Here is a 72089-nt window from a genome sequence, read left to right as displayed (position 1 = left end):
GGCCCCCCGTGTTAACAGTTTGGCGACTCCGCTAGGGACTAATACACTTACGTGTTGCCAAGGGTGAAACTTGAACAAGGTTAGGAAATAGTTTATATGAGACAGTTGTCGATTTTCATTACTCAACCTTCCTAGGTCGTTTTATTCGGCCTTCCTAGGCCCAACCCAACCCATTCGACCAATCGTCCCGTCTGGACGGTCCAAATTCTTATCTGGGCCTAAGAATAGATAGCGATTGACGTCAACCGTACCATGATGCTTACTCATGTTTATATCAAGGGCTTTCACTACTCGAGGAAATGAACTAGGAACCGACCTTACTCATGTTTGGCACGGACCTCTCCACAGACCAAGGTTTGATTGCTCGGTATGACAACCCACCCTTTTAAGCCAAAACCCTTCTAAATGCACTCAGCATACCGTTATAATGCCTGTATAAATGCTTGTACCATATGTGTGCACCATTTTGTAAACAAAACCATGACGAAATTTTGTAAAATCAAAAAACCTTTTTAAAATGTACACACTTTCAAAAATGGCCAAAATTAGCGCAAAACGAGTCGAAACTCTGTCCAAATCTCCAGTCAAAATTCGGGCCTCAAAACCCATTTCAAAAGCTCACATCGAGTCAGCACTCCTACAACTACACTACAGTTGTCTAGGACAAACATTTCAAACCTTTGTCACTTTCAAACCCCACTTAACACAGTGGCACACTCCCACTTCACAAGTCGAGTCTTTTCTTCGGGTAAGTGTACTAGAATGGTCGATCGTGTTTTGATTCGCCGTCAATCTCTTATCCAGTTTCCAAGATGCCTGAAACTAGTACCACAAGTGCTAGTGGTCAACCCCCAAATGGTAATGCTCAAATCCTAGCTGCGCTCGCTCGTCTCCAAACAAGCCAAGACCAAGCCTATGATCGCCTCAACGCTATTGAAGGTCGAATTGTTGCTGTAGAAACTAAACTCCCTTCTGTAGAAGATGATATTCCTAGCAAAGTTGTGCATGATAACCTTCCACCCTTTGTTGGACAACAAGAAACCAACCCCCCAATAGGTCCCACTGAAGCTGAAAAGCGACTCCAATACTTGGAGGAGCAACTAATGTACCTTAAGGGAGATGACATCTACAGGGAGAATAATCGCAAGTATGAGGCCGTGAATGCTCAATTACCAACCAACTTCAACATGACTGACATCCTGAAATTCAAGGGGCATGGAAACCCTTTTAACCACATTCGTGCTGTCAAAGACTACATGTCTATCAAAGGCATCAAACCTGAGATGTTCTTAAGGATCTTTCCTTCATCTCTCGACACCATTCCTAAGCAATGGTTCTACTCTTTGGAGCACAAGAAGATTGCCACTTGGGATGAGGCCGCAATTAAATTCACTAAACAATACGCGGATAATGCTGAAATCCAAGTCAACATGCGCACTCTAGAGGTTCTTACCTAAAATGAAAAAGAAGGCTTCACCGACTTCCTAAGTAGGTGGAGGAAGACTAGCACACAATTAGTTGAACGTCCAGATGAAGCTACCCTTGTGGAAAAGTTCGTGGATAACTTGAGATCCATTTATGCAAACCACTTGAGGTACCAAAATATTAAGACCTTCAAAGATCTAACCGTGCTAGGGCGAGAATTGAAGATGATATCCGTAAAGGGCTCTTGTCCAAAATGGTAGGTCGTGGATATCAAGGCTCAACGAGTCGTTCTTATGGCTCTACTAGCAAGACTTATGAGGTTAACCTTCTCGAATCATCAAAGAAGAATAACCCACAAAGGAAGTTCACGAACATTGGCGATATATACTCCAATGCTCTGAAAAGGTTGATGAAACAAGGTAAGCTCCAACCCATAGGACCTACACCTGACTCAGAAAAGAAGTCCAAGTTCTGGGATGGAAATGCATACTACGAATATCATAGAGGTAAGGGACACGATACAGAGAAATGCTTCAAGCTAAAACTTGTTCTGCAGGACATGATCGAAGATGGTCGTTTACCCACACCTCCTGGAGGTAAGCCTAACAATACTCAGAATCCTCTTGGAGTTCTGATGATTACAGATGAAGAATCCACCTTGGATTGTTCACACCTAATTTCTCCAATCAAAGATGAGATTCATGCATTAGAAGATGAGGGGAGTTACTCCACCATTTCTCCTACCATCACCGATTTTATTGCATGGGCAAAGAGTGTAAGTAGGCAAGTTTCAGAACTGGAAGATGTAGTAGCATCCCTTCGCAATCCAAGCACCATACCCAAGGAGAGCGTGCCACTAAATCTGTCTCAAAATTCTACAATACAAGAGGTAGTCGCCGTAGTTGACAGTCTAGTCGACCAAATAATCAGTTTAGAAGCTGAGATCATCAGATTGAGGGAACTTACCATCATCAACGGAATATGGGCCGTTGACGACGAAGATGAATACCTCACTGAACACTATCTAGTCAAGGTTAGTGAGGATATAGTCAAGGCTAGCAAAGATCAAGATATAGACCACCTTACTCGTTCAGGGCGTCCATATCAAAATGTTTCTCAAAACCGTTCTATAACTAATGGTCCAGTTACTAACACCAATGTCATCACACCAAATGATGGCGAAGATACATCTACTGACCACTTGCTAAAGCAAATATAGAAAACAAAGGCTGATCTTTTAGTCTGGCAACTAGTGGCAAGTTCATTTCTTCATCGCCAGGCTTTACTGCAAGCCTTGGCTAAATTGAACGTAGCGCACAACTCTACGCCTGACGACGTAGTCAACTTGGTCTTCCAAGATTCAGCTAAGCTAAGTAACCCAGTTACTTTCTCAGATGCGGATTTGCCTCCCTTCGGCGCCAGTCACAACCTAGCTCTTTACATTACCGTCATATGCTTAAAGAAAAATGTGCCAATGACTTTGGTAGATGATGGCTCTACAGTCAATGTCATACCACTAAAGACAGCATACAAATTGAGCATGAACGAATCAGATTGGACTCCTATAAACCAAAGTGTTCGATCATACGATGGAACACGGCGTAAAGTGGTAGGACTAGTCAACCTCACCATAGCCACATGGCCGATTGAGCGAAAGGTTAACTTTCAAATAGTAGATATCGAAGCATCGTTCAATATACTTCTGGGAAGGCCTTGGATTCATGCCTCCAAAGGAGTAACATCCACCTTACACCAGAAAATCAAGATTCCACTAGATGGCAAAGTAGTAACGATCACTTCGTCACCTATCAAGGCAGTAATAGAGAAGATGTCAAGCAACCAATTAGTCACAGATCCAGTATACGAGCTTGGGGGCTTTCATAGCATAAACCTTGCAGAGAGTGAACTGGCACCTCTATATTTCGATCAATACTCCAATTTAGTGGTCAACCACATACTCAAGTCTCAGGGATACTTCCCGGGAATGCCACTGAATCTTGCCAAGAAAAATACCTTTGCACCTTACAAAGAAGGAAACTTTCAAAGGATACCATTGGGATTGGGATACAAACCCACGAAGGAAGAAGCTTTGGAGATGCTAACTCAATTTCAAAATCGAAAGAACAAGGGAATACAAATGCGACCCTACCTCCCTACCCTAAATGGATGCTTCGTTAAAGAAGGGAATCAAGAATACTTTCACGGGTTTCCCGAACCTTGGCACTATAAAGGAACGCTACTAGCTGGAATCGAGATCTTTCACGATTGCTACTTCATTCCTTCAGAAATGGTTCTTACCGTCAAAACTCGTCAAGCACCTTGCTTAGACGAACAGGCTGTTAGTCTTCTGTTTGGGGAGGACCGATTTGTTAGAGCTGCACAGGATGAGATCATTACCATGATACTTCAGGATGACCATTTCAACCCTACAACGTTAATCACCGAAACCAGTCCGAATCAGCAGAAAGGATGGAGAAAGTCGATCAAGTGGACGAACAACCAAGGAAAGCTCTTTAAAGTCACCACTGGAGAAAGAGAAATGTTCAAAGGAGAACCTGAAGACAATGAATTCGAGTCAGAGTCGGAGTTGGAGTCGAAATCAGAGTCTGAGTCTAGAGAAGTCCCTAGAGAGTCTCCTCCTGTCGTCACTCCCAATCCCCTTATTTCTCCTAGCATAGCATTGAGTAGTAACAGTAGCTCGAAAAATGCCCCAGTAGCTGTCCCTTTACCGCCACTGACTACTGAACAGATGGCTTCTTTGTTTCAACTCTTTTCAAAATTTAATACGAATAAATCAGATTCTGCTTACTCTTTGTGTTATTCTGAATGCAATTCTATTTACGATGATAATGAGGATGATCCTGACCCAGACTCAATCGAATTACTTCCCTACATAGCTAAAGAAATATTACAAGAGGGGGAAGGAGCATCAGTTATAGAGAACACCGAACCCATCAACGTAGGAACCGAACTAGAACCCCAAGAACTTAGGATAGGGACAACCTTAAACCCAACTGAAAGGGCCGATTTCATAGACCTTCTACACGAGTTCAAGGACGTTTTCGCTTGGTCCTACAAAGACATGCTAGGAATCGACAGGGATATTGCAGAACACAGAATTCCAATCAAACCAGGTTTCAAACCTGTAAAGCAGAAGCTTCGTCGAATGAGGACCGAATGGGCTCTTAAAATAAAAGAGGAAGTCGATAAACAATTCAAAGCCGGGTTCATCAAAGTTTCCGAGTATTCAGAATGGGTGGCTAACATAGTACCCGTACCCAAAAAGGATGGACGAATCCGAGTTTGTGTTGATTTCAGAGACTTAAACAAAGCAAGTCCCAAGGACGATTTCCCTCTACCACACATCGACATATTGGTAGACAATACAGCAGACCACACGTTGTTATCTTTCATGGACGGATATGCAGGGTATAATCAGATCAAAATGGCCATAGAATACATGCATAAGACCGCCTTCATCACTCAATGGGGCACCTATGGCTATACTGTTATGCTATTTGAGCTAATCAATGCTGGAGCTACATATCAACGACCTGCTACCACATTGCTACATGACATGATGCATAAAGAAGTAGAAGTGTACGTTGATGATATGATTGTCAAGTCCAAGGATAGGAAGGGGCACATTGACAACCTTCGTAAATTATTCCTAAGATTGTAAAAATACAACATGAGGCTCAATTCCCAGAAGTGTGCGTTCGGGGTAACATCAGGCAAACTCCTGGGATACGTCGTCAGTCAAAGAGGAATAGAACTTGGTCCATCCAAGATTAAAGCTTTAATCGAAATTCCACAACCTCAAACAGAGAAGGAGGTTAGAGGATTTCTAGGCAAGGTGCAATATATAAGCCGATTTATATCGAAGCTTACTATGACCTGTGAACCCATTTTCAAAAAGCTCAAGAAAACAGATCATACCATATGGGACGACGATTGCCAAAAAGCATTTGACAGAATTAAGGAGATTTAGCCAAGCCACCAGTGCTCATGCCCCCTCAACGAGATCAACCTCTTGGTTTATATCTCACAGTGACCGAAACAGTCATGGGGGCTATGCTAGCACAAACTGTGGGGAAAGAAGAAAGAGCTATCTACTACCTTAGTAAGAAGTTCTTGGAGTATGAGTGCAAGTACCCACCTCTCGAAAAGACATGCCTCGCTCTTGTGTGGGCAACAAAGAAGCTACGCCATTACATGCTTAGCTACTCTGTTAAGGTGTATTCCAAAATGGATCCTATCAAATACCTTTTTGAAAAACCCGTTCTCAACGGACGCTTGGCAAGATGGACCTTAATGCTCTCAGAGTTCAATCTCAAGTATGTACCTCTGAAGGTTATAAAGGGGCGCGCCGTTGCCGAGTTCTTCGCAGATAATCCTATCAACGACACCTAAACAGTAGACACGTGGTCATTTCCGGACGAGGACATACTACAAACTAGTATAGACTCTTGGGACCTTTATTTTGATGGAGCATCGAATCTAAGAGGATTTGGAATAGGAGTGTTGATCATTTCTCCTGAAGGTGAGCCTACACCACTCTCTGTCATACTCGACTTCGAGGTGACAAATAACGCAACAGAATATGAAGCTTGCCTCATTGGGCTACAAGCGGCAGTAAGTTTAGGCATGAAGAATCTTCGAGTTCACGGAGACTCATCCTTGATCATCAACCAAATTACTGGCTCTTGGAAAATTCGAAGTGAAAGTCTAGCACCCTATCAAGCTAGGATAGATCAAGTTGCCCAATTCTTCAATCAGGTCACTTATCTACACCTACCTCGCGAAGAAAATCAATTTGCAGACGCTCTTGCAAAACTTGCATCTTTGATTAACATGCCAGATGACATGGTAGAAATGCCTTTAAGCATTGAACGATGGTCAGAACCAGCCTATGTGCACCAAATTACAGATGAGGAAGAAAATCCAGGGGAACCTTGGTTTCAAGCCATTCTAAACTTCAAGCTCAATGGTACATATCCACCAGATATGGATAAGAGGGGACAACGCGCCATACGCCTACTAGCCGCTCAATACCTCTTCATGCAAGCAGAATTGTATAAAAGAACACCTCTTGGTGTAGTCTTGCGCCGCCTTGATCATTCACAGGCACAAAAAGTGATGGAAGAGGTTCATGATGGAAAATGTGGACCTCACATTAGTGGACCAATGATGGCAAAGAAAATCACGCGTCTAGGATATTAATGGACCACGATGGAGTCAGATTGTATCAAATACGTCAGACATTGCCAAAACTGCCAAATCTTCGGGAATGTGCAACATGTTCCTCCTTCACTACTTTATACCATGACATCTCCTTGGCCATTTTCTGCTTGGGGAATCGATATCATCGGGAAAATCACTCCAGCCGGAACAGGAGTCCACTGTTTCATTTTGGTGGCTATCGACTATTTCACTAAATGGGTCGAAGCGGCATCTTACACTAGTCTCACAGCCAAGAACGTGGCAAAGTTCATACAAACCAATATCATCTGTCGATATGGTTGCCCACATGAGATCATTAGTGACAATGGATCACATTTCATGACTGAGACTAAGCAATTACTAGCCAAATACAAGATCAAACACCACCATTCCTCGCCATACAAACCTCAAACTAATGGCGCGGTAGAGGCAGCTAACAAGAATGTCGTCACTATCCTCAAGAAAATGATCGACAATTATCGCGATTGGCCCAGCAAAATACCATTCGCTTTGTGGGGTTATCGCACATCAGTTAGGACGCCCACTAGGGCTACTCCTTTCTACTTAACATACGGCATGGAAGTTGTACAACCAGTTGAACTAAAAATCCCGTCCTTAAGCATTCTGCTCGAAAGTCAAATTCCAGAAGCTGATTGGAAAAGGGACAGATACGAAGAACTCATCCTCTTGGATGAACGAAGATTGCGCGCATTGCATAATGTGCAAACGTATCAGGCACGTATCAACCGAGCCTTCAATAAACGGGTTAAGCCCAGAAGCATCAAAGAAGGAGACTTAGTCCTTAAATCAGTCAGAACTCTACTTCCTGTCGATCCACGTGGAAAATTTAAACCCAACTGGGGCGGGCCATTCTTAGTCAAGTCCATACTCTCTGGGGGGCGGTTAGGATTACAGACTTAGATGGGAATGAATTTGCTAACCCAACCAACCTCGATCAACTGAAACAATAATATGCCTAGTATAGGACAAAAAAACGCGCCTCGCGTGACACCTATGTGCCGCTCTTGCGACACGAAATAAAAATGGCCCTTGGCCCGCTGAAATAAAGTTCATGTCAATTTGCTCTTGCATTTTGACATTTCGTCATCCTCATATCATCAAACAAATTGAGTTGTATTTTAGGAGTAAGTAAAGCTCATGCTTATTTTCTAGTTCACTACAAGCTCTTGCTTAGAACAATTATTCTTTTACATTTACTCGAACTACAAGCAAAGGTTTGATTTCATTTTTTTAAATGAATACGTAGGCAATCCTTTACAGGATACAACCCATTATTTTAAATGTAAATAGAAGAACATTTGCAATTGCATTTGAAATTCGACAAGAATAATAAAGAAAAATCACAATAGTTTATTAACTAATAAATCTTTTATTCATTTGTTCCGTAAATAATAATAATATGCCACATAATATAAAATGCCGAAAAATAAATGCTAGACTAGGATTCTAAAAACCCCGCCATTTATTACAAATAATAATAATAATAAATAATACTACGACTAAGGCTACTCTTCCATCTTTCCTTTGCCTTTGTCATTTCTATCATACTTCTTGTCTCGACCACGAGCCAGGCACTCTTGTGCTATCTCTGACCTAATCACCAAAGGTCTCTCTCACGGTCTAGTCTTACCCTTTCGCTCCACCACCATCTCTGCGGCAGGAGCGGTCTTCGGTTTCTTCGACGGATGAACGACTCGGAATCCGACCTCTTCCTCCTCTTCAGTCAAGTATTTATGGTTCTCCTTCACTACTTCGCGAATCTTGTAGTCAACAGGCTCGTGCTTCCTCAATTTCTCACGCTCTTCAGAAGTAGCGGCCTTCCTCTATTGTAAGTATGAATCAGATACCCATAAAGAGCCAATAGGAGAAAGTATGAACCACATGTTCCTCTGAGCCCACTTGAGGGCCCACTCTCGACGAATCTCTGTAGTATGTGCCAATGCCGTCTGAGGAACAGTGTCAAGCTTCGGAATCTTCTGCTTAAGGCCCACTTGCCTCATCAATCTCTCCGGGAAGATGCAAATCATGAATTCCAAGCTAGGTATGCGAACTAACCGAGTCGGATCTAAAGATGAAACTCCTGTGACTGACCTAAGATGCCACCATGGCACAAACGATCGGATCAAGGGACCTCCTTCATTCTTCAACTTGTTCTCCCAATAGTTGCAAACCCGAGTGAAGTCCACCATGTAGAGCCTGGTTCTCATCGCAATTGACCGAGCATGGTATCCTGGCACATTAACTGGGGGCTCGATCAACTGCAGACGCTCCATAAGCCAAACTTGCAAAGAAGACGGGAATTAATGCCCATATGGTCAACCAAAAAAAATGGAAAAAAGGAAGAAATAAAAAAAACGGTTGGCACATGCATTAAAAAAAAGAAAGCGGGTTCTTATCTGCAAAATGATAGGACTTCCCAGATAAGGAAGCTCACGGTTGGCTTTTATGTTGTCCAACCCCGGAATGATCTCTCCTAAACAAAGGCATGTTGGGCTCTTGCGCAGCTCCATTTGTTCCATTAAGCTCAAGAAACGAGGATCCCCTCTCATCTCTTTGTCAATATGCCCTTGAAGGACATAACAGTGAAGTAGATAAAACCTGAACGCCCTGCATCTCGCAATGTAAGAAATAGAAGGGTCTTCCATGTTTATGAATCGGTCAATGAAATCAAGCATACAGACTCCTTTTGAGGTCAGAAGACGGTCAACCTCAGCTTTAGTCAGTCCCAGCAAGTCTCTAAATTTACCCTTATACCCTTGAGAGCAGCGGGTGCCTTTTCTGGATCCCATCCTCCAATAGCAGCTATTTCCTCCGGGAAAGGACAAATATCGCCTCCAGGAAAAGCGAACACGTGGAAATTAGGGTCCCAATATTCAAGACAAGCATCCAAGAAAGATTTCACAATTTTCACCAATTTGAGACTCAAGATCGATCCCAAATTAAAAGCAACCATGTCATGTTTCTGAACATTTGTGAACTCGTTCGTCCACTCCTTGAGACGGTTTTCAAAGGCATCCATAATTTTTAATTTTTTTATGAAGATAGGAGAGTTTTTATGAGATAGACGGAAGAAAGATGGAAGAATTATGTGAATAAAAGCTTCCCCGACGTCTATATTTATACTAAAAGCCGTGTCCTAATTTTCGTTAGGTCTGACTAGCTAAGGAAGTGGCGCAGCACCTGCTGCGCATCTTCGAAGAGTCGCAGCTCTTGCTGCGCCTCTTCCCCAGGCTGATTTCCGTGATTTTCAGCTTTGGATCTTTCCTAATTTATTTTGACTATAATTTCCTATTCCTATAGGTTATTATTTTGGTAATTCCGTCAAATTACCAAATTTTATGTTTCCTAATTTTTCGGGCATGCTTTTCGAGACAACATCGACATTCTCGCCAAACGAGCACACTTACCCATTTCATTTTATTTTCTTTTTTAGGGGAATCATTTCACTGTGGGAAATATCGGTATATTTCATCAAGAAAATTTCGGATTATAACGAAATTATGAAATATGAAATTGCTAGTCATAAAAAAATTGCATAAACAAAAGAATAGAGATTAGAATTAACCTTCAGTCCTAGCAATTTGGCCTAAGAACAAATATCGAGATCGATATTCTCCTAATCGTTGCACCCAAAATGCTTTGAGAAATGCCATTGTTCTTGCTAGAAAGAGATCCCTAATTGTAAATTATTTTTAGGGTTTTTGAGTGATGAGAGTATTAGGTCAAAAACAAGTTAGAAAAATGATACTCTCCTATCCCTCTTAAACCGTCCAAATGGAGAGAAATAGGGGAAGATATTTTTCTTCCTTTTTTTGTATAACAACCGAGTGACCTCCCAAAAATAAGGGATTTATATATGTTATCACACTAACTGTGGAGGACACTAGCTCCAACAATCTCCCACTTGTCCTCACAAGTGTATGTGCGATAACCGATTCTCATATCCTTAATTTCTCCCACTCAATGTAAAACAATTTGCAAAATCCGTATTCACAAAGGTCGTATCTTACAAGTGATAAATATCAAGAGTGGTTTTCCCGACTAGAGAGTAACTTAACTGATAAACGAATCATCATTCGAGCATGGCCATGCATTTCAGTTACAACTCCTCGAGTGGCCCTGAGAAATAACTAAACCTGATAAAGGTTGGATATTTTCTTCAACTCGAATCCTGCAGATATAAACACAGTATGAAATGACCCAGTAAAAATCTACTTAGCCTCCAGTTACGGTCGACCATGAGAAAGAAACCAAAGTCACCCAAAAACTGCCTTAATCTCAAGAGACAGTCGATAGTCAAAAGAATCGACTCTAGGAACACAATAGAAGTCCAATCCATGACCTAGCACCGAATGTTTTTAAACATTTAGGACTCCATTACGTTGTCACAATGTCCTACGAGGTATCGTTATAACTCGCATCTGTGATCGATTAGCCAACTGTTTAACTTATGGCTCGTTGAACCCACCATCAATCAACTTCACAAAATAATAGCCAGAGTTATCAGCTCATGTAGGCGATTACGGACCAAAACAAATATAATGTAATTCAGTTCACTTTGTGGCATTCAATGTTGTCGTACAATCCACATGAAAAACAAAATATGAAATAATACGATGAAGTTATAAATAGCATATGGAAAAGAAAATGTATCGAATCCATAAGCAACTAGTACAACTTAGAAACACGTTTAATTCCCATGGAAATAACGTGCCCTTCATGCTTATCATATTTTAATGGTTTAGTGAGAGGATCCGCGATGTTGTCATCCAAAGCAATCTTGTCAATCACTATCTCCTCTTGCTCCACGTAATCACGGATCAGGTGAGCCTTCCGATGTACATGCCTAGACTTGTTGCTAGACTTAGGCTCCTTAGCCTGGAAGATGGCACCTCTATTGTCACAATAGATGGTGATTGGGTCATTCGAACTAGGAACTATGGTTAGTCCTTGTAATAATTGACGCATCCATATAGCTTCCTTTGCTGCTTCTGAAGCGGCATAGTACTCGGATTCAGTGGTAGAATCTACTACAACTTCCTGTTTGGAACTTTTCCAGCTGACCGCAGCACCATTAAGAGTAAAAACGAATCCAGACTGAGATTTCGAATCATCTCGATCCGTTTGGAAGCTAGCATCTGCGTAACCAATTGCACATAGCTTAGTATCTCCTCCATAAGTCAATGCCCAATCCTTAGTTCTCCATAGGTACTTAAGGATGTTTTTAACAGCTATCCAGGGTGTTTCACCTGGATTGCCTTGGTACCGACTCGTCATACTCAATGCATATGCCACGTCTGGACGTGTGCATATCATGGCATACATGATTGATCCTATGGCTGATGCATAAGGAACACGACTCATGCGTTCAACCCCTTAGTGTGTCTTGGGTGACCGAGACTTGCTCAAATGCATCCGAGAAGTCATTGGAAGGTTCCCCTTCTTGGAGTTGGTCATCTTTGAACCTTTCAAGAATCTTATCTAAATAAGACTCCTGACTCAGTGATAACATCCGTCGTGATCTATCTCGATAGATACGGATTCCCAATATGCGTTGTGCCTCACCCAGATCTTTCATCTGGAAATGGTTCTTCAATCATCCTTTTACCGAAGATAAGAGAGGAATATCATTCCCAATCAAGAGTATGTCATCGACATACAATATCAAGAAAACAATCTTGCTCCCACTCGACTTGATATATAAGCATGGTTCCTCGACCGATCGAGTGAAACCATACTCTTTTATCACCTGGTCGAAACGATGATTCCAACTCCGAGAAGCTTGCTTAAGTCCATAAATGGAACGTTAAAGCTTGCACACTTTCTTAGGATTTTCAAGATCTATGAAACCTTCGGGTTGTACCATGTACAATTCATCCTCCAAATAACCGTTTAAGAAGGCGGTTTTCACATCCATCTGCCAAATTTCATAGTCATGAAAAGCGGCAATTGCTAAGATTATCCGAATAGAACGCAGCATAACTACGGGTGCAAAAATTTCATCATAATGCAATCCGTGCACTTGAGTGAAACCTTTTGCCAATAGTCGTGCTTTATAGGTATCTGGTTGCCCGTCTACAGAATGCTTTATTTTATAAAGCAATTTGCACCGAAGAGGTCGTACCTTGTTAGCTAAATCAACAAGATCCCATACGTCATTCTCATACATGGAGTCCATCTCGGATTGCATGGCTTCAAGCCATAACTTAGAGTAGGAACAGGTCATGGCACCTTTATAGGTAGCGGGTTCATTACTCTCTAGGAGCAAAACGTCATTTTCCTAGACCATACCAATGTATCTGTCTGGAGGATTATCGACTCTACCCGACCTCCTAGGTTCCTGAGGAATATTAACCGTATTATTAGTTGAAGGAACATCTTCCTCCATCTGTTCCTCGGTTATTGGTTCTTGAATCTCCGACAGCTCGAAGGTTCTATTACTTGACTTATTCTCGAGAAATTCTTTCTCTAAGAACTTTGCACTAGCCGCAAAAAAAACTCGATGTTCGGTAGGCGAATAGAAGTAATGACCAAACATTCCTTTTGGATAACCAATAAAGTATGTCTTGACATAAGCCTCACAGCCCCAAACCCGAATAAAGGACAAGTTGGGGACCGTTCCCTTCCATATTTCATACGGAGTCTTGTCGACAGCTTTAGATGGACTTCGGTTAAGTATAGGAGCAGCTGACAAAAGAGCAAAGCCCCATAATGAATCAGGTACTACCATGTGACTCATCATGGATCGAACCATATCAAGTAGTGTTCGATTTCTCCATTCGGACACACCATTTAATTGAGGTGTTCCAGGTGGAGTTAACTGTAAAACTATTCCACAGTCTTTAAGGTGTTGATCAAACTCATTTGAAAGATATTCACCACCCCAATCTAAACGGAGTGCTTTAACCTTTCTTCCCAGTTGGTTCTCAACCTTATTCTGGTATTATTTGAATTTTTCAAAAGACTCACTTTTATGCTTCATTAAGTAGACATATCCGTATCTACTCAAATCATCCGTGAAAGTGATAAAATATCTATAGCCGTCTCTTGCGGTGATTGACATAGGTCCACATACATCAGTATGTATGAGTCCTAATAGGTCATTAGCGCGCATTCCAACACCTTTGAAGGAAATTCGAGTCATTTTGCCGATAAGACATGATTCACACGTGCCAAATGATGAGAAATCAAATGTGGAGATAGTCCCACTCTCAATGAGTTTCTTTACACGTTTTTCATTTATGTGTCCCATTCGACAATGCCATAGATAAGTTTGATCATTGTCACCAACCTTTAATTTCTTACTATTCACATGTAATATCTCTGTGGTTTGATCTAAGATATAAATTCCATTCATGGAAACTGCTTTGCCATAAACCATTTCATTAAAAGAGAAAATACAGCTATTGTCCTTTATTGAAAATGAAAAACCGTCTTTATCAAGTACGGAAACAGAAATAATATTCTTAGATAAACTGGGTACATAGTAACAGTTATATAAATATAACTCAAAACCACTCGGGAGCTGGATTACGTATGTTCCCTTTGAGACTGCAACAACTCTTGCTCCATTCCCTACTCGCAGGTCCACATCACCCTTTGCGAGGGGTGTGATCATTTTAGGCCCTGCAAATGATTACACAGATGAGAACCACAACCAGTATCAAGTACCTAAGTTCCGAAACTTGCATGGTTAATCTCAATCATATGAATATAAGATGACATACCAACAGGAATGACGCGGCCTGCTTTTATGTCCTCACGGTACACGGGACAGTTTCTCCTCCAATGCCCAGTCTTGTGACAATGGTGGCACTCAACGTCACCGCCCTTGCTCTTTGCCTTGCCTTGTGAGCCACTAGTCTCACCAGGCCCACTCTTACCGTTTCCTGACTTCTTAAACTTTGGCTTTCCTACAGTTAGGTCGTCATGAGCTTTGCCCTTACCCTTATTCTTGTTGGAAATCATGAGAACATCTTGCTTCATGCTCCCACTCAATTTCATATCCTTCTCGGTCCGTACGAGAAGTGAGTTTAGCTCATGAGGACTTTTCTTCATGTCATTCATGTAGTAATTTGCCCTGAAGAGGGCAAAACCATCATAAAGTGAATGAAGCATACGGTTAATGACTATGCTCTCACTGATTTTGCAATCAAGTGCCTCCAGTTTCTCGACATTCTCAATCATGTTAAGAATGTGTGGGCTAACCGGTTGGCCCTTCTGGAGTTTCGCATCAAAGAAGCGACAGGTATGCTCATAAGTAACGATTCTCGGTGCTTTTGAGAATTCATTAGTGAGCGTGGTGAAAATCTTGTTTGCACCTTGGGCAATGAAGCGTCTTTGCAAATTGGTTTCCATTGCAAAAATGAGTACGTTCTTTATCGCACCAGCTTCCATGATGAAGTCATTATAAGCAAGTGACTCGTTAGCTCTTGCATTGGGGCCTGGGTTTGGCGGTATTGGCTCAGTTAAGTACTTGAGCTTACCGTCATCAATGGCAGCATTCCGTAATGATGCCTCCCAGTCCGTAAAGTTGGACCCGTCATTCTTCAGTCGGGTGGACTGATTCATGTGGTCCATGAAAGTTTTGAGCCAGGACTCGCGTGCAAATGTGGCACTTGGCATAGGGATATCATTATTTCCAGCCATTTGTTGTAAGCAGTATTATCAATATAAAACGAATTCTACACTGCGAAAAGAAGAAGAAGAAAACTATAATAAGCATACTCATCGTTATGATTTAAGTCTAATGCAAAAAACTGTTATAATGCGAAGACTCAAGCATTTATACAATTGACCTCCCTCAAGAATTATATAAATGATCCCAAGACTCAATTATCTGTAAATTGATAAGCCAACCTCTTGGCTAATTCTACTATTAGAATTCTTGGTTGATAAATTTCTGTAAATTCTATCTATAGTCCATCATAATCACGAGAAACTCTTCGGATCATAATGTTGAGGTAAAATAAGTCAACACAAAGTACTTACCAACGTAGAAGGGGTCATATGGAGAGTAAGGTCCTATATGCCTACCAACGAAGAAGGGGATCATAGTTGTTTGGCCTATAAAGACTAATCTCAATTTTAGTTTTAGAGGAAGATCCCATCAACTTTATTTTAATTCATTTTAAGTGAACTAATATCTAGCATGTGAGAATAAATAAACTAAGATGATGGCTTAATTTAGTGTGACATTTTTATGTCCATGATAACTAACATTTAAACTATATGAGTCAATTTTCATGCATTTAAGTAGGTGGTTTGGTTTAGGCGGAATATGATGCACTATTATCATGCGAAGAAAAGCAACAAGAATGGAAAAACGTAAAACAATAATAAAGTCCTAGTGTGGCCTATCTACCAAAATGAACATAAATACAACTTTGGAATCCTTCCTAGGACCCGAGAAGCTTGTCTTGATGTTCCATCTTGGTCCATGTAGCGGGAGTGAGCAATCTGATCTCCATCTTTAGTCTTCTCAAAATTACAAATAATAAATTACAAAATAAACCTATTTACATTATAATTTCAAAAATATAATACTAAAGAAAACCAAAGGAGATTCAAGATCTCAAAATTACATCAAGACTATGTTTCCATCATTACGAAAACATAATCAACTAAGGCCACACTAGGTAATACAAAATTACAATCGATTGCAAAAATACGTAAATAAACCATTCAACAATTCATACAACTAAATAAAATGCATCAACTATAAATTAATCATTCCAGACATAATTCCTTAATTATATACAGTAATTTATCCAAACCACCTATTTTAAAATGATCAAAATTATGTGACAATTCCTCAATTACTCACAATAATTCCAATCTTAATACACATTAACTTGTAATATGAATTAATCTAACATTATTTTAAACCTCTTTAAAATAATTGGGTATCTTAAATTTGTGAACTTTTTCACAACAAACAATCATACATTATAGATATAATGTATAATAATCATTGGCCAAAACACAACAATTTTTTTTTTTTTTATAATTGCTCTCGACATTTCTAAAAAAAAAACAAAATACAGTTTTTTTTTCCATGCTCTCGGCATTCCAAAAAAACAAAACAATTTTTTTTTATTTCTTGCGGCATTTTTGCCCAAAATTTCGAAAAAAAAACAGTTTTTTTTTTCTTTTCCACGAAAAAAAAACTTTTTATGTGAACAAATTTATTTAATGTTGCTACTATAACAAGATTGGCATAATCATCAACTTTTAATTTAAACATAGATCCAAACTAGATGATTCAATTTAACCTCTTAAAATGAATATCTAAATTATGATTAAATCGATTATCCGAATATTTGATTCATCACAATTTATTTGAACATTATTAAATTAATGAATCATGATTCTAAACAACAATTTAAAATCATGTAAGCCTAAACTATATAGCAAAAAACAAATGAATATCATCAATCAAAACAATTTCCATTTACATTTTAATTTAATTCTTATTAAATCAAAACATATACAAATTTATCATATTATCATCTTAACATATTAAAACAACAATATCAATAAATCAAAATGGAAACAAAACGTCAAAAAAAAAAAAAAAAACATCTCAGCAAAAAAAATGTTTTGGCCGAAATTTTTTTTCTCAATTTTTTTTTTTTGTTTTAATCCATTTATGAAAATCATATAAAATAATTCCGTGGCCTATGCTCTGATACCACTTGTGGGAAATATCGGTATATTTCATCAAGAAAATTTCGGATTATAACGAAATTATGAAATATGAAATTGCTAGTCATAAACGAATTACATAAACAAAAGAATAGAGATTAGAATTAACCTTCAGTCCTAGCAATTTGGCCTAAGAACAAATATCGAGATCGATATTCTCCTAATCGTTGCACCCAAAATGCTTTGAGAAATGCCCTTGTTCTTGCTAGAAAGAGATCCCTAATTGTAAATTATTTTTAGGGTTTTTGAGTGATGAGAGTATTAGGTCAAAAACAAGTTAGAAAAATGATACTCTCCTATCCCTCTTAAACCGTCCAAATGGAGAGAAATAGGGGAAGATATTTTTCTTCCTTTTTTTGTGTAACAACCGAGTGACCCCCCAAAAATAAGGAGAAAAATCTTCTTATTTTTAGGTTGTTATCAAAATGTATATAATGTGTATATTTATCAATTGTCAGTTATGTCGACACGTATTTAATAAGTCCACACACAACAGTTTGTAGTCGATTTATTAATACCGGTCTGTCAATCATTTATTATGACAATGTCGTATAATATATACTTCAACTATAAATATCGCATAATTATAATTTGCTAATTAAATATAACCGTTTACGTTTAATTACGAATTAACATCTTAATTCGTTTAAGCTAACATTATATACATTAATTAAATATAACAGTTTATATTCAATTTACGAATTAACAATTAATTCGTCTCAACTTATATTATTTAATTGTATTAAATAATCGTCTCATCATCACATTGACTAACTTTTTAGTCAAATACATGGACTAACCTTTTAGTCATATAAGGCATCAATGTGATTATATTTTCATACAATCACATCTCTCAAACACATCCTTTAGGTGTGACTTTTAGGGACCAGTTGATCACCGCCATCAGAATGATAATAACGTCAAACTTCTAGCAAGCCAACCGTTATTAATAAACGTTAATCAACTGATAAAATACTAAGTATACCCTGTGAACCTATAAGAGATTTATATATGTTATCACACTAACTGTGGAGGACACTAGCTCCAACAACATTCACTCCTCATTTCACATTTCATTTCAAACTTATACATTTCTTTTTACGTTTTTTTAGGGGGTAGCCCTCCCTACCGTCCGGTCATTTTTTATCCATTTTTTGGGCACTTTTTGTCATTTTCGTTCATTTCTGGGCAATTTCTCGCATTTTCAGGTCATTTTCCTCTTTTACGGACACTTTTTTGCTTTTTTTTTCTCATTTTGCGCTAATTTAAGTTACGTGTATATTATGTGTTCTACGTGTAAATTCTTTGGAAATTTCGGCAGTATGACGGCATAAACCGTCATCTACCAAACCTGTTTTCTAAACTAACCTGCAGGAACAACATACAACCCAGCAGCAAAGGCACTCAGGCCGTCATATATGCAACCAAAATGCAATATGTACATCAAACTGGGGGCTCTCGCCCAAAACAGGTCCAAAGAGTCCAAAACAAGGTCCAAAAATGTACAGAGTATATACAAGACAACCGAAAGCAAAAGGAAGGGAAAAGCAGCTACTCCTGGTCGCCACTCAGCTCGGCTACGGTCGCCTCGAGGGCAGCGATATCAGCGTCCCTGACCTCCAACTCCCTCAACAGGCGAGCTCTCTCCTCCTGGGACTGCGTCAGCTCACACTCCAGGTCTCGCTCCCTCTGCAAGTGATAAAGAAATGCCTCATTTCAATCATTTCATTCAACCATTTCAAACAAACACGAGAAATTGCAACAAAATTTCAAATAAAGAGAATGAGGGTTCATACCTGTCGTCCTCAGCCACCCGCAAGTGCCTCGATGGCCGTGGCCCGTAACCGATTGGCCACCCTCCACAACGCCACATGCTGAGACGGTGCCACCTGCATTTCAATAAACAAAAGGTTTTCAATAATAGACGAATGCATTCTTATGCAATAAAAACAGCGAAAGACAGCCGAAGCTGGGGGCTTACCCTCCTCACTAAGTGCTGCCACTCCTCCAGGCCAGCATCCGTCACCTCCTCGCCGAAGTCACGGATCTCGGAGATCGTCGTCATCCCCGCCGCGTCGGTGTACTCAAGGGTCTCTGGGTACACTAGGGGCTCGACGCCTGCCACCTCGATCTCCTGCAAAGTTCAAATAAATTTTTCATTCGACGATCATTCGTCAGTTTGTCAAATTAATTAAAAAAATGAAAGTAAAATACTTACCACGATCGGCCAGTACACCAACCTCTGGCGAACAAACAGAGAGTACTCCTCACCAGGAAGGAGGAGGGCGTCACCACCAACGTCCGTCAAGTCATCCTCTCTCTCAGCGTCCGAAGGCTCCCTAAACATCGTCTGGTGAGGATCGACGGGAACCGTAAAAGTGTCACGAGAGCACTGACGAGTCAAACGCTCGCCTAGGTACCACACTGGTCCCATGGACGTCCACAGCAGCAACCGACTCGAGCTCCTGGGTCGATGGATCTCAGTCACGAAGGCCGGAGCGTCGGGGTAGTCCACCCAAGGTCTGGGCACGCACTAAAACAAGTAAATGAAAGGTCATTCCTATGATCCGCTCTAAACGGGAAAAGGGAGTCGTTCCTATGATTGCTCCTAAATGAAGATAACAATGAAGAAAGGTAGTTGAAGATACTTACGTCGCTCAACTTCAGGGCATTCACGCTCCGTCGACAAACATCGTAAGAAGATCGCTGGCTCTTCCTACGACACACCACCCAGTCCCTCACAACCGGGTACGCTCTCGGCTCAGGCTCCGTCCTTTTGGGCGCGAAGCCCGGAGAGTAGGAGTACACCCATACCTGCAAAACAAGACAATCGATAATGATCTTTCATAATTCGATAGCAAAGAAGAAGAAATGATCTTTCATGATGCAATAAGGGTTCATACCTCCAACAACAGTCCAGGACCGATAGTAGCAGGAGAAGTCCCCTTCTCCATCAGCTCAGGACGAACCATTGCCCTCATGTAGCGAGTGAGGACCGCAAAGCCAGGAGTGACCAGTCCCACCGACCCAGGTCACTCAAGTCAGAAAGGAACGGAAGAACCTTCGTCGACAGCCTCTCCCCCTTGTCTCCGAGGTAAAGCGAAGATAGGAACCACCAAAGCCACAGACGAGCCCTCTGCTCCGCAGTGCAAGCAGGAGGAGTCACCTTCCTCCCATCCATCATCACCGTCGCCAGGGTCCTACCCACAAAGTAGTCCCTGACGTAAGTACTCGGCACCAACCCGGGAACGGTGACAGCACCCGCTGCCAGGTTCCAACCGATCAACCTCCTCGCCTCGGCCGAGTCCACTCTCATGGCCGTCGACGGCCACACCACAACCTCTTCTCCACACGGCAGACCAGAAATCATGTCGTAGTCCTCCAGAGTAACCCCAACCTCCCCGAACGGCATGTGAAAGGTCGAGGTCGTATCCTAGTACCGATCGAGGAAAGCTCGAATCAGGCAAAGGTTTGCCCGAATCTTCCTCTCCTTGATCGCCCTCCATGCTCCCACCAAAGCTCTGAAGGCTCCCAGCTCGATGATGGCCTTCTCCTCCTCCATCAGTCTCTCGTAGGCCTCCATCAACGTCGTATAGCCGAAAAAAGAACTCATGTTCCCGGCCTCCTGTATCCATTCAACGCAAAGCTATCTTTAGCACAAAGCAAAAGAGAAATGAAACGACAAGTGAATAAGGAAAGGTGATAAGGAAATGGCAAGCTCGAAATTTACCAAACTCCTTGTCGTCCTGTAAGACAGGTGGCTCTCTGCTGCCCAAATGAGATGTCGACCATCCCATTTCTCAGCCCACTCAGGTGCCCTCACTAGCTGGCGACCACCTCGTCCGACGTTGGCCCTCCTCTGGACCTCCTCGACAACCTCCTCGAAAACCTCCTCGACCACCTCTTCAAGAAGAAGAGAAGGGTCAAAGTCGAAGTCCACGTCCATGGGAGCCCTCCCCGATGTAGAAGCAACGTCACCTGCAAAATCAAAGTAAATTAGGCCGCATCAAATGACGACAAGCCTCGGTGAGGTTTTGTTTCAAGCCTTTTTAGCCCCGAAAACGGCCTTTTCTCGCCATCTTTGGCCATTTATCTCGAAACGCGACCACTCATGTGATAAACTGGGTCAAGTCAAGTATAAGTCCAAGCCTAGTCACGGATTTGAGTCGAAATTTCGGCAGCATTTCGCTATAATGGCGATTATGCCCTAAAAAGTGTCCTGAAAAAGTCGTCACAAATCAAAAATCCGAAATGGTAGGAAGTTTATCCATTACACAAGGATTCCAAAAATCAAATTTCACCAAAAATGGGCAATCCTAAGGCCACTTTTGAAGCAATTTTCGAAACAGCTGAGAAACCGTCTCAATTTCACTCAAATGCTCAATACTTAACGAAAATTCAAAAGGAATACATGGTTATATTCATAACATTACCAATTATCCATTTCTAATGTCAATTTTACAAGGCAAATTCATTTGGGGAAAAGCCCCAAATTTTCGAAATTTTGGGTTGAAAACCATAATTTTTTCCAATCAAAATCAAGCAAATACAAATATTAAAGCAAGAATGAGACACATACCTCGATTAGTCATGATTAATGGAGTGATTTGATCAAATTTTGACGGATTTTGGTTGGAATTTGAGAGAATTTAAAAAGAATTTGTGTTTTGTTATTATGAATAATACACGGTTTTCTGTCGAGTTTTACCCAGACAAGGACGAGCTCGGGAAAGGACGCGGCACCTGCTGCGCCTCTTCCCCAGCTTCCCTCCAGCTTAATTTTCAAAAGTTCGTTATAAGTTCGTTATTTGTGGGCTCATCTTTGGTGCCTCTTCTCCAACACCATATATCATATATTTGGTATATTGGGCATTTATTTTTGTCCGGACCAGTATTTTATCTTCAAGTAGACTGTGAGTCGTCACACTATTTTATCTCCTAGCAAGGATCTTCCAGTAAGGACTTCGCTTGCAGCAACGAGCGGATTTCCGGTAGTGTTTCGACACGCCTCCATCAATACCCTATTAATTTCCCAGCGAGAGTTCATGACAGCCGATTGTACTTTTCGATGGATAAAGTTCGCTTGAGACCGACGCAAGCAGATCTCCCCAACAATTCCTACCGACGTCCTGCTGTCCTCAATATTATTCATTCCAAGAAAGAAGTCTCAGGTATGGTTTCTTCTTATGGCTGGCGAGCCTCCTTACGTAGTCTAATGGAATTTAAACGACCCTCCCCGATAGTCGACAGACTCTAAAATGTTCCCGACGACAGGTCCTTGGCTCAAACCCCTTGAGCCGCCTCGCGTCGCCATAGTCGTCAAGTTGTAATCTTCGATTGACCTGATGGCTATACTTTGACTTTAACCTTGTCCAAGTCTCAGTCAAAGTGGGGGCTCTGTAGATACCTCATTTCTGCACCTCCCGCAAGCCATCCGGTGATGATTGGACCGCATGTTTGGTACGCGGAACGATTTATGACAGTTCGTAAGTTTATCGTCAAGTGATAGCTCAAATACTTGTGTCTACCCCTTGGTCGTCATCTACGCGCCGATACGGTCGTTTTTGACAGTAATTAGAGTTCATTTGGAGTCCGGGTCCAAAACCGCTTCATTTTCTAATAAACCGTTTAAAATACTGAGTCGGAATGTCCTAGAATATTCCAGATATTTATTAATTTTATATCTTTTGGCAAAATATATCCCGAAAATCTTATTTTAAGAAATAAGGAAGTCGAGATCTACCGCAATTCCATAAAAGAAACGCGGAAATCTTTCTTCCGCAGGAGGAAACCTCTGGGGAAAGGACGCAGCACCTGCTGCGCCTCTTCCAAGGGTCGCAGCAGCAGCTGCGTCTCTTCCCCAGCTCTTTTCTGCGTATTTTCAGGGTTTTTCGAGATTTGTTTCCAAAGTTTGGGTCATTCCATAATTCCTCCATGTGATTAGTATAAATAGGGATCTTCGTTCCTCATATTTCTCACGCGAGTGTCCACCCTTCTCTTCTCCCTTTGCATTCTAACACCATGCTCTAAGCTTTTTGACGTCTACCTGCTTGATCAATCGACCACGTAAGCTCGGATCCTTCTGAGTACCAGTCACGTTGCATGACCGACCAATTTGACCAACAATACCTCAATTAATCAATCAATTTAATCTAAATCCTCTTACAAGGGCACTTTCTTCATACATTTGAGTCGAGCAATCACTAAACGTTAACTTAGTTAATCTCGTTTCGTCAAACATGTAAGTCTGAGGGTGTAAATCCCATCTTTTATTATTGTATTTTATTTTCGTACCAATTAATGTAATATGTACATCAAAAGTATACTTAAAACCGATTTATAAAACCCTTTTGTTAAACTGTTTTTACGAATTAAAAGTAGGCAGACATCGAGAAGAAACGCAGCAACTGTTTCGCCTCTTCGAAGAGTCGCAGCATCTGTTGCGCCTCTTCCAGAAGCTGTCGCAGTTCCAGCTTTTCTTCTTCTTCCTCGCGTCTCTGTTAATCCGTCTTCTTTTGTTTTCTTTTTCTTATTTTCTTCTCTTCTATTCGTATATAATAATTTTGACACGTATTCTTAATAATTATCGCCTTTAATTCCGACCTAAGTCCCTTATAATCAATATTTGCGGGTTTTCGTCATCAAATCAAACCCGGATTTTGGAGATTCGATTTGTTCATATCAAGTCTCTGGAATTCGATTTTTGTATATGCTTCCATCAGTTTATCACGACTTTCGATTCGTTTCCGTCTCTATAAATAACCCTAATTAATTTGTAATAATTTATAACTAATTTTAATTCGTTTCATTTCGTTTCAATTCATTCTAATTCGTTTTTATCGCTTTCATGACGATTTCATATGTTAATAATATGTTAAATAACCTTCATCCGAATCAAATATCCATAATCAACCATTAAACACGCCAATGAGGATTAACGAATAGCAGTTCTGACTTCACAACCAGAACTCACCTCAGGAACAGACGCAGTGACCACTGCGCCTCTTCCAAGGGACTCAGCATTGCTGCGCCTGTTCCGGGTTGAGTTCTGTCTCTGAACTTCCGTTCTTTCTTTGACCTAATTCATTAGTTTACGTATAAATTGACTATTTATCGTAATATCACCTTTAATCTGTCCGTATTTTCTAACCTAATTTATTTTCTCTTGTATTTTTCTCAAATTATTCGTCTTAAATGTATTTTGACGTAAATCAATTAATTCGTTGTAATTATTGTATTTTTAATTATTGCGTTTTATTTATTTATTGTATTGGATGATTTATTTATTTGTTTTCACATGTAATTAATTCTAAACCCTACTTCGACATAATTGAATGCTAAATTACATATTCACCGACTTAGTATTAATTCACATGTTAGGATTAATCTATGTTTGTTGCATTGCATGCATATAATCGACAGCATATCGAGTACAAATGATTTCCCTAATCATTAGTAGAGGCCGCTATCGAGGCGGGCGGGATTAGGTGTTCATTAAAAGGACTTCCTAATACGTACCCTCACCCCTTACTCCAGATCTCTGTGAACATCCGTGTTCATTGGCATCCACGAGAGTCATTCTAGACATAGAATGCTAAGGGTAACGAGTTCTTAGTGTCTATGTCACTACTTTGTGTCTTGACATGACACGAAGCATTCGAACGGTTTCCAATTTTCCACAATAAATTGGTGGCGACTCCACAAATGCAAACGCTTGTTTCCCAAGCGCCCCCGTGGGCCCCCCGTGTCCACAAACTGACTACACACTAAAGTGTGTAGCCCTGCCAATGGGGGACCGCAGCCTTGCCCCGCTCATCACACGAGCGATAACCCATGTTCATTAATGTGCACTTCCCCTCTTGTGGCGGGTTCCACAAAGGGCGAATCAAGGGCATGAAGCCAATCCCGCAAGTGACTCCACTCAGCCGAGGACGCACCTCGCAAACATCATCAACCATCTCAACTCCAATACCCCATACTCCATTCCACCAACAACAATCAATCAACAATATTAATCATATCAATTAATCACAACAATGCATCTTAATCAATTATACAATCAACTGAGTAGGAAAACCCTACCTTAGCACAAATCTGATACGAGTCAATCAAGAAAGCTAGAACGGCTCCTCTATGAAATCTCCACCTAACAATAACCATACAATCCAATCACAATCATGCCAAAATCCCTTTTCCCCCAAATCACAAAATTAGGGTAAACCCTAAAAGACAAATTGACAAAACTTGTAGAACTAGTGGCTTACCGACACAATCAACGCAAGGGAGAAATGTACAAGACTCACGAGCAATCCGCGAACTTGAGAGAGATTGGAGATTATTAGAGTTACGTTTAAAGGTTTAGGTTTTGGTAAAAAGTAATTATGAAACTGTAAATCCCGTTTTATAACTCTAATCCTCTCTAAATCAAACCGCGGAAATAATCACCGTCAGACTAGATACTCGGTCGAGTATAGAGTATACTCGGCCGAGTATTCCTGGATAGTAGCCTGACCAGAAATACACGACGCATTACTCGGCCGAGTAAGCCATATTCGGCCGAGTAACAGACTTAGAAAACCATAGTATTACAGTTTAGCCATGTGAGAAGGAGACCTATAGATGCACCAGTTAGGAGGCTGGAGGCTGGAGACTTGGAGAACAGAAAAGGTCCCTAGAGGTAGAGAGAGACCGAGACAGACATGGTTGAGAGTGATAGAGCACGATATGAGATTTCTGGGGCTTAAGGAGAGTATGGTGACGGATAGGGCACAATCGAGGGAAAGGATACATGTGGATTTTTCGTATTTGATGTTTTTTGTCATATTTAGTGTTTTTATTTAATTTTTAAAAAAAATTATTTGTTCTTCTCTCCTTTATTACACCTTTTTTTACCAACCACTTTCTTATATATTTTACTTGGTTTACTTTTAAGGCATTCCGGATCCTTAATTCTATTTCGGTTTTCAAAATCGTTTTAATCTTTTCTCTCGATTTAAATTTTAAGTTTTAATAAAAGAAATCCAAAATTCGATTTTAAAACCTGTAATTTACCTTAACTTTGTATTACATTTTCGCTTTCCCTTTTGTTTTCATTTTTCCCTTTTCTATTCGCATTTTGAGGTGTGCGTTCACCCAGAGACGGTTCTAAAGGATGATTCATGTCAGCAGACCCCAAATCATTTTGGGATGAAGGCTATGATGTTGTTGTTGTTGTATTATTATTATTATTATTTAGGTCCGTCCCCAATTTCTGATCGGAATAGTGTAACCTAAACCCATCTCAACTTATTACATAAAATGAATTTAAGGTCTTTAACGGTAAAATTTGACTGTTCAGGTTCTTAACTAGAAAAAACTCAATAGTTTAGGTTCTTACTTTTATATATTTTTTTTATTAGGTAAGAAAATTAGGTTGATCCTCTAGGGTAGGACCAACCTTGTCCTTACCTTTATATGTTAACTCAGAGTTATTACAAAGACAATTTAATGCCGGCGATAGAGCCCAGCCTTGAATATCACCGCTTAAAAAAAATTTGGAATTAAAAGCTGAAAGAATTTACATGTCTTATGCTGCCAAGTATTTGTCATCATTATCATTTTATTAATTAAAGAAAACCCCTTCCTAGCTGATGTGGCAGCATGAGAATCAAGTATTCCTATTTTGGAGTTCTCTCATTAACTTGGGCAAAATTGTCCATACATTTACATAGTTTAATTACTCAGTAGAAAATTAAGGGCAAAATAGTCCATTAGTATTCTACATAATATTCCACGTCCTTCCACCACATTAAAGATATTGATGTTTTCTAAAAAGTGGTAGACACACAATAAATGAACACTTTTATTAATTCTCTCACCAATTCACCATTAGTGTCAATGTATCACTAAATCAAGTCATCTACTCTACCTCATCATCCCCGACTTTGAGCTCCTCTTATAATTACTTCACACCGTTTCACCACCTCAACAACTACCTTTCGCCGCTTAACCACCATCTTCATTGCCGCTGATGGTTCGCCAGCCTACGACCAGTTATAAAACCCCTTCGTCGAGGAGTAGCGTTTTTGCTCTGATCCAAACAACCTCGCTTTTCCCGCGATAGTCGGTAAATATAACCGAAATAATTCGAATAATATAATAATAGTACAGCGTAATAGTTTGATAGTTCAAATGTAACCATGTTTAAAAACTAACAGATACTATCGTCTCTTTCTCACCATCGTGTCCGCCGTGAATAATGGGTAATTGTCAGAAAACCCTAAATCCCCAAATCAATTTGGGGAATATACTATTTTGATTTGGAGGTGATGAGGGAGGAGATAGGTCGCCGTTAATGAAGGTTTGATAGAGAATTAAGGAGATGAAAAGTCTGGAGCTTAAAATTAGCAAGGAGTAATTAAATCAAGTAGAGTAAAATATGCAAAACCATCTTACTATTATGCTAGGGGATAAAGTGGTGGAAAGTTCAAGTTTTAAGGTTCTTCTTATACGTTACTAGATTTTGTGCCCGTGCATTGCACGGTTTCTAAATAATGTTTTATTTTGAACTGAAGTGGTAGAACATGTAAGTTTTGAATGTGAGAACTGTAAAATTTGCTATCGTAAAGTAATTAATGACTTTGAAAATAAGTGCAGTCGACGTTGTGAATTAATTTCAATTAGTCTCTCTAATTTCAATTAGTCTTTTGTACGATTGTGTTATATACTGCTCCGTATTATACAGTCTTCATTGGCATATTATGAAACCTTTATTGTCATCTTAGATATGTGTGATCGTGTTTGTCAGTATGTAATGAAAATGATGACTGTTTGGGTCAAAATTTACATAATGATCTAACTGGGTGAGCCCACTTGGTAAGGGATTAAAGTAATGGGCCATGAAGGGGGAATAAGAGAAGGGGAGCCCACGGTTGGAAGCAAGGTTGCTGAAAGGTAAATGGGCCAGGGAGCGTGTGAAGAGAAGCAAGGCCCCCTGGAAGGAAGCGTCCGTGTTTTGGAAAGAAGTCAGGGAGAAGCCAGGGAGATCGGGGAGATAGCAGGGAGACAGCGCGATTATGGAAAGAGTTATTATGGAAGTTGTATTCCTTTCCATAACATGGTAGGATACACTTAGGGTTCTCACACTATAAATATCCAAGGGAGTAATCAAAGAAGGACATTCAAGATCTCACACACAATACCTTGTGCTAGCTAACTTTACATTCCGTCTCAATTGTATTCATCCTCTCATTCGAAGCTAGTGCAATATTTGGCAGGGTACCATCCCTCCCACGGTTGTTCCCACATTGGGTTTTCCGCGTCACGAAATCTTACGTGTCAATTTATATTCCGTACTTTATTTCCTTATTTAAATATCAAATACAAACGATCAATTAAGCAACCAACGAGTAAGACCGCATTGACCTAATACAATTAACTTGGTAAAAATCACCTAAACAGTTTGGCGCCCACCGTGGGCCATTGTGGTCGTCAATCGTTGATAATCCAAATACATAATGGATAAGCAAGTATCAGAAGCCGTGTCAGGGAGTAGCCAAGCATCGTTGCCGCCAAACTCTACTCAAAACCCGGCATCAACGGTGTCAACTCAGACTCCTGGGCACACCTCAAGAATTACATCTACGGCAAAAACTTCTTTACCTCCCAAAACCCATGCTGCCGCAGCCCAAGCCAGATCAGACAAAAATACAACGAGCTCAGGCCTCACCCCGCCACCCAGTCAAACACAAATCCTGCTCGCTGGCATAGAGAACCTTCAGAAGGCCATGGAAAACATGACAAAAGACCAGAGGAAAGCTGAATCTGAAGCAAGGAAAAGAGACAGAGAGCTCTGGGCATAGATAGACATTCTGAAGCAGCAGTCTGTCACATCAGTAGGCAAGGCAGGTGAAGGAAGAGCTCCAGTAGTGGATCTAACACAAGGGGCATCAGGCAGTAGGAATCCGCTTCGACAGATACCAGCTGAACTAGTAACAAGGCTAGATCTGGCTACAATATCATCAGATGAAAGGATAACCCCGCGGGGGTTAGGATACCTCACACCAGATAGCTGGCAGCCAGCCAGCCATGTGGAAGCACGGTCAGGTAGCCTTCCTATGGGTAATCTCATAGCAATCAATTAGACACCTGGCACAGGGTCCACGGGCAGCCCGTAGGAGAACTGGCAGCAGGGAACACTCATGACTACAACCCCATTAGCTGCCACGACACATCAGAACCTTCAAGAGTTTGGACCAGGAAGCAGCGCGCTGAATCAGCAGGTAGCAGACAGGCGAGCCCCAGACTCAGGAAGCATAACTAACCAGCAATATTTGGAGTTAAGGGAGATGCTAAGCAGGGTCCCAGGATTGCCACCTCCACTTGAGAAGGCGGCACCTGACAGTTATGCCGACTCACCATTTGTGGACGCCATATCCGTTACAGCCATGCCAAAGGGATTCACAAATCCAAACATGCCTCTCTTTGATGGCACGACAGATCCCTTTGCCATATGAGCCAGTACAAGCAAAAGATGATGACAGTGACAGCTGTAGGGCAAGTAAAGGAGGCTTGCATGTGCAAGGGGTTTGGATCCACGTTGGCGGGGCCAGCACTTCGATGGTTTGTAAGCCTGCTCAATAGGTCGATCTCCACATTTGCTGAATTGGTAAATGCATTCACCCAGCAATTTGCAAGCAACCAGAAACCACAAAAGCATGCAAGAGACCTATACCGAATCGTCCAGGGAACCGGAGAAACCATTGGAGAATACAACACTAGATTCAACAATGAAAAAGTGGTAGTACGGGAATGTGATGTTTCGACAGCGGTAGAAGCTTTCAGAAGGGCCTTCACCATGATTCTAATTTATACAAGCATCTGACTATGCATCCCTGTCATAGCTTCGAAGCAGTGTAGGAAAAGGCAGCTGTCACAATCAGATTAGAGGAAGACATCCTAGCCAGAGCCAGCCTGCCTAATACACCAAGCGTCTCCAGCACCTCAGCTGTATAAAAGTCAGGAAGAAAGCAGTCTACTAGTAAGAGGAATGAAAGATACATGCCATATGGACGGGGAGTTAACAGGATCGAAGAGAATCAGCAACTTCCTACTCTAGTAGAGTACGGATTCACTACGGGCATCGGAGGAATCCTGAAATCACTCAGGGAAATGGGAGATGGAGTAAGGTGGCCCAAGCCACCAGTAGAAGGACAGGCATGGCGAAAAGATAGCAAGAAGAAGTGTGAGTTCCATCGTGACATTGGGCATAACACTGAAGACTGCTACACGCTGCGAAGGGAGATCAAGCGTCTGTATGAGCAAGGAGAACTGAGCCACCTATTACCACGTGGGGGCAAGCAGCAAGATAAGGTAGGCTCCTCGAAGCCTGCAACTCCACCCACATGCACCAAGATAATAAACGTGATAACAGCCGGCTCAGATCTAAGTGGGTTGACATACTCAGCAGCTAAAAGGCACGCCACTGAGACTAAGGGGGATAGAAGCCAGCATCGAGCAGATCAAGGCGGTATTGCAATTGCAGTCACCTGAAAAACCAAAGGACGTTCAGAGACTAGCTGGCAAGGTAGCAGCTTTAAGCAGGTTCATCTCAAGGTCCTCAGACAAGTGCAGGCTATTCTACGACATACTAAGAAAGAGCCAGAAGTTTGAATGGACCACCGACCACAAGCAAGCATTCAGGGAGCTGAAGCACTATCTCAGCAACCCACCACTACTGTCAAAGCCAGAACCAGGAGAACCGTTGTTCCTCTACCTAGCCGTCACAGAGGTAGCAGTAAGTGTCGTTCTAGTCAGAGAACAGGAGAAGGAGCAGGAGCCAGTCTATTATGTAAGCAAATATCTGCTGCCATCAGAGACCAGGTACACATCTCTTGAAAAGTTAGTGCTAGCTCTGGTAGTGGCATCTTATAAGCTACGCCCCTATTTTGAGTCCTACACCATACATGTCGTGATCAACTACCCGCTGAAATCCGTCATGAGGAAACCTGAGCTGTCAGGCAGGATGTCAAAATGGTCTGTACACCTTAGTGGGTATGATATTCAGTATAACCCTAGGACATCAATCAAATCACAAGCACTAGCAGACTTTGTTTCAGAATTTAGCCCAGCCATCCAAAATCTAGCAGACGAGGAAATCTTGACCCTAGAAGGGGGAAGGGAGACAGGGGTCTGGCAGATGCACATCGACGGAGCCTCCAACCAGAGGGGGGAAGGTGTAGGGTTAATCCTACGATCACCACAGGGGGATCTGATAGCACAGGCAGTGAGATGTGAATTCAAGGCAACTAATAACGAAACAGAATACGAGGCTTTGATACTAGGAATGCAGCTAGCTCTGGAGTTGGGAGTCAGGATCCTAAACATATCTAGCGACTCTTTACTGATAGTCAACCATGTGAATGACGAGTTCATAGCCAGAGACTCAAAAATGATCGCATATTTAAAAATAGCAAAGGAGTTAAAACATAAATTTAAAACCTACAAGCTCAAGCAGATTCCCAGAGATCAGAATGTAGAAGGAGATGTCTTAGCAACTCTGGGGGCAACATTCAAACCAACAGAACTATCCAGCATTCCCATCGCACACATGCTGGAGCCTTCTGTCCAGAAGGCAGACGAAATAGATAGAGGAGAAGTAGAGGATCAGCAAGGTGAATTGGGAGTTCAGACAGCTACGGAAGCCGGGGAAGGCTCCCAGCCAACTGACCAACCACCTGATCAGCCAGCTACACAGGCAGATGACTGGGACTGGCGGACGCCCTACCTAGAATGGTTGCGTCATAACAAGCTGCCAGACGACAAGAAGGAAGTAAGAGGCTTCAAAATAAAAGCCTTCATATTTATACTGATTGATGATATACTCTTCAGGAAATCAGTGGCAGGTCCCTACTTACGATGCTTGGACAAGCAGGAAGCACAGACCGTGTTACATGCTCTCCACAGTGGTGAATGTGGAAACCATGCAGGGGGCAGGAGTCTGTCAAACAAAGCTCTCAGACAAGGTTACTTCTGGCACACAATGAGGGCAGATGCAGCAGAATACGCCCGTAAGTGTGACGCCTGCCAGCGTTCAGCACCAATGATCCATCAGCCAGTAGAGCCCTTACACCCCATCATTTCTCCCTGGCCATTCATGACATGGGGAATGGACATAGTAGGCCCCCTACCTAGAGCCACAGGGAACAGAATATGGATGCTGGCAATGACAGATTACTTCTCCAAGTGGATAGAAGCAGAAGCATTCACAGAAGTGAAGGACAACCAGGTCATCTCTTTCATAAAACGCAATATCATCTGCAGGTTTGGCATCCCATCAGAGATTATATGTGACAATGGCTCACAATTCATCTCCAACGATGTTGAGGGATACTGTGCCAGATGGAACATCACCTTAAAAAAAATCAGCACCCAGGACTCCAAAATCTAACGGGCAAGCTGAGTCCAGCAACAAAATTTTCATGGACAATCTGAGAAGGAGGTTACAGGAGTTAGGAGGAAAGTGGGCAGATGAATTGCCACTAGTGTTATGGTCAGACAGAACGACGCCAAAGATAGCAACATGCCAAACACCCTTCAGCCTGGTGTTTGGTGTGGAAGCAGTCATTCCATCAGAAGTTATAGTTCCCACACATAGTTATGGATGTATGACAGGGGAACTGAACAACGCAGAGATGGTCAGGAGCCTGGACACAGTAGACGAGCTACGAGCAAGTTCAAAGATACGTCTAGCTGACTACAAGCAGTCAGTTGCCAGGAGTTACAATAAGAATGTGAAAGTCAGGCTCCTAGAGGTAGGAGACCTGGTTCTCCGTGAAGTGTTTCAGAACACTAAAAATTAAAAGGCAGGAAAATTCGCCTACAAATGGGAAGGACCATACCAGGTAGAAGGAGTTGTTGGTCATGGTGCATACAGACTGATGACTATGGACGGTCAAATCATACAACGCCCATGAAACATACTTCACCTGAAGAGATATTACTTTTAATAAAAAGTAGATTTTAGCCTACAGAGTAGTGTACAATGAAAAGCCAAATTATTTTAAAATAAAAAGAAAAAAATCCGGTAGTAGGCATACTACCAATTTCGTGTCCTTTTCTGATACCTCTGTTTCTTTCAATTTTCAAATAACTATTGGAGTGGTGTGGTCTGACAGCTTCCTGGGACCACAATTGCTCTGGTACCCCATGAGATGGCGTCAGGTACTTCACATCACCCTGATAGGCTTTTTTCGCTTTCGGGCTTCTCTAAGTAAGGCTCTGGATCCTAATGTCTATGGTACGTTGAAAGAGTATCTAGCAGGAGTGTCAACTGCCAATGCGGGGTGACAAGGCACATGGCACTCCAACATGCCTAACCTACTTTCTCCACCAAGAGCACCCTCACCAGGCAGACTGTGGAACATACGAAAGGGAGCCTGGTTGACAGCTGAAACGCTTGCCCAGCTACCCCTGATACCACCCCTTGGACGTAGCTCGCACTAATCGCAATTAATCAGGGCCCCAGCATGAATGCACACGTATATGGAACGTAGGGATCTCTGAGCTACCAGAATTCTGCAGCGTCCTATTGGTCCTAGAATGACAATAAACTTGCCTAAATAATGCCCCTGTTGGCTCTAAAACATGATGAACACACCTTGCGTCATGAACAAGGTTAAGTAGTCAAAATTGCAGCATACGTGATACGCCTAAATCAGTCATCAGACTGACACGACATCTAGCTGAGTCTAAATCAGCCTTTTCAGGCTGACACGACTGGTCTAAATCAGCCTCTGAGGTTGACACGGCCACCCCTCCCTATAATGCGGCACATGCCTAAATCAGTCAGCAGACTGACACGGCAGCTAGCTGAGTCTGAGTCAGCCTCCTCAGGATGACATGACTCGCCTAAAACAGCCAACAGGCTGACACAAGAACTACCTGAGCTAAGGAAATTAAAACTTAACACACCAGATGTAATTAAAACTTGCCAAACTAGGGCAAGAGGCATTCCAAAATTCGGCCAAAAGTGCGGCCCCAAAGTTTAATCGCCACCACGGCGAGCCACCAGAAAAGATGTTTAAAAATATTACAAGTCTGCCACCAAAGGGTCAGACTACCAAAAGTTCACTGATAAAAAAAAACTTCTTAATTTTCGGTCACATTAATGACCTCCACATCTGACATCTCGTCTGCCTCCTCCTGCTGACCATCTGTTTCAGGTACAGGACCAGCTTGCACACCCTCAGCTACCACAGCTTCCTGAATTCCATCAGCAGCTGCAACCTGAGCTTCAGCGGCGGCAACATCCTGGGGCAACTCTGCTTCCACCGCCGCAGCCTGCTCAGCCAATGCAGGAGAGTTCACTACGCCGACTTCAGGCATCAGGATACTCAGATCAGGTTGAACCGGGTACAAGGTCTCCAACTGCTTTTCTTCTTCTTGATACGTGCATTTTATATAGTCTTTTTAAGCCTCTTTATGCACGTATTTCTATGCTATTCTCATAGTTTTATGCTACGAAATGCCCCGAATATTCTATTTTGGTTTGTTTTGCTTTATTTGCAGGAATAAACCCGAAAGTGGTGGAATCAAGCCTTTTATCGTCCACTTTGCTTGCATTTAGAGGATGATTGGATTTGGAGCGGAAATACTGCTGTTACGGGATGCGTGAAGTGATTTCGGAAGCTAAATCACCAAGTCAATGCTGAAATTAATGAAACAAGTAGCCGGCTGAGTCAAAGTCACTCGATCGAAGGTTTTTATGGTCGATCGAGTAGTTTTGGATAGCAGAAGACTTCGATCGAGTGAAATCCATGCTCGATCGAATTGCGCATAATTTGAATTCCTCGATCGAGTAGGTTTTCTACTCGATCGAGAGGTTTTGCTATGATTCTGTTCGATCAAGTAGTTCTAAATGGCTCGATCGAGTAGTTATCTATTGGGCTCGGGCTTTTTCAGTTTTATTTCGTTTTTAGGTCAAATAATTGTCTTTCCTATAAATAGGAAAGACGATAGACGACTTAGGGGACTTTACATCACAATATACGTTACTTTTCTCCCTTTCTCAATGGAACATTGCTTTTCTCTCTATTTTCCGGATCTTATTCTGTAACTTTCTCTTTCCCTTACTCTCTTTATTTAACGCTTATTATTCTTCTATTCCTTGTTCTTGCTCTTTTCTTATTTATGTCTAGCTAAATATCCTGCTAGGGTTTAGGGGAGTCAATGGATTGTTGTTAATTGCTAATTAGGTTATGGATCTTTTGCTGTCGTTATGTCTATGTTGTTAATCACTGCTCATAACTGTAACTAGCTATTTGAATCGATGCATTTAGCTTAATTAATCTTGGTAAGCCTTAACCTAGACCGAAAGGTTGGAAGGGGTGAGACCCGCAGTGAACAATAGGATGCTTTAGTGAGGGCGGAAGCTAAGCTAATAGTATTTTAGGGCGAATTGAGACCGGAAGGAGATATTCGTTTCCCCTTAGACCGACACATGCGACCGATCTGTACCTTAGCTGCAATTAACTGACATTCATTGATGACCCGACGATCCTAGTTTTCTCTCTCTCTCTCTCTCTCTCTCTCTTATTAATTCCTCTTATCCTTAATCCTCTTTCCTTAATCTTGATTAGTTTAGTTCAAACAATTAAAACCCCACCTTGTGACCTCAGACAGACTAGAATTGACAAGTAGATAGTGACCGCCTCCTTGTGGTGATCGACCCTACTTACCGCTGACTTCTGTTAGTTGTACTTAGGTATTTATTTTTGGTACCTGACGACGGTACCAAATTTTAGCGCCGTTGTCGGGGAGGCAACTACTTTATTTGCTTGTTTATTTTTGTCTGTCTTTAGCCTCAAGGGATTTATCCCTTGAGGCCGTTCTCATCTTTTTCTTTAGTGCTGTTTTGATAGGTCCTACAGGTCCTACCTAGACAGTTCTAGGTAAAATATCGTCAAAGGGAAGGCTTGAGTACCTTTGACCTTCCACCTATGTTACATCCTATGGCGCATCAGGTGTTTTACTGTAAGAGATGTGGTGCTGCTGGGCACAATGCTGCTATCTGCTTGGCAGGGAACGACGAGGTCTATGCGTTCAAGCAGCGTAGACAAGCTAGTAACTCCGTTGCAATTGTGCCGCCACATCCACTTTATCAACAAGGCTATCAAAAGCCTTCTTTTATTTGGCCACCGCAACAACAAGTTCAACCTCTTGATAAACAGAAGGAAGCCGTTGCTGAGTTGAAATCTTTGATTAATACACTTGCACACCGACTGCAAGAAGACGATAGACATAAAGAAGCTCAACTCATTAAGCTAAAGTCTCAAATAGCTCAGCTAGCTACTGAGTCGAACATTAGGCAACCAGAGAAGGTATGTGTTACCTACACCGAGAGTGGTGTTTCCCATGAAGGACCTGAGTTGCCTAGCGATACTGATGATTTGTATGACTCGGAATATGATGATCTATCTAAAAACGAAGCATTATTTGAAGATTTCTGCGTTGTACAGCAACAAGTGCTCGATCGAACTGGTTACAGTGTTCGATCGAGTGGAATATCTGAGAAAGTGTTCGATCGAGTAGAACAAACCACTCGATCGAATAGCTGTTATGAGGAAGACCTAGATCGAGAAGATCATGTTGTTCGATTGAGCAATATTCAAGAGGAAAGCTTTCGATCGAGTATTATCTCTACTTGATCGACCATATTGGCCATGGAGCGTAATGATATGTCGCTTGGGTATGCCTTGGATGACGATATAGACGAAGACAATGGTTATGGTGAATCCCCCATATTCAAAGCTGAGCTGGACGCGCTAGAGGCTGTGATTTACGGGATAGAACCCACGAAGGAGGGGAACGAGAAAACAGTTGAGTCAGTGATTGCTCCTAGCATGGAAGAGATAATACATTCTTTTGTCAATGATTCCGTCATTGAGAGCAACCAAACCGAGGTAGTTAACGATAATTTCAATATTATTGGTATTGATAGTACGCTATCTCATGTGACTTCTCCTTTTTCTTTTGAAGCTCTACCCCCTCCGGGTTGGACCAACAATTTAACAATTTTTCACCATTCTTGTCACCTGAAATTTGTCAGGCTAAAACGGTATCTTAGTTTATTATTAAGTGCTCCTGAGCTCCTTTATTTTGTGGACAAATTTGGGAGCAGTCATAGGAAATTTGTTAGACTTAAACGATTGAAGATGTTATTTTCCTATGTTACTATTATATTATGGTGCTACTTATTATTTTGTGTAGCACATGCGTGTTGGAATATGTGTCCTCCGACAATAATGCGATCACAATTGTCGATCATAATGATCACATGTCTAAATCTCATTTTAAGAATACATGTGGGATGTAATATTTCTGATCAATGGTCCACACATATCGGTAATGATTGGTGACTAGAGTTTGACAATACTGTCGTGCGACGGTGGTGATCAGTTGATCCCCTTAGGTCATACCTATAGGGAAATACTCTTAATTGATTATTTAATTAATCGTATGCCGATACGAGTTAATTAAATTGCTTAAAAATTGACGGATGATTTTCTGAGTAAAATTAACGTGTCTTATTGTAATTCGATTATATTAAATACGGTCTAAGTAATTGAATTGTTTTATTACTTAGATAAAATTATTGTTTACGAAACAATTTAGAATTGAAATTGAATGAATAATTTATTATAAATACAAGACGTTGTAATTTATAATTTGATAAACCGTTTTGGTACAAGTAATTACGAATTACTAGTCGATTTTGTAAATGACATATTTTATGAGTATGTTGATTTTTAATATGTTAAAAATACATTACAAATTCACATGTCAAGTAACATGTCACATATGTCACAATTGACAAATGACAAAATAAAATGGACCTTCCATTTTATTTTGTATGTACCGAAATTGGAGGGAGTATTAGTGGAAAAATTATGTTGATTATTTTAATAAGAGAAAACATAATTATTAAAGCCTGATCTCTAGCCATGCAACCCTACAAGCTTTTGAGAAGAGCAAAAATAAAAGGCATTGGGCATACTACCCAAGGCCAATAATTTCGGCCACCATAGGGGAAAAGAAAAGAGTTTTTCTTTTCAATTTATTTCATTCATCATTTCACATATAATTTTTTCTAGTGTAAGAAAAATGTATATTCTCTACAATTTGTGAAAATTCTAGAGAAATAAACTCAAAATAATTCCTACTCTCCACCGAAATAGTAGAGAGACAAATTAATATTTTGTGTCAATTTTTAAGTTAGACTTTTATTATTACTAGATCATAATAATATTTGTCATTGAGAGGTTTCCTTGGGTATTCACTTTTGGGAGAGATTCTATACTTGAATCTTTGTTCATCCATTATTTGGAATGCTCAAGAACTAACAAGAAGGAGATCTTGTTGGTGCCCTTTTAATCCGAAATTTATAGTAAGGAAAACAATTTCTTCTCTATATTTATTTATGTTTGCATGCATAAGATCTAGATTTGATTTATGACTAAATTAAATTGTAACATATATGAATATGTTGAATAATGAGAAAAAAATTTCCAACAAGCGGTATCAAGAGCCTTTGGTTGTTTGCATGCAAATCGGTTATAGTTTTTTCGAGTTATACGATTAACATATAAAACTTGTAAATTTGTGTTATTATGATATATCACGAAATAAATTTTGCATGTTAAAGTTTCTGGTCCTAAAATGTATTTAGGATATTTTGGTTAATTTATGGATTTTTATTGTTCATTTTATATAATAATGGCATTAAAAATGTGATTTTAGGATAAAAATGTCATTTTCGGACTAAAATTAGCTAAACTTCGAATTTTCCAGTGGTTTTTGGATATGTTTTCACATATATCATTTTTAGATGACCTGTAAATTTTCAGAAGTTTTGGAGCTTTTATGCTCGAAATACGGATTTTTCATGATAAAAATCGAATTTAAATGAAAAATAGGTTAATATGAGATAAATTTCGAATCTGGTCATATAAATTTAGTATGTTGTCACATGCAATTTTACAAGATGTGTGTGAAATAATAGGCTATTATGAAGGCTCTATGCATGATTTATGAATTTTTGATGAAAATAGCATAAATAGTGACTTTAATTAGTGAATAATTGCTAAAACATACTTCATGACTAAGGAAAAACGTCACATGTTGCATTTTATTACCTATTTCAGATCTAAAATTGAAAAGTTGATAAATATAATTTTTCTCATGTTTTTATGATTATATTTGATAAATCCGATAAACCGCAACATTGTTTTTCCCGATAAATTTCAAAATTTTTAACCTAAGTTTTTGAATATTATGAGTGTCATGGTATTTTTCCAGAATGTTCATGAGTTTAAATTTCAAATTTTGAATTTATTTGAAATTTTGTGATTTATTTGAAATTTATAGCTTATTTTTGTAATTTTAAGTCCATTAATGAACAAAATATAAGAAATATGAGTTAATTATGGTCAAATAATTAGTGAAGACTAAATTTTGAGTCCTAAGAGGTTAGGGTAATTAACTTATGCATAAATATGAATTTATGTAATTTTTGTGATTATAAAATGTTGAAATCACGCAAATCCGTAAAAACCGAGTAATATACGATATTGGCTACTTAAAGGCGATTTAGCATAAAATTGGGCATGTTCATACATATTATAATGTTGAATTTTCTTTATGATTGTCATAATTTTATTTATGTAATTTTGAATTATGTAATTTTTACTTAGTATTGCCTTAGTTTTTAATTGGTATTTCCCGAAATGTATGGGAATATCGATTCGGTTGTAATTTATTGTGATCTCGTATCACCGTTTTGTAATTTAATAGATTTATTTTATTTTAATTACAAATGTATAATAGGAAATTATGTAATTTGTTATGTAATTTAATTATTCCGGAGTTCCTTGAAGACGGTGTCACTCAAGAAGGCGATACATAAAGACGGTGTTACCTCAAGATGCGTGCCATAACCGAAGTTCAAGGGACCAATGGAGTTGGTTTCCGAATATGTAATAGTTAATTAGATTTTCTATTTTAGGAAGGCCATACTAGGATTTAATTTATGCTTTGCATTTTATTTATATGTCGCATGCATCGCTAAATCGCCATAACTAAAACATGTATTATCATTTTTATCGAGTTTATCGACCGTGTCAATTACAATTATCGTAGTTCACCGCTTTAGTTCACTTAAAACGTGATAGATAATAAATTGACATGACCTCTCGCTAAAATAAACAATTGAGACTTAGCCTTACCAAAAAGTAGAAACCATGAAAACCTATTTCGCGAGGGAGTGCACTCGGCCACCTCGGGGTACAAACCTTGTTACGTAGGGGAATTGGGTGATAAATGTCTAATCCACCGAATTCATGTTGATGAGGGTTTCATCAACTACCCCGTGCCCAAGTTAATGTGAATTTGGATCATGGACACATTTATTCGAAATTTGGGTTGAACTCAACAAAAGTTATTGATAAGGGTTTCATCGGCTACCCCGTGCCCTTGTCGGATGTGTTTTGGGCTAAAGATAAATGTTAATGTAATTTTATCGACCGAGAGTTCTAAAAGTAGAATCGATTAAAGAGTTAATCCACCGAGTTATATTGATAAGGGTTTCATCGGCTACCCCGTGCCCAAGTTAATATGAATTTGGATCTTGGAATCATTTATCATAGTTGGGTAGAGGTCACTATGTAAATGCTTTACTTGTTATTTACAAGTATTAATAAAACAATAAATTTCCACTATTCCGTTATCATATTGTTCTATTTCTTCACCACAATTTTTATACGATATCATTTCGATTTTGATTCAATTCTCCATTAAAACATCGTAACAAAAGACAAATATAAATTTTCTTCTAAAACCTCATATGAACCATTGCTAAGGATCTCTTGTGAAGAATATAGATAAAAGTTATTCATTATCAAACAGGTTTTTGATTCTTGACTAACACATCTACTTACAATGGATTGTTTTTCATATACTTAATTGAATTAAGTACCTTGAAGCGATAAATTGTTTTGGTAATTAGATTTGTCGGAAATCGTAATAGACCAAAATACCGAAACCACTTCAATGAAAGTTTTAAGACTAAACAAACGAATGAAGAGTAGTCTTCATGAATATAATTTTGCTTCTCAAAGCAAAGACTCATTGAAATGAGTGGGAGCATTCTCTTAAACCGTTAAGAAAAGGATAAGGTTCTAAGAAGTAAAATTAGAATGGAATTGATACAAGGTAATGTTATAAGTAAAGTTATTGAGAATAAGGATACTAAACCTATCAATCCCGACCGATAAAGTTTCCATTGTCTTAAATGTTGGACACTAGAAAGGAAACTAACCCCAATTTTTGAAGAATCAGCAAGTTAGGTGTGGGACATCTAATTGGGACCTTCTTCTTTAAATGTTTATTTGATTAACATAATTTTTGCTAGTACTACTTCGTCAATATTAGAAACCAGTGGAGGTTTTCATCATTGTACTTGATACATAGGATGATTAGAATATGACGACTATCAACCATGATGTTGAGAGATAGAGTCATTGTATACTAAATCTAGTTTTTGGGTTTGGAGTTGTACTTAATTGTGACTATTAAGTACATAAACTCTAAATAAAAATATAAACTTGTTAAGATACAAAAGAGGTTTCACTTTTGTGACCCTATACACCATGATTTGATGTATGGCTAGCCCATTGTCAAGGTGATTATATTCTAAACCAAACTAGAATGATATATCATGAAGATGATGCAAGACTGAAATTGGTAACTCAAGATTGAACCTTAGATTCTGGAATGATGAACGCAAAGAGTTATCGAGTACTCTTGAAACCATTAGATCTTATGGTATATGCGTATCTTGTATTCAAAGCAAGATGCCTCATCCCTTTTTGGTTGAAAAGGAGATCGAGGTTGTAAATCATTGATCCAAAATAGGTTGATCATTTTCTTTTACCAACGATTTAAGTTGACGCTAATATGTTCACTTAATAAGGTAAATAGAGAAATCTTTGAAGAAGTTCAAAGAGTTCAAGGAATCACGATTTAGTCGTGATGGGATTATCAAGTGAAGACCTTGATGCAAGCCAAATGAAATGTGATATAGTATCACAAATTAATCTCTCTTAGCACACATTATGGGATAATGTGTGGTTGGATAAAGAAATCAAACGCTATTCGATATGGTTTGGACTTCGATCAAGTTACTTTGAGTTACTTGATCCTTTTGGGGATTTTATCATTTTGTCTAAATTATTTTTCCACTAAATCTAAAACGAATCATATGAGATATGAAATGGTAGGGTACCATGTTTGTACGCTTACACAAGAAACAAATGCTCATTTTTCCCTTTCAATTATCACGAGTACAACGGGTTTGTGGCTCGTGAAGCTGTCTTCCTAAAATACAAGTTTATTTCTAGAAGACAGAGTGGGAGAAAATATTCAAGAGCCACAAATTGTATTGTGCCAAAGAATGTTATGTCGCAAGAAACTGGTCTTTCTTGGCTACATGAGACATTTTGTGTAAGGCGTTGTTTCTTCAAAGCCTATGAGGTTAAAGTCATCACTTGTTGAAGATGATGAATTAGCGTTACTTTTAGAAAGTAAAGAGCTTGCAACTTACAAAGAAATCGTTTGATTCAAGTTAATTACTTATAGAAAGTAATGGACATATAACTTACATGAGAATGTTTAAGTCACAACTCAATACAAGGCTTAGAGCCATGAAAATCCGAAATAAAAGGCTTGATTAGTGACAAAGGGTTTTGCACTAATAAAGAAAGATTTCAAAGCTTGATTGGTTGCAAAGGGTTTTTCACTAGTTGAAATGCTTAAGTCTATTTGGATCTTCTTAGGGATTGTGTTTTATTATGATGATATACATATAACGAGTGAATCTAAAACCAACTTCTTCAATTAGAAGGAATGTATTCAATACATGTCATGAGTTTTATAAATTCTTACAATCCTAAGATAATGTGCAACTTAAGAGATTGTCTTAAGTAGGACATCAATGAGTTGGAATCAATGTTTTGATCATGTTATAAAACTTTTCTCAATAGGTTGAAAAGTTGTGGGAGTTACGTAAATTTTAATTAGTCTTATATGTGGATGACATATTGATAGTTGGGAATGATTTAAGACTTTTGGAGTAATATAATACATCTTTAATATCCAGATTTATGTAGATAAATCCACATGATATTAGCGTCAAATAAGAAGTCTTATGTTGATAAGATTCATGACTAGTTCAATCAAGTTGAACATATTTGATTGATTCCATTTGCTTCCGCTGCCGAATCAATTAAATAGGAAATGATATATAACACTTCATATACTTTGAGTATGATGAATTGTTTCAAATCGAATTTAAGTAATCATTACCAAGTAAGCCATAAAGATTACCCTTAAGTGCTTGCAGAAGCATTAAGGATGTAATGCAAAGTGTTTTTGATGCAATTTTGTGTAAGGGTGTTACACAAGTGACAATTGACAATTGAGATTGCGCATGGTTTCCGACAAAACCATAATCAAAACACATTAGGATGGTTAAGATACCATTATGGCTATGTTATTTAAGAAATAGATTTTCTAGAATCGTTCTAGGCAATAAAGAACAATGAGAAATATTTACAACGGAAATTGAGTACACTTGCAATCATGGGATGTGCAAGAGGGATGAGTCCCGCACACTGTGAAAACAGTGGGAGCTATTTTAAGGCATGAAAGCCTATGTCTTGATTAGATCTCGACACGTACTCAGAAAGTTTTTGTAATGCAAATGTATACATTACAAAGGAAAACGAGTATGTAGTAAGGTTGAGTAAGGTATAAGAAGTTGATAAAACCTACTAACCAAAGCCTTCTCAAAGGCTTAACATGATGAGTCATGTGATTTTAATTGAATTGAGATGAACAACTACATTCAAGATCAAGCTGGATTATAGAATATGAAGTAGTAATCAAGTATTGACTACTCATATGATAATCACATTTATCGTTCGAGTTTTTAAATCTGAAAACTCCTTTTATACTTTGTTATATCCAAACGGGTTGTAGAGACAATTGAACCCCGTTAAAGTGAACACGGATTAACATAGTATTCGCCCATAGTCACTTGTATGAGGTGACGTCTCGAAGTGACTAGAGTGTGATGCGATTGATGGCAAGTTCAAGTGCCATAGAGTCATGTGAGATGACTAGTCGATCACATAGGCAGACTGTTAGGAACATTTTATCGGGCCTTATGACCGCTTATAGAGTTCTGGCAAATTTATATAGCCTGGTCGTGGCGAGAGCTACTATAGTATTCTAATGAGTTGATTCTTTTGACTAAAGACTGTTCGCCTAAGGTGGCCCAGTTTCAGATTAACTTTGATTTGTGTTACTACGACCTTCGTAAATGGGGTCAAATGGGCATATTTTGGGTTATGATGGTTGTGGCTAGTCGAAGGGAATAAGTGCGATAGGAATTGTCCACCCCCTTGTCAGGGTTAAAACAATATCTCAGGGCCACTCGAGGAGTAATGAACTGGAAATGCGTGGCCACGCTCGGAAGGTATCTATGATAGATAAATCCGGTCAATCAGTTATTCTCCAGATCGAGGAAACCACTCTCGATATGATCACTTGCAAGTACGACCTGAAAGACACCTTGCATTGAGTGGGAGATAGTAATAGGACAAGAGAATTGGTGACGCACACTTGTCGAGGACAAGTGGGAGATTGTTGGAATATGTGTCCTCCGACAATAATGCGATCACAATTGTCGATCATAATGATCACATGTCTAAATCTCATTTTAAGAATACATGTGGGATGTAATATTTTACAGTCAACTGGTCCACACATATCGGTAATGATTGGCTAACTAGAGTTTGACATTACTGTCGTGCGACGGTGGTGATCAGTTGATCCCCTTAGGTCATACCTATAGAGAAATACTCTTAATTGATTATTTAATTAATCGTATGCCGATACGAGTTAATTAAATTTCTTAAAAATTGACGGATGATTTTGTGAGTAAAATTAACGTGTCTTATTGTAATTCAATTATATTAGATACGGTCTAAGTAATTGAATTGTTTTATTACTTAGATAAAATTATTGTTTACGAAACAATTTGGAATTGAAATTGAATGAATAATTTATTATAAATACAAGACGTTGTAATTTATAATTTGATAAACCGTTTTGGTACAAGTAATTACGAATTACTAGTCGATTTTGTAAATGACATATTTTATGAGTATGTTGATTTTTAATATGTTAAAAATACATTACAAATTCACATGTCACATATGTCACAATTGACAAATGACAAAATAAAATGGACCTTCCATTTTATTTTGTATGTACCGAAATTGGAGGGAGTATTAGTGGAAAAATTATGTTGATTATTTTAATAAGAGAAAACATAAATATTAAAGCCTAATCTCTAGCCATGCAACCCTACAAGCTTTTGAGAAGAGCAAAAATAAAAGGCATTGGGCATACTACCCAAGGCCAATTATTTCGGCCACCATAGGGGAAAAGAAAAGAGTTTTTCTTTTCAATTTATTTCATTCATCATTTCACATATAATTTTTTCTAGTGTAAGAAAAATGTATACTCTCTACAATTTGTGAAAATTCTAGAGAAATAAACTCAAAATAATTCCTCCTCTCCACCGAAATAGTAGATAGACAAATTAATATTTTGTGTCAATTTTTAAGTTAGACTTTTATTATTACTAGATCATAATAATATTTGTCATTGAGAGGTTTCCTTGGGTATTCACTTTTGGGAGAGATTCTATACTTGAATCTTTGTTCATCCATTATTTGGAATGCTCAAGAACTAACAAGAAGGAGATCTTGTTGGTGCCCTTTTAATCCGAAATTTATAGTAAGGAAAACAATTTCTTCTCTATATTTATTTATGTTTGCATGCATAAGATCTAGATTTAATTTATGAATAAATTAAATTGTAACATATATGAATATGTTGAATAATGAGATAAAGATTTCCAACAATGCGCAACTATTTGATCGGTTGCTGCGTGCTTTGAGCTGTTTTGACCAGGCTAAATTAGAGAGGCTCGAAGAAAAGAAGGTCGAGCTGGGACCTGTCTGAAACTAGCGCTACCGGGAGGCAACCCGGAGTTTTTAATTTTTAGTTGCTTTTCAAACATTTTAGTGGTGTGTAATAATTGGTTTTTAAACAATAGACTTGGAACAGTTAAGCTTGTTTTGTTAGTATCGCGGACTGTTTATTGCGTCTTTGCAGGAATTTATTATGGATGGCTCAATCGAGTACTTTATATACTCGATCGAGCCCTTTTGCTGATAATTTCACTCGATCGAACACATATACTTCTCAATCGAGTGCCTGCCAAAGAAGATCTTTCGATCGAGAGCCCTGTTTCCTCGATCGAACACCTAAGCAGTCTAATGTACTCGATCGAGTACTAAATCTTCTCGATCGAGTACCATCGCGTGAACTTGGCCTAATTTGCTCCCTGTGACGTTGTTTTAAGCTACACGTGACCTCCCATGTTCATGGTCGGTTTGGGGAGGTCCCTACTTCGCGTAATCTTGTGAGTTTTCCGCATCTTCACTCTCTCCTTTTTAGTTTGCATTTCCACTCCCTGTTTTTGGGTTCAATGAGGGCATTGTACGGTTTGGTTTGGGGAGGTTATGCATCCCTATCTGTGTCTGCATTTATGTTTTTATTGCATTTTTGTTATCACGTTTAATTTCCGTATGCATTGTTTTTTATTTTCAAAAAAAAAAATCAAAAATCTCATAAAATTTAAAAATTTATAAAAATCAAAAAACCTCACGTTTATTTTAGCATATAGGTTGAGTCGGAACGGTGGATTTCAATGATGATATTGCACTATTATTTGTCTTTTTGCTTAAGCCTTGCATAAACTAATTATCGTTTAGCTTTGTCTTCTGCATATCTACGAGTTAATGTTAAAATTTAGCTGAACAAATAGACTGATGCGACCATAATTGGCGCATATTTAGCCCCCGAATTACCATTGTTTCTATGCTTTTTAGTGCCTATTTGGGTCATTTCTTATCTTTAGATCTTTGTTTTGCATATTCTTTGAGATTTTGATCCCTTGGTAGGAAAGGAGTAAGAATCTTGCATTTTCATGGCAAAACAAGGCTAAATTGATCATATTCAATGACCAAGCATCAAGGAGAGACAAGACTAGAAGGCCTTTGTACATAGCATAGTAGAAGAGCATTGTTGAGAAAAGGATCCTTGAGTCCCCAAAGAAATCCCCAAGGAATTCATGAAGAAAAGGGAAGAAAAAGAAGAAGGAAAGCTGCTGAGCTACAATCCGAACGGATTGTAGAGAATCCGTCCGTCCTTGCCAGTCCGAGCGTCCTCACCAGGAATCCGCTCGGATTGCCCATGCCCAGTCCGTGCGTCTTGTTCCTTGATCCGCTCGGATTGTCCATCTCAGATCCGGCCGTCCCGACTCCCGGCCCGCACGGATCAAGACCATAGATTTCGTTCTTCGAGCTACGAAATGAAGAAGCCCTTCTCTCGGACAATCCCGGAGGCTCCTTGCTCAACTTAAAAAGTGTAATTACTAGTTTAGCCCTTAGTTAACCCTAATGCATCCTCCCTAATTCTCACTATAAATACCCCATTAGTCTAATTAGAGGAGCATGTTCTTCTTATCAATAATTAGTGTAGTTAATATCAATCAAATCTCTCTTCAATATTGTAATCAAATATTAATCAAGTTTTAATCCAAGTTTTAGTTCCTTAATCTCTCTCTTGTTCTTACTTTATTTTGGGTAATTGAAGATTATTTGGGTTATTATTGGGAGATTGACAACCTCTCAATCTAGGATTCAAGTACTTCTATTATTCTTGCTTTATTATTGGAATCATTAGTAGGTATAATCTCTTAATCCCTTTTTAATTATTGCTAATTACTTTCATTTATTCATCATGTTTCATTATTTTAGTATGATTGACAACCTTTCTAGCATGATCAATATGATAATGAGTGAGTAGTCTCTTAGCTAGGGTTTAATGGGTGATTAGGGGAAACCAACATGGGGAATGATTCATGCTTAAATTAATATGCTTTCATATCTTATTTGCTTGCTTGTTTTGATCTTAATGCATGCACATGTTATATTTGATGAAATGCTAAGCCTATGAATCCTTGCATTTACTATCATCTTCTATCCTTTCAACTTGACTTGTAAGACATAACCCAACTCGAGTCTTGTTAGACCATGCATGTGTTGAGTAGGAAAGATTAAGTCGACTTGTAGGTGTTGTACAATCCAAGAGATTCGGCTCCGGGACCCAAACTTTCCTAGGATTGTAAGATATAACCCAACTCAATCCATCACAACAATAATTGCTTGCTTATAATTTGAGAACATGTTTGTATGATCATATCCCATGATTCCCCTATGAACCCATGACACCCTAGTGCTTTTAATCAATTGTTTACACCCTTATTTCATTTACCTTGATAGTTTATTTTCATTGCTATTTTAGTTTAGTAACCTTCTACATCAACCCAATTTGTGACACCCCTAGACACCGCTAGTTACAATAGAATCTTCATTTCAATACCCGTCCCTTGGGATCCGACCTTTACTTGCCTCTTTACTAATTGTAGAGTTGTTTGTGAAGTATAAATTGTGTTTTGTATCGACCATTGACCAACGACCACATATGCTTAATTGTGAACACCAAATGGCTCCGATCAAAAATGGCGCCGTTGCCGGGGACGGTGTTTAATTGATTTAAGATTTCTTTTATTGTTTTTAGTTGTGTCTTTTTCACCTTGGGGAAGTAAAACTCCTCAAGGTTTGTTCTAATTGTTTTCTAGTTGTTTGATATTTTGCGAGAATGGATTTCATAGATTGTTTTGTAGAGGACCATTTGAGTATCCCTTACTTCAAGGATCCCATGCAAGCATTAGAGGCCTTAGAAGCAAGTAAGGCTAAGAGCATGTATTGGGAATTGGAGGTGGATCTCTTTGAGGCCGCTCTAGCTAACAAAGAACTCACTCATGCACAATCCGAGTTGGTGCATAATATTCTAGTGGAAGCATGTCAACCCATAGAGGATGAGCAATCTATCCTAGAAGATATTCTACAAACTCAAGAGCAAGAGGAACCCATCATGGAATTTGAATATGATGAGGTTAATGAAAGTGAAGAAGAATATGTCATGAGAATGGAATGTCTAATGGAGATGGAGCAAATTCTCAATGACACTCCAAAGGAGGAAAGTGAGGTACAAACTCCTACTTTGAAACCCCTTCCCCCAAATTTGAAATATGCTTACCTTGATGAGTCAACGACCAAACCCGTGATTGTTAATGATAGACTTGATGATGACCAATTGGGTAAATTGCTTAATGTGTTGAAACAACATGAGAAGGCTATAGGTTATAGTCTAGATGACCTAAAGGGAATTAGTCCCAACTTTTGCATGCATAGGATTCATCTAGAGGACGACCATAGACCTACCATTCAACCCCAAAGAAGATTGAACCCCTACATGCAAGAAGTTGTCAAAGGAGAAGTCATGAAATTACTTGACGCGGGAATCATATATCCCATATCGGATTCTTTGTGGGTTAGCCCCGTCCAAGTGGTACCTAAGAAAGGAGGTACTACGGTAGTGACAAATGAAAAGAATGAATTAATACCCACAAGAATGATCACCGGTTGGCGTATGTGCATTGACTACCGTAAATTGAACTCCGCAACAAGGAAAGATCACTTCCCTTTACCATTCATTGACCAAATGCTTGAGAGGTTAGCCTCTAACAAATTCTTTTGTTACCTTGACGGGTATTCGGGATTCTTCCAAATCCCTATACACCAGGATGACCAACATAAGACCACCTTCACATGCCCTTATGGCACTTTTGCATATAGAAGAATGCCTTTTGGATTATGTAATGCCCCCGCTACTTTCCAAAGATGCATGACGAGTGTCTTCTCCGATTATCTAGAGACCATAATGGAAGTTTTTATGGATGATTTTAGTGTTTATGGAAAGGACTTTGACTCATGCTTGCATAATCTTTCCCTTGTGTTGCAAAAATGTGAAGATGTTAGTCTTGTTTTAAATTGGGAAAAGTGTCATTTCATGGTTAATGAAGGAATTGTTTTGGGTCATTTGATTTCGGAAAAGGGCATCGAGGTAGATAAAGCTAAAGTTGAGGTGATAGAGAAACTCCCACCTCCCGTGAATGTTAGAGGGGTGAGAAGCTTTCTCGGTCACGCGGGTTTTTACCGTCGTTTCATAAAAGATTTTTCTAAAATAGCAAAACCCCTCACTCAACTTTTGCTTAAGGATGCCCAATTCCAATTTACTGACGAGTGTGTTGAAGCTTTTAATAGAATCAAAGAAGCATTGATCTCGGCACCAATCATCCAACCCCCAAATTGGGAGTTACCTTTTGAGATTATGTGCGACGCTAGCAACTACGCCGTTGGAGCGGTACTTGGCCAACGGGTAGGAAGAGCTCTTCATGCCATCTATTACATAAGCAAAACCCTCGACCCTTCTCAAGTGAATTATGACACGACCGAAAAGGAACTTCTTGCCATTGTATATGCTTTGGATAAATTTCGGTCCTACTTACTTGGATCCAAGGTGATTGTATTTTCGGATCACCGTGCTCTTCGACATCTCTTGATAAAGAAGGAGGCAAAACCAAGGTTGTTAAGATGGATTTTGCTACTTCAAGAATTTGACTTAGAAATAAGAGACAAGAAAGGAGCCGAGAATGTAGTAGCGGATCATTTGTCAAGGATCCGGTTTCATGATGAGAATGGAGAAACACCGATCAATGACTCATTCCCCGACGATATCTTGATGGCTATTCAAACTCAACTTGAAAGGCACATCACCCCATGGTTTGCCGATTATGCTAACTATATTGTTGGAAAAGTGCTCCCTCCTAACTTGAACCATAACCAAAGGAAGAGATTCCTATTCGAAGTAAAGAGGTACTTTTGGGATGATCCAAACCTCTACAAGGAGTGTAGTGATGGGCTCTACCGGAGATGCATCCCTCAATGGGAAATCCAAGGAATCTTGGAAGGATGTCATTCATCACCCTACGGTGGGCACCATGGAGCAAGAAGAACCGTTGCGAAAATCCTCCAATCGGGTTTCTATTGGCCCACAATGTTTCAAGATACAAGAGAATTCATCATTCATTGTGATGCTTGTCAAAGAACGGGGAATATATCTTGGAGAAACGAAATGCCGCAAAGGGGCATTCTAGAGGTGGAGATTTTCGATGTTTGGGGAATTGACTACCAAGGCCCCTTTGTGACATCTAACGGGAACAAGTACATCCTTGTGGCCGTAGATTATGTTTCAAAGTGGGTGGAGGCAATTGCCACCCCAAATGATGATGCAAAAACAGTCACCAAGCTTTTTAAGAAGATAATTTTTCCACGATTTGGAGTTCCTAGAGCTATCATTAGTGATGGAGGAACACATTTCCATGAAAAGAAGCTTGCATCCCTTTTGACCAAATATGGTGTTCAACATCGAACCGGCTTGGGATATCATCCTCAAACAAGCGGTCAAGTGGAAATTTCAAATCGAGAGATCAAGCAAATTCTTGAAAAAGTTGTGAACAAGACTCGGAAAGATTGGAGCACAAAGCTTGATGATGCTCTTTGGGCTTATAGGACGGCCTATAAAACTCCCATAGGTGCCTCCCCCTACAAGCTTGTATATGGAAAAGCATGTCATTTGCCAATCGAATTGGAATACAAAGCTTATTGGGCAATCCGAGCACTCAATCTTGATCTCAAATTGAGCGGTCAAAAGAGGATGATCCAAATCCAAGAATTGGAGGAATTCCGACTACAATCTTATGAGAATGCAAAGATTTACAAAGAAAGAACAAAATTGCTTCATGATAAGAGAATTCGACAAAAGGCCTTGCACAAGGGAGACAAAGTCCTTCTATTCAATTCCCGCTACCGACTCTTTCCGGGAAAATTGAACTCTAGATGGATGGGTCCCTATGTGATAACCGAAGTTGGGAAGTATGGAGATTTCGAACTCAAGGCGGAAGATGGAAGCAAGTTCAAGGTAAATGGTCAAAGATTGAAGCCATACTATGAAGGAGCATTTGTTGGAGAGGTCGAGGCTACCTACCTCGGTCCTCTTTCTCCTTGACATCTCATCAAGAATGAGAGTTTGGTGGAGTCCTCCCTAAACCGCCATTTGTAAATATACTAACCCTCTAACTTGTATTTATCATTTAATTGCATTTGTTTAATAAGCATAAATTCTTTTCATGAGCGCAAGTGAGGGAGGGTTACTAATGAGTTTTTGAATGAAGGAAGGAGAAAATTCCTAAGTGTGGGGATGCATTGAAAGAAAGGAGAAAAAGTCAACACTCGCAGCAAGAATCCGTGCGTCTCTCTGAAGATCCGGACGTCTGGCGAATACGGACGTCAAGGGAAAAACGCGCGTCCAGTTTGTGTTGAGAAATTGACGGTTTCTGGACTGAAGAAGAATCCGAGCGTCCTAAGGAAGAAGACGCCCGTCTGAGAGAATCCGGCCGGATTAGTGGAAAGACGCCCGTCTTTTCCCCTGAGCATTTCAAAGAAAAATCTCTGTCGAAGAATCCGCCCGTCTTCTCAAGAAGACGCCCGTCCTGACCCTGATAAATCCGAGCGTCTTATGCTCGGGACGCTCGTCTTAAGGCGAGGAAAATTCTGGGATTTTACTCTGTGGCAGAATCCGGGCGTCTTGCCCAGAATCCGCCCGTCCCGTGAGAGGAGAATCCGAGCGTCTCAGCTTCGAATCCGCTCGTCTCCCTGCCCGTTCCTCGACCCGACTTTTCTCAATTAAATTACACCCCACCACCCATATAATGACACATCACTACTCCTTCCACTCACCCTATAAAACTCACCCCCTTGTAACCCCCATACATATTCCAAATCACTCTCTTCACCCTCAAAATCAAAAACCCCCAAATTTTCTAGGGTTTCCAATTCTCAATCAACAAAGAACAACCTTAGCAAATCTTCAAACAAAATAACCCAAATCAAAAGAACTCAAGGATGGCACCTAGAAGATCCTCCTTTAGAAATGCAAGAAGACCTAGGATGGTGGGAAGTTCCTCTACCTCACATCTCAACACCATTAGAAGGGAGCATGTGGAAATTGTAGACCTCACAAGGCTCGACGACTTCTCGAATGTGGAATTCCTTGATGATGTGCAGCGATTGGTCTTCCATCGACTCTTAAGTAAGAATATTCTTCCTACTAAATTCCTTTGTCATGATACTTTGAGAAAACTTGGAATCTTTCACCAAGTGGAGGCTTTATTTGAGGTTTTTGGTCTTTCAACACTCTTTCGCATGTTTGAACCCACCTATCGGTCTCTTGTGCTCGAATTCTTGAGTTGCTTAAAGATTATCACTTCAAACAAAGAGATTAGCATAGAGTTTAGGTTGGAAAATGTCTCTAGAACAATGACCCTTGTGGAATTTGCGAGAGTGTTCGGTCTTGATGTCTCGCCTACCCGAACAACAAGACCCAAGAAGTATAGTGTCGCACCCTTGTGGAGGGCCATGACGGGCCGGGACTTCATTATTACCAAAGAGTGTCTTGCTTTTCACATTCAAAACCCAATCTTGAGGCTCACATACCGATTTCTCTCGGGTACCCTCTTCGCCCGACGAGACCCGGCTATTGTGAATCAAATGGACCTCATGTTCATGGAATCCTATCTAAACATTCAAGGAAGAGACGGGTATCATCTCAATGCACCTCTAGTCTTGCTAGAAAAGTGGGCGAAATTCCGAAATGGTGATGATGATGGGAAAAAGCATATAGTGAATGGTGGACTCATAACAAGACTTGCAAAGCACTTTAATCCTAGGTTCAATGAGAACAATGTGTACACTCCACTCTCGGGAGGAATGAGAATTAATGAAGACCTCCTTGTCGTCCAACACCATTGGATAACCCTTGAGGGGGTTGATAAAAGGATCAAATGGTTGACAAAAGGAAGTGATCCTATCTATCTTCCGATGGCCGACCTACCTCGAGTCTCTCCAAGGAGAGGAAGCTTGTCCCCAATACCCTCTTACCTCTTTCAAAGTCAAGAAAAGCAAGCTCCACCCCCACAAGCTCCTCCACCTCAACAACAAGAACAACAAACTCAAAGTGAAAAGATAAAGGTGCCTCCCTACCCCTTTCCCTACCAACCTTACAACCATCCGAATCCCTTCATCCTCCCCGTGACGACTTTGTCACGGGAATCTTGCAAGACTTGCACTACCGTCAATATGAAACCAAGGTGGACAACTATTATGCTCTCTACCCCCAATACCACGACATGGTTCAAAAGGGACGGATAAGTGAAGAAGGAGCTTTTCCTTCATGGGCTCAAATGGAGTTGCTCTTTCCTAACTCGAACAAGGCCAATGAAGGGGCAAATGGTAAGCAAAGGGAGGAGAGTGGGGACTCTTGTGGAGGTGATACGGTGAAGATTGAGAGCGAAGAAGATGAATTCATGGATCCAAGCTTGAGTGATGCCTCTAGGGATATTTGGGATACCGATATTGAAGGAGATGATGCCGATATCTAGGAGATTACTTCATCACTAGGTGGAGCGGGCAAGAGGCACCCACTTTAGTTCAAGTGAAGTTTTCTCATCTCTCCTCTTTATCTTTATTTTTCATGAAAAGAACTTTGCATCTTGTTTGTTTGTATTTTATTTAACTTTGACTCATTGTTGGTTTAGTCCTAGCAACATCAAAGGACTCACACCTCGGTTCCTTTGAGGTGTTCTTTATTGTTCCCACTTTTGTAAAATCCAAAATGACAATCTAGTCTCATGCATAGCATTGCATGTGCATGAACTCCCCTATGCTTTGACATTAGCAATAGTGTCTTGCTTGGTTTGGGGAAGTTAATGCATACGCAACGGGAGGTAATTTAAATTATCCTCTCCGTCATAACAAAAACCATGCATCATGTAGTATAGCTTAGTGTAGAATTGCATTTAGCATAGAAATCATACATCATTCTTTGCATAATTTCCATCATTTTGGCCATTGAGGACAATGCCCATATTAGTGTGGGGATGGGAATTCTAACTCTTAACTTTTATTCAAAAACCATAAAAATTGAAAAATTTCAAAAATCATAAAAATTTGAAAAATTGAAAAAAAAAACCAAAAACAAGTTCATTTCCTTTGTATATATTGTCTTGTATATATTATGTTTGTTTCATCCTTGTTCACTTTGATTGACTACGCCACATCCGAGACATGAGGATATTGAAGACCGCATGGTATGATCTTTCCAATCTCCTTTTTCCTCTTTATGTTAATGACTATGTGGCTTTATTTTGATTGATGCGGTAAAACAATGTGAACTTAGGACTTGCATTTAGTTTATATGTCATATTAGTTGGTAGAATCATTTGCATTAGGATGTTTATATGTTAGTTACATCATGGCATGTAGTTTGCATGTTAGAAAAATTTTGCGAAACCGTCTACTTGGGAAGCTTGACAAGTGTATATAGGCCCTAGTAGATGCTTTTTATTCTTAAGACTTTGCTTGTTAGAATGCTTGTAAAACACCCTAGGATGTGTCATGCTAGTATCCTTTGACCCATGGTTTAAGGCCTAGTCAAGAGTACCTTGTGGTGTGATAACTCCTTGGCTACCGTTTATTCCAAGGTGACCCTTGAAACCATGCATACTTCTATCATTCATCCATATTCTACCATACATTTTTGTCATCAAAGGGAATGGGCACAAAAAAAAAGAAATTGATTTGAGTTCAAAGAAATGAAAAGTGAAAGAAAGTTTGCAAAAATGCATCAAAAGAAAAGAGGAGCAAAAAAATAGAACTCCTAAAGCTTCAAAAATAAGGCACCCTCGTTACTAATTAGGGTGACTTTGAAAATGTTCAAAAAGAAAATGCAAAAAGTTGTCAAGTATTGAAATGCCAAAAATCAAAAAGAAATGGCAAGAAAGTGTTCTCAAAAAGTCAAATGCCAAAGAAATTTGGGGGGGAAAACAAAAACAAAAGCAAACTCCCAAAAGTGAAACTCAAATATCTATCGATCCCTTTATCCATCGTATCCATTTTTGTGCATGGTAGAGAGGGGACGACCCTTCTTCTTGTCTAGGCAAGAGGGGGAATTCCGCGATCCTCCAGTGTTTCTAACACCATAGGGAGTCTATTCTTGACAAAAGCATTTAACGATTGAGGACAAAGGTACCCTAGCTTGACACAACTTGGAGGTGATTTATTGGTATCCTTCTAGGCTTAGTAGTTTGAACAAATTGCATCTATGAAGGATTGTGTACCCTTGAATTGCTTCCCTTGTAGATAATTTCCGCCACTTAGATGAGGAAAGTGGCTATTATTTTTGTAGATGCATCCATTATGTGATTTTGTGTGCTTAATGTTTGGATGTGTCGCCATTTTGGCAAGACCCACCTTGCCTTGCAAGAAGGCATCCTACCTCATGGTTGTCTTGTTGTGAGTTGAAGGGCGGAGTGAGACCCGCTAATTGTCTCATATCGGCTATTATTATTAGGTTAGGTTAGTATTGGTCCTAGTCTTTGTCACCTCTTTACTCGGGACGAGCAAAGGTTCGGTTTGGGGATATTTGATGCGACCATAATTGGCGCATATTTAGCCCCGAATTACCATTGTTTCCATGCTTTTTAGTGCCTATTTGGGTCATTTCTTATCTTTAGATCTTTGTTTTGCATATTCTTTGAGATTTTGATCCCTTGGTAGGAAAGGAGTAAGAATCTTGCATTTTCATGGCAAAACAAGGCTAAATTGATCATATTCAATGACCAAGCATCAAGGAGAGACAAGACTAGAAGGCCTTTGTACATAGCATAGTAGAAGAGCATTGTTGAGAAAAGGATCCTTGAGTCCCCAAGGAAATCCCCAAGGAATTCATGAAGAAAAGGGAAGAAAAAGAAGAAGGAAAGCTGTTGAGCTACAATCCGAACGGATTGTAGAGAATCCGTCCGTCCTCGCCAGTCCGAGCGTCCTCACCAGGAATCCGCTCGGATTGCCCATGCCCAGTCCGTGTGTCTTGTTCCTTGATCCGCTCGGATTGTCCATCTCAGATCCGGCCGTCCCGACTCCCGGCCCGCACGGATCACAAAGACCAGTAGATTTCGTTCTTCGAGCTACGAAATGAAGAAGCCCTTCTCTCGGACAATCCCGGAGGCTCCTTGCTCAACTTAAAAAGTGTAATTACTAGTTTAGCCCTTAGTTAACCCTAATGCATCCTCCCTAATTCTCACTATAAATACCCCATTAGTCTAATTAGAGGAGCATGTTCTTCTTATCAATAATTAGTGTAGTTAATATCAATCAAATCTCTCTTCAATATTGTAATCAAATATTAATCAAGTTTTAATCCAAGTTTTAGTTCCTTAATCTCTCTCTTGTTCTTACTTTATTTTGGGTAATTGAAGATTATTTGGGTTATTATTGGGAGATTGACAACCTCTCAATCTAGGATTCAAGTACTTCTATTATTCTTGCTTTATTATTGGAATCATTAGTAGGTATAATCTCTTAATCCCTTTTTAATTATTGCTAATTACTTTCATTTATTCATCATGTTTCATTATGTTAGTATGATTGACAACCTTTCTAGCATGATCAATATGATAATGAGTGAGTAGTCTCTTAGCTAGGGTTTAATGGGTGATTAGGGGAAACCAACATGGGGAATGATTCATGCTTAAATTAATATGCTTTCATATCTTATTTGCTTGCTTGTTTTGATCTTAATGCATGCACATGTTATATTTGATGAAATGCTAAGCCTATGAATCCTTGCATTTACTATCATCTTCTATCCTTTCAACTTGACTTGTAAGACATAACCCAACTCGAGTCTTGTTAGACCATGCATGTGTTAAGTAGGGAAGATTAAGTCGACTTGTAGGTGTTGTACAATCCAAGAGATTCGGCTCCGGGACCCAAACTTTCCTAGGATTGTAAGATATAACCCAACTCAATCCATCACAACAATAATTGCTTGCTTATAATTTGAGAACATGTTTGTATGATCATATCCCATGATTCCCCTATGAACCCATGACACCCTAGTGCTTTTAATCAATTGTTTACACCCTTATTTCATTTACCTTGATAGTTTATTTTCATTGCTATTTTAGTTTAGTAACCTTCTACATCAACCCAATTTGTGACACCCCTAGACACCGCTAGTTACAATAGAATCTTCATTTCAATACCCGTCCCTTGGGATCCGACCTTTACTTGCCTCTTTACTAATTGTAGAGTTGTTTGTGAAGTATAAATTGTGTTTTGTATCGACCATTGACCAACGACCACATATGCTTAATTGTGAACACCAAATGGCTCCGATCATAGACTTGACCTGAAATTTTGGCAAACTACTTATAAATTCTAAGGAATTAGAGCCTTATAAACTGGTGTCATTTATGACCAGTTTCATGTAGGATTGTGAGTAGTTACTCCTTGCATAACATAGAACATTAATTTGCACGTATATGAAATTCAATTGCTTTTTGCCTGCATACATTCGGGTTAGTGGTTGGTGTCACATGCAGGGAAGTGCTTACAATTTCCTTTTCTTCCATTTTTACCCATAAACTCCACTTTAGCCAAATTTGTCTTTTGACCCTTAACTACATCCCAAATTTAGCCTGCCTTGTCAAGCTAGTTTAGTGTATGTTTTTGCGGTATATATTTTATTGGTCCGAATTTGGTTTGTATTATATTGATTTGGAGTTGGTAGAAAAGAAAGAAGGAGGATGAGATGAAAAAAATAAGAATTGAAAAATGAAAAAAAAAAAACGTGAATCATAAGAAAAAAAAGAAACCGAGAAAAAAGAAAAAGAAAATACTTATAGAAAAAATATATGATTGTTGACGGTTTCACTCCTATGCTTTATTTATATCTATTGAGGAGTATGTTCAGTTCGGTTTGGTGAGTTTGAATGCCAAATAAGGGCATTGTGCTTAATTTTGATGGATTAGATATGGATATGTTCCATTTGGTTTTGTTTAGGTACTAGCTTGGCCGGCTATACCTCCACATTCCCACAAATGTTTTGTCTTTTCTTACCCATTGCCTCACTAAACCATATTTTTGTAAGCTCTCGGCTGTGACAGATATTGATTGGTTGGACTGTATGTTTGGTAGCTAGAATTGTCTATGATGTTAGTTGCATGCATGTTTATGTGGGTCGTAGTTTAGGTGAGCGACTATATTTCTTTCTCTCTCACATTTAATTGTTTACCCTTTTCTTCATGAGAGAAGAGTGACCCGTGAGAGTCCATCATTAAAGGTCTTGCAAGGTCGACGGTTCAGCTTTATTATAAACATCTTACAACTCGTTTGCATTTGACAGTTTTTGCTATAAGTGTTAGTTTGCTGCATTAAATTGGTTAAAGTGGGCATTTATAGCTAGCTCTGAGTTTTCTTATCCATTCCTTAGTTTGCATTTAGTTTACTCGAGGACGAGTAAAGGTTTGGTTTGGGGAGATTTGATACGTGCATTTTATATAGTCTTTTTAAGCCTCTTTATGCACGTATTTCTATGCTATTCTCGTAGTTTTATGCTACGAAATGCCCCGAATATTCTACTTTGGTTTGTTTTGCTTTATTTGCAGGAATAGACCCGAAAGTGGTGGAATCAAGCCTTTTATCGTCCAATTTGCTTGCAATTAGAGGATGATTGGATTTGGAGCGGAAATACTGCTATTACGGGATGCGTGAAGTGATTTCGGAAGCTAAATCACCAAGTCAATGCTAAAATTAACGAAACAAGTAGCCGGCTGAGTCAAAGTCACTCAATCGAAGGTTTTTATGGTCGATCGAGTAGTTTTGGATAGCAGAAGACTTCGATCGAGTGAAATCCATGCTTGATCGAATTGCGCATAATTAGAGTTCCTCGATCGAGTAGGTTTTCTACTCGATCGAGAGGTTTTGCTATGATTCTGTTCGATCGAGTAGTTCTAAATGGCTCGATCGAGTAGTTATCTATTGGGCTCGGGCTTTTTCAGTTTTATTTCGTTTTTAGGTCAAATAATTGTCTTTCCTATAAATAGGAAAGACGACAGACGACTTAGGGGACTTTACATCACAATATACGTTACTTTTCTCCCTTTCTCAATGGAACATTGTTTTTCTCTCTATTTTCCGGATCTTATTCTGTAACTTTCTCTTTCCCTTACTCTCTTTATTTAACGCTTATTATTCTTCTATTCCTTGTTCTTGCTCTTTTCTTATTTATGTCTAGCTAAATATCCTGCTAGGGTTTAGGGGAGTCAATGAATTGTTGTTAATTGCTAATTAGGTTATGGATCTTTCACTGTCGTTATGTCTATGTTGTTAATCATTGCTCATAACTGTAACTAGCAATTTGAATCGATGCATTTAGCTTAATTAATCTTGGTAAGCCTTAACCTAGACCGGAAGGTTGGAAGGGGTGAGACCCGCAGTGAACAATAGGATGCTTTAGTGAGGGTGGAAGCTAAGCTAATAGTATTTTAGGGCGAACTGATACCGGAAGGAGATATTCGTCGCCCCTTAGACTGACACATGCGACCGATCTGTACCTTAGCTATAATTAACTGACATTCATTGATGACCCGACGATCCTAGTTTTCTCTCTCTCTCTCTTATTAATTCCTCTTATCCTTAATCCTCTTTCCTTAATCTTGATTAGTTTAGTTCAAACAATTAAAACCCCGCCTTGTGACCTTAGACAGACTAGAATTGACAAGTAGATAGTGACTGCCTCCCTGTGGAGATCGACCCTACTTACCGCTGACTTCTGTTAGTTGTACTTAGGTATTTATTTTTGGTACCTGACGACGGTACCACTTCTTCAATAGCTTGCTGAGTTGGAAGCTCCTCAAAGGCAGCACGCATCCCGCTGATATTTCCCCGCCAGGTAGCATAGGCAACGATATTTGTGGCCAGGGTGATCAGCTCACTGATCCTCTCCTCAGAACGCTTCAAGGAGTCAGAGAATGTGCTGTAAACCTCCTGGCTGCGAGCTAGCTGATCAGCTCCTTCCTTCAGTTTCTTCTTCGTGCCAGCTAGATCTGCCCTTAGCTCAGCCACCCGTCCTCTCAAATCAGCACGCTGCCTTTCCAGATCAGCGATGGACCCAGTCATCTCCCTGTTCTTGGCGCTAGTAGCACGGCTGATGGTTTACACTATGTTGATCATCTTCCTGTTGTAGAGAGCAGATTGGAAGGCCTGGGGGCAAGGAAATTCGAAATTAGCAGGAAGTGAAGATAAGTGACTTGGAACAGGCGAAAGAAGGAGGACACTTACCATGAAAGTATTATGCACATCGTTTTCAGCCATCTCCTCGCGCCCAAACTCTGAGAAGGCATCTATCAGGGATGGGAAGAGTATCTGGTCAATCTCAGGCCAGTATGGCACCTTGTCAACGTTGCCGAAGCCATCTGGGAAGTGAGCGATGATGCCACCGCTGGCAGAAGCACGAGGGCTGATAGGAGGAGTAGGAGGATGACGAGACAACTGGCTAACCTCTAAAGGTTCAGTCCGAGCAGAACTAGAGTGAGTAGGAGGTGACTGGAAAGCGGCAGCAGGGGTGCTCCTCTTTAAGGCGGAAGCTGTATCAGGGCTGGCAGCGACTCTCTTCCTCTTAGCACTTTCAAAAATGACCTCCATAGGATCAACCTTAGAACCTGAAAGCAGCCATAATTTCAGGTGGCAGAAACACTAGATAAGTAGTAGGATAACATGCAAGCAGAGATAGCATTAAGCAACTTACCAGAAGACATGCTGTGAGCTGTCTGTTGTGGATTGGAGGAAGAAGCAGGTGAGCATCCGGGTAGCAGATCAGGAAATTTCCTCTCAGACAGAGGGATGCAGAACATTTTGTTGCGAGCAAGAATCGGGGCACCAATACTGTTGGAGCTTGTGTCCTCCACAAATTAGTGTGATAACATTTGTAAATCTCTTACAGGTTCACAAGGGTATACTTTGTATATTTAATCAGTTGATTAACGTTTACCTAATAACGGTTGGCTTGCTAAAAAGTTTGACGTTATTATCATACAGATGGCGGTGATCAATTGGTCCCTAAAGGTCACACCTATAGGATGTGTTTGAGAAATGTGGTTATAGAAATATAATTACATTGATGCCCAATATGACTAAAAAGTTAGTCAATGTGTTGATGAGACAATTATTTAATGAAAATTAAATAATATTAGTTGAGACGAATTAACTGTCAATTCGTAAATTAAATATAATAAGTTATATTTAATTAAATATATGTAATGTTAGCTTGGACGAATTAATCAGTTGTATTTAATATCAACAAGATGAATGTGTCATAGTGGTAATAGTGAGGGTATACAAACCAAGAGGTCTTGGGTTCGATCCTCACTAGATGACAATTCAACACATATTATATTTTTGGAAAGACCAAAATAAGGAGAATTTTACTCCTTATTTCGGTTAGCTTGGCCGAAAATTAGTTTCGGTCTGTATAAAAAGAAAGGGAGAGAATTATTTCTACCCTAATTTTTTTTCTTGACCTTGCCTCCTCTCTCTCATCACAAAACACAAAAACAACTAAATTTTACAGAAAATTTTAGATCGATTTCTAGCATAATCAAAGGGCATATCTCATATCGTCTTGGGTGCAACTAATAGGCGAATATCAATTTTGATATTGTTCTTAGGCCATATTTTCTAGGACCGAAGGTTAATTCTAAATCCTTATACTTTGTTTATGTATTTTGTTTATGACCTTTAATCATCATTGTTAAAATTCGTTATAATCCTTCTAGTTTAAGGGAAGTATACAGATTATTTCCCACAAATACGGGTCAGGTAACAGGGACCTGCACGAAAACGACCGAGTAAGCCAGTAAGCATTGAGACGAACAAGCCAGGCGTCAGGAAAGCTACTTACTTGAAGTAATAATCCATTTCTCGAAGATATAGTCAGCAGGCGGCTGGATAGAAGCCTTCCTCACGTAGAAGAAGTCGTCAAACCATTTCTCGTCCCTGGACTTTGACACATGCTTGAAGGGAGTCTCACCAGAACCCCGGAGCGAGAACTGGTCTCTTCCCAGGGACCTGATATCGTACATATGGGCCAGATCGCCTAGAGAGATAGAATTGCCAGTATTCTGGCAGGCAGCTAAGGAGTAGAGGAGAACCCTCCAGATGGTGGCAGAAATTTGTGCCATAGCAAAGTTGTTGGTAAAGATGAAGTCTTGGATAAGCTTTGGAAAGGGGAAATGGAGGCCATATCTAAATGGGTATAGATAGAGACAAACCCACCCTGGACGGATGGCATCGGCTTTCTGACCCGGTTCAGGGATGGCTATGTCCACTCTGTCACCAAGACCGAGCATACCCTTGATTAATGGAATGTCAGCGGCAGTTAAGGCAGAGTTACAGTCGTGGGGGTAAGTAAAAAGATTTCGCGAAGGAAAGATGGGGTCTGGATTCCGATCAGAAGGAGTGGAGATTGAAGAGGAGTGTCGGGTTTTTCCCATGTTGGAAAAGAGAAAAGGAAAATTAAGGAAAGAAAAGAAGGGAGAAATACCTGGTGAAGTGGACGGCAAGGATGATGTAGGGTAGCCGGCGGGGAAAGAGAGAGGGGAGAGTGAGGATTTGAGAGAGGGAGGGTTTTATGGGGAAAATGATTGTGTGATTAATGAAGTGAAGAAGGGAGTTGGGGTTATAAAGAAGGAGGGAGAGAGGGGCGCGAGAAATGAGGAGGTGGGCGGCAGCATAATGATGAGTGCATGGGGGGAAGTGTAAATGACGGCTTAGGGTTTTTAATTCAACTGCGTAAATTCCTTATTCGACACCTTAAGACGTACCTCGCAAGGAATTGGGGGCAAACTGTTTGGGTCAAAATTTACATAATGACCTAACTGGGTGAGCCCACTTGGTAAGTGATTAAAGTAATGGGCCATGAATGGGGAATAAGAGAAGGGGAGCCCACGGTTGGAAGCAAGATTGCTGAAAGGTAAATGGGCCAGGGAGCGTGTGAAGAGAAGCAAGGCCCACTGGAAGGAAGCGTCCGTGTTTTGGAAAGAAGTCAGGGAGAAGTCAGGGAGACGTTAGGGAGATCAGGGAGATAGCAGGGAGACAGCGCGATTATGGAAAGAGTTATTATGGAAGTTGTATTCCTTTCCATAACATGGTAGGATACACTTAGGGTTCTCACACTATAAATAGCCAAGGGAGTAATCAAAGAAGGACATTCAAGATCTCACACACAATACCTTGTGCTAGCTAACTTTACATTCCGTCTCAATTGTATTCATCCTCTCATTCGAAGCTAGTGCAATATTTGGCAGGGAACCGTCCCTCCCGCGGTTGTTCCCACATTGGATTTTCCGCGTCACCAAATCTTACGTGTCAATTTATATTCCGTACTTTATTTCCTTATTTAAATATCAAATACAAACGATCAATTAAGCAACCAACGAGTAAGACCGCATTGACCTAATACAATTAACTTGGTAAAAATCACCTAAACAGGAGTGGACTAAGTGAATCAAAAATTCTACCGTCCTCCTGGAGGATGGTACTCCTCACACACAAACACAATCCACCCAAGTGAAATATTATAATGGCTTGTGTGTGAGGAGTACCGTTGTAATACCCAGGATATTCAAGGACTCTGTTGACCGACCCTGTTGATAAAGACAGATAGTAGGGATGAATGGGTGATGGATCAGGCTTATAACATGAACTTTATGGGATTGTTTACTCGACCTAGCAGAGGCTACTCGGCCGAGTATCACCTATACTCGACCGAGTAGAGCCTACTCGGCCGAGTACTCCAGTACTCGACCGAGTATGGCTGCTGTCGACGCGTTATATAAAATGCAAGTTCGCGAGATTCATTTCATTTTTTCCCATTTCTTCGACAGTTCCTCTTTCTCTAACCCTAGCCTACCTCCCTCTCCTATCACCCCATTTCTTCACACTCTAATGTATATAGCCTAAACCTCCACCATGGGAAGGACGGGATTCGCTTGGGAAGGATGGCGTGTGTGGTGGTCGTCTATGCCGCCGTCAAAATGTTTTGTTAGGATGCGTATTGGAGTCCTGCTTGGCTGTGTATAGATGTCTCTCATGGTTTATGACGAGGTAGATTTTCCTTCTCAGTACCGTTAATTGATTGTGGTTGTTATTATTGCATATCTATTGTTATCTGCTGATCATCGGTGTTGGGCGTTGTGTGATGGTGTTTGTGCGGAGGTGTTGTGACAGATGTGGTGTTGTGAGTGTTGTGCTTGTGGTGGAGTCACTTGCGGGAGTGGCTTCACACCCTAGTTCGCCCTCCGTGGAACCCGCCACGGGAGAGGATGTGCACATTAAGGGACAGGGATTGTTAGTCGCTCGTTGATGAGCTGGACTAGGTGGGATGGGTTGCGGTCACCCACTGGCGGCGAGGATTACCTATTGCGATGGGTAATCTGGCAGGGCTACACACTTCGGTGTGTAGTCGGTTACTGTGCGAGGTCGGGAGGCTGGGTTTGCGGATGATCAGCTGGTTACATTGCTTACCTGTTTTACTTTCGATTAGTCGGTACTGACCCCATGTTGTTTTGTGGTATCTGCGGTGATCCATTCGGGGATGGTGAGCAGTTGGCTTAGCAGGTACTGTTGATTGTGGCTGCTAGGATTGGAGGGATCGTGTCATCACGCTACCTGTCTAGAAGAGCTGTGTCATGAGTTATTGTAGTCTTTATCTTTGGTATAAGGAGTTTGTACTGAGTCGTATTGTATAAGTACATTAACAGTTTATAATTGTTCTTTTATTATCTGATTTGATCTGCTTCCTCGGGAAACCGAGATAGTGACACCGTCATACACTGGAATGGTCCTTGGTAAGGCGTTCTGGTGTGCGGGGGTGTTACAACCGTCCTCCGGGAGGACAGTAGAATTACTCCTAAGTGAATATAAGTAACTTCTGGAGTTCTGGAAAGAAATGGAGTTAGGCGAGTGTACACACGACATCACTTTCCTTCGGTAATTATATAAATGATTTTTTTATTTAGTTAAAGTGTGTTGAAGTAAAAAAGATGAAATGATGTTCTAAATTGTTCCATTATTTACGGTCAATTATACTGTTATACATATACTAAAAAGGTAGTTTATATCCTCCTTTCAGAGTAAGGAATAGGATACTCCCATAATATTTGAGGGAAAAATATAAAATAAAATAATAATTATTCACTACATCTTTCACATTAATTTTGTTCTTCTTTTTCAAATTACTCAATTTACAAGTTTGTTAAAATCTTATCAAATTCATCAAATTTATAATTTTAATGTATTTGTACTAATAGGATGGATGAAAAATTAAATTTGTCCATAAATGTATGATTTATTTGGTGAATATAGAAGTTGTAGATTTGAAATAGGAGAATGAATGTTATTAGATGTAGATAATTGTTTTGGTAATTTTCTGCCGAATCAGGTTAAGTAAGGTCAATGTGATCTTATTCATTATATATTGATCGAGTTGTTTATGTTAATGCTTTTTAAGGAAGTTAAAGACGTAATAAAGGTTAACACAAGAGGTTTGGTGACGCGGAAAACCCAATATGGGAAACGACCGCGGGAAGGGACGGTACCCTTCCAATAATTCACTACTACAGATACAGGCTATAACAACGGTTAAAAACCGTTGTTATATAAAAAAGCGGACGTTGTTAAAGCGTCCGTTGTAAAAGGTTTTAACAACGGTTGGTTTTCTTAAGGAACCCGTTGTTAAAACTATTAACAACGGTTTTAAGTATAAAAACCCGTTGTGGAAAGTGTGACTCAATTTTGGGGGGAAAGTTATAACAACGGGTTTTAATATACAAAACCGTTGTTATAACTAAAGACAACGGGTTGTTTGTAAATAACCGTTGTTGTTTGTTCTTAAAAAATAAAAAAAAATTAAATTAAATATTACTAGATGCATGCATAATTACTACTGTTAGAATTCGATGCATGCATTATTACCGACATCACTTTGTACATATGAACGGATAATATGGAATGAGAAGGGTTAGTAATAAGATTTGAAGCAGCATTATTGAGAGATATGATGATGATTATGGCACAACTTCCTAACATATATATTAATTAAAAAGCAACTCAACCCACACATTGCTTAGTATAAATACATTGCATATCTCAACTAACATTTCCATTATCTCAATATATTCATCTCCAAACCCTAACTGCTAAAACAAACTCTACTTAATCTTTCAAAACAAACTCCAAAAACTCCAACAAAATGAATGATTTCATCCTTAAGACTCTTACCATGATCGAGAACAACAACAACTTCATCCGCCGGTTCCTCCATATTGAGGAAAGTTTCAGGAGCTACCTTGCGGATGCTCGATCCGCACTGAAGCACGCCAAAGAAGATGGCTTGATGGAGCAAAGAAGCGTTTGCGGCTATATGACGATATAGCAACTGCTGAACGGAACCTCCAAATAGCCAAGGAGGAGAGGACGGATACGATAGAACAGAATAAGATCCTCTATGAAAATATAAGAATTGCATTTTTATATATGTAATTTTTTTTTTTTAATTTATGTATTTATAAATATATATATATATATATATATTAATTATGTTTATCTTGCTTCTTCATCTTGCTTCTTCATTGTTTTACTAACTAACTATATTCAAATAACATAATGGTCGATAAAAACACATACATGCAAAAGAAATAAATAGAAAAAGAAAATAATGACGATGAAACTAATAAAGGACGGCGAGATTTACCCGATAAATACATAAAATAATGACGATGAAATCAACAAAGTGACGGCGAGAAGATAAAGCGACGATGAGAAAGTGAGAAAGAGAGAAAGAGAGAAAGAGAGTGTGTGTTTTGTGTTTGTTTGCCTGCTGTGTTTGTGTTTGTGTTTGTGTATTAAGGGTTGTGTTTTGTGGTCTGCAGCAGACATTTGTGTGGTTTATAGTATGGAAGGTATTGACAACGGTTATTAAACAACAACCGTTGTGAAATATGTTTTAACAACGGTTGTAAAAAACACCCGTTGTTAAATAAGTTTTAACAACGGGTTTCAAAAATAACCGTTGTGATTACTTTTCACTAACTTTGCGCCAATTTTGCGCCAAATTATTAACAACGGTTGTGCATGTATTACCCGTTGTTAACACTAATAACAACGGTTTTTATAACCATACCCGTTTTAATTTATTTTAGTAAAATTCGCACCACACATTCTACAACGTCTATTGTGATTTTCGTGAATAATCGTTGTTAAAGGGCCGTTGTGGTTGCCTGTATTTGTAGTAGTGATTGCACTAGCTTTAAGTAGGAGAACGAATACAATGGTGATGGCATGATAAACTAGCTAGCACAATATGTTATGTTTGTATGATAGTTCTTGAATGAATTCTCTTCCTTGTCTTCTTGGCTATTTATAGGGTAGGAACCCTAGCTGTCCTACTCCTTATATGGCAAGTAATATAAGTCCTACCGTGATTCTTTCCATAAACGCGACCTTGTATTCTGATCTCCCTAAATTCTCAATAACATCTCCCTGACTCACTTGCTGACGGGCCCTGGCGCGCCCACTGGATTCCTCAGCCCAATCCACTGATTAAGCCTCGATGGGCTTATTCTCTTATTAGGCCAATATGCGGATTTTGGCCCAAACAGTTTGCCCATAATTCCTTGTGAGACACGTCTCGAGCCGTCGAATAAGGAATTACTGATTTTAAATCCCGCGTCGTCTTTCACACATCTCCCAAGTACTCATCATTGCCCCTACTCCTTCTCCTCATTTCCCGCACCCTACTCTTCTCTCTTCCTTTATAATCTCAACTTCCCACCTTCCTTCCCATTAACTTCAAAATTTAAAACTCCACTTCTCTCCAAAACCCTTCTTCTTCTCTTTGCTCTCTTGGACTTCCGCCATTTCCACCGCAGCTCTGTTTTACCAGGTACTCTCCCCTTTCTTTAATCTTTCTTTAATCCTCTTTTCTCCGATCATGGGTAAAGCTCGCCATACCGCCTCGACCTATACTCCGACCGACCAAAACCCCGACCCTGCCTTTCCATCCCGCAACCTTTTCATTCACCCCCATGACTGCAACTCTTCTCTGACCACCGCCGACATCCCCTTAATCAAAGAGTTATTGGGGCTTGGCTACGGGGTTGATATCGTTGTCCCTAAGCCTGGCCAAAAGGTGGATGCCATCCGTGCAGGATGGGTTTGCTTTTACCTCTACCTTTTCATATACGGTCTTCGATTCCCCTTCCCGGAACTCATGCAAGATTTCCTTCGAACCAATAATTTCGCCATGGCCCAAATTTCTGCCAACATCTGGAGGGTTCTCCTCTACTCTCTGTCAACCAGCAAGAACACCAGCATCACAATCTCTCTGGGTGAGCTTGCTCATATGTATGAGATCCGGTCCTTGGGAAGGGGCCAGTTTTCCTTCCGCGGCCGTGGTGAGACTCCCTTCAGGCATGTGTCGAAGTCAAGGGATGAAAAATGGTTTGAGAAATTCTTCTTTCTAAGGGGCCTCCATCCAGCCACCTGCTGATTACATTTTTGAAGACTGGATCCTAACCTCGAGTAAGTAGCCCTCTTGGCGTCTGTTCTTGTTTTTCCAATGCTTACCGGCTTACTTATCGTTCCTATGTAGGCCCCTGCAACCTGATCCGTCTGGGTGATTCAGTATCTGCCCGCAACAAATTGTTATGCATCTCCCTGTCTGACAGGAAGTTTCCTGATCTGCTACCCGGTTTTTCTCCTGCCTCCTCCTCCAATCCTCAACAATCAGCTCACAGCATGTCTTCTGGTATGTCGCCTTACACCGTCATATTAACTGTTTTATCCTGACGTCTCTGATGCCTGATATCTTGCTGTTTTATTTGATACTCCTGACACCTTGCGTCCGGCTGATTATAGGTTCCAAAGTTGGCCCTCTGGAGGCTATCTTCCAGAGTGCCAAGGGAAAAAGAGCCGATGCGAGCCCTGACCTGCCTTCTGCATCTAAGAGAAGTGCCCCTACTGCTTCTTTTCAGTCTCCTCCTACCCACTCCAGCACTACTCGGAGCCTTTGGAAGTTAGTCCACTATCCCGTCATCCTCCTACCCCGCCTGCTAGTCCTTCTGCTGCCGCCAGTGGTGGTATCATAGCCCACTTCCCTGATGGTTTTGAGAATATAGACAAGGTGCCATACTGGCCTGAGATCGAGCAGATCCTCTTCCCTTCCTTGGTAGAAGCTTTCACGGAATTCTCCCCAGAAGAGATGGCGGAGAATGATGTGCACAATCCTTTCATGGTGAGTACTCCTCCTCTGCTGTAGATCCTGAATTTTTCATTCCAAATCTGCTAACTCTCTCCTTTTTGCTTACAGGCTTTCCAGTCAGCTCTTTATAACAGAAAGATGATCAACATGGTGCAAACCACGAGTCTGGCCACCAGTGCCAAGAACCAAGAGTTATCCGGGATCATTGCTGACTTGGAGCAGCAGCGCTCTGACCTGAGGGGACGTGTGGTGGAGCTAAAGGCTGAACTTGCTGGCGCCAAGAAGAAATTGAAGGAGGGAGCTGACCAGTTGGCGCGTACTCAAGAAGTGTGCAGTACTTTCGCCGACTCCCTTAAGCACTCTGACAAAAAGATCAGCGAGTTGATCTCCCTCGCCACCAATATTGTTGCTTAGGGTACCTGGCGGGGCAAGATCAGCGGGATGCGTGCTGCGCTTGATGAGCCTCCAACCCTGCAGTCTGTAGAGGAGGAAGAGAGGCGGATGGAGACCCTTTACCCTGTTCAGCCTGACTTGAGCGTGCTGATGCCTGAGGTTGGCGAGGTGAACTCTCCTGCGCTGATGGAGCAGACGACTGCCGAGGGAGCTGGTTCTTTTCAGGAGGCTGTCGTTGTTGAGGGAGCTCAGGAGGCTACTGGTACTGAGGGCGTGTAACCTGGTCCTGTACCTGAAATTGAGGGTCAGCAAGAGAAGGCAGAAGAGGTGCCAGAGAGGGAGGTCATTGATCTGGCCACTAGTTAAAAGTTTTTTATTTTAAACTTTCTTTGAATGGCAGTCTAGCCCTGTGTGGTGCAGACTTGTAAGAATTTTTAAACACTTTTTGCTTTGTGTTTTCCGTCGTGGTGACGGTTTTCTGAACTTGGGGCCACGCGCGCCTTAGTGGCGTGTTTGGCCATATTTTGAAATACTTCTTGCCCAGTTTTGGCAAGTTTTATTTATGTCATAACTTGTAGCTTTTGTGTTCTTAGCTTAGGAAGCTGTCGTGCCATCCTGCTGGTTGGCTCTAGTTAGTAGCGGCCGTGTCAACGTAGGAGGTTGATTTAGACCACTCGTGTCAGCCTGAGAAGGCTGACTTAGACTCAGCTAGCTTCTGTGTCAGTCCAATAACTGATTTAGGCATATGCTGCATTCGGAGTGAGGTGGCTGTGTCAACCTAGGAGGTTGATTTAGACCAGTCGTGTCAGCCTGAGAAGGCTGATTTAGACTCAGCTAGCTGCCGTGTCAGTCCAATGACTGATTTAGGCGTATGCCGCATTCTGACTACTTAACCTTGTTCATGACGCAAGGTGTGTTCATCATGTTTAAAGCCAACAGGGGCGTACCTTAAGCAAGTTTATCG

General features: G+C 40.1%; 1 protein-coding gene across 1 annotated transcript in view; it reads right to left on the bottom strand.

Annotated features, from left to right (window-relative positions):
• Positions 1 to 71804: 71804 nt before the first annotated feature.
• Positions 71805 to 72089, bottom strand: part of LOC141651772 (uncharacterized) — a 1906-nt gene continuing 1621 nt past the window's right edge. Inside the window, exon 2 of the mRNA XM_074459472.1 lies at positions 71805 to 71903. Coding sequence (XP_074315573.1) covers positions 71805 to 71903 — 99 coding nt within the window. The remainder of the gene's footprint in view (positions 71904 to 72089) is intronic.

The sequence above is a fragment of the Silene latifolia genome, chromosome 1 (genome assembly GCF_048544455.1).
Source record: "Silene latifolia isolate original U9 population chromosome 1, ASM4854445v1, whole genome shotgun sequence".
NCBI lineage: Eukaryota > Viridiplantae > Streptophyta > Magnoliopsida > Caryophyllales > Caryophyllaceae > Silene > Silene latifolia.
Note: the sequence above shows the minus strand (reverse complement) of the source record. Positions and strands in the feature narration are given on the sequence as shown.